The 70,347-nt window shown below is 45.4% G+C and overlaps 4 protein-coding genes across 8 annotated transcripts in view; 2 read left to right on the top strand and 2 right to left on the bottom strand.

Annotated features, from left to right (window-relative positions):
* Positions 1-1,430, top strand: part of PLCH2 (phospholipase C eta 2) — a 326,994-nt gene extending 325,564 nt beyond the window's left edge. For all 5 annotated transcript variants that reach the window (XM_081201387.1, XM_081201388.1, XM_081201390.1 and 2 more), the window contains one exon: positions 1-1,430. This exon is cut by the window's left edge and continues 2,933 nt beyond it. The gene's annotated coding sequence lies outside the window, so the exon portion shown is untranslated.
* Positions 1,431-11,706: 10,276 nt separating this feature from the next.
* On the top strand, positions 11,707-35,108 carry LOC308591040 (putative glutamate receptor). Its single transcript, XM_081201579.1, has 11 exons — positions 11,707-11,777; positions 14,262-14,369; positions 19,557-19,588; positions 21,655-21,717; positions 22,692-22,871; positions 24,549-24,775; positions 26,275-26,366; positions 26,543-26,760; positions 29,028-29,253; positions 31,675-31,922; positions 33,706-35,108. Exons 2-11 carry the CDS (start codon positions 14,297-14,299, stop codon positions 33,799-33,801), a joined length of 1,455 nt encoding a protein of 484 aa, XP_081057705.1. The 5' UTR covers positions 11,707-11,777; positions 14,262-14,296; the 3' UTR covers positions 33,802-35,108.
* A 543-nt stretch (positions 35,109-35,651) lies between these two features.
* On the bottom strand, positions 35,652-64,207 carry PANK4 (pantothenate kinase 4 (inactive)). The gene is made up of 19 exons (XM_081201500.1): positions 64,023-64,207; positions 58,331-58,413; positions 57,422-57,630; positions 55,711-55,894; positions 55,114-55,206; positions 54,673-54,826; positions 53,604-53,785; positions 52,590-52,671; positions 51,343-51,443; positions 50,898-51,053; positions 50,178-50,290; positions 48,155-48,242; positions 47,077-47,228; positions 45,362-45,417; positions 43,506-43,555; positions 39,295-39,399; positions 38,852-38,952; positions 38,244-38,312; positions 35,652-36,239 (listed from the first exon to the last, which is right to left on the bottom strand). Exons 1-19 carry the CDS (start codon positions 64,156-64,158, stop codon positions 36,026-36,028), a joined length of 2,328 nt encoding a protein of 775 aa, XP_081057626.1. The 5' UTR covers positions 64,159-64,207; the 3' UTR covers positions 35,652-36,025.
* A 3,347-nt stretch (positions 64,208-67,554) lies between these two features.
* LOC308592186 (transcription factor HES-5-like) lies at positions 67,555-70,042 on the bottom strand. Its single transcript, XM_081203479.1, has 3 exons — positions 69,951-70,042; positions 69,493-69,658; positions 67,555-69,156 (listed from the first exon to the last, which is right to left on the bottom strand). Exons 1-3 carry the CDS (start codon positions 70,002-70,004, stop codon positions 68,900-68,902), a joined length of 477 nt encoding a protein of 158 aa, XP_081059605.1. The 5' UTR covers positions 70,005-70,042; the 3' UTR covers positions 67,555-68,899.
* Positions 70,043-70,347: the final 305 nt, after the last annotated feature.

Raw genomic sequence — 70,347 nt, 5'->3', positions numbered from 1 at the left:
GAGGAGAGGAGCAAAAATAGTATGAGTTGGCTTAGCTTGTCATTGGCTCTGACCCTACCTCCCATTGCCCTGGCGGGTGGTTCAAATCCCCAGGGCTGTCTGTAAGTAGGAAGGCAGAAAGACAGGTTCTGCCTGAGTGCAGACAGAGGTTAGTGGTTCAGTGCCCAATTGCCCGAACGCGTCAGCCTCCTCTGGAGTAGAGATGGGTGGCTCCACCTAACTTCCAGCCTCTCTCGCTTTTGCATGTGTCCACTCACACATTTTTTAAATCAGCATGGAAAGTTTGCATTCAATTTGTTTTCTAAACAGCATGCTTTTTTTTTTTGGAGATAAGTTTTTTTGAGCCTCTCGAAGCATCTATGAAGTTCAAAAGCCAGTAGTTCAGTGAACTTCTATCTGCACATTAGTCCGGTAGGTGCAGGTAAGGTCTCCTTTCTGTGTTGGAAGTTGCAAAGATCTGACAGCTCCAGCATCCCTGTCATGGAACTTTTGATGCTATAGGAGCTGTAGCTCAGTGGTTTTGCATGCAGGAAGGCTCCAGGGTCAATCCCCAGCATCTGTGGTTAGAGCTGGGGCAAGACCAGAGACCTTCTGAAATGCTGGAGGACCACTGCCAATCAGCAGTAGGCAATGGGTGGACCGGTGGTTTGACTCAGTATATAGCAGATCCTGCGTCTTCAGGGAAGGGCCGTAGCTCAGTGGCAGAGCATCTGCCTGGCATGCAGAAGCCCCAGGTTCAATCCCAAGCATCTCCAAAGAAGTCTGGAGGGAGGACACGCTGCCTGAGACCCTGACCGGTCAGCATGGACGACTGAGCGAAGTGCACCAGTGGTCTGGCTCAGTATAAAGCGACTTCCGATGCTGTTCTCAGTGGTGAGGACTTCACAACCCCTTGGGGAAAGCTGCCCCTTACCCCTGAAAGCCACAGGACAAGCGGGAAATGGCTCAAGCTCGTGCTTTTTCAGAACAGGACAAGCGGAAGCGTGAACCCTCAGGGAAGTCCAAGTAATTCTCTTTCTTTCCCATTTTAACTACTCATTTAGGAAAAGGGGTTCAGGAATCTAATCGTAGAACAGGCAAGAAAATGTTTTTCATTGCCTTTGCTTAGCTCCATAATAACTCGGGGGGGGGGGCAGGGGGAGAGTTGTCATTTCCCCCAGAAATGCCAGCTAAAAATAATAATTTTGTGATGCTTCAAATGTCAGCTGTACATAGCACCTGTGGAATGACCGCTTCCTATTGCTTTCCACCCCCTTTGTTTGTTTGTTTGCCTATATGTTTTTGCACTGCCATGCAAAATACTTAAAAAAATTTTTTAAACAAAATTAGAGCATTAACTCTGTTCAGAGTTAAACAGAAAAAGCCCACCTTTTTAAAGTTCTTGCTTTAAACACACACACACACACACACACACACACACACACACACACTATCATTTATTACAATGGATGTATATTTTATCGGGGAAGAAAACAAGGGAAGAATTTATCAAGACACCTTTTTTTATTTAAAAAAAGAGAACATATTTTAATTTCCAGCCCTTATTATACAGGGCTAAAGGGGGGGGGGTTGTCAAGGGTTGTTTTTTGTTGTTGTTGTTGTCGTCGGTTTGTTTGTAATATTTCTTATATATACATACATAAATATATATATAAATATATATATATTGCAAATAATTTAAAATCTATTTGTAAAACCAACTGACACAACTCAAAATAAAGATTATTTAACCTATTTGTTTCCGAGGGGTTCATCTGCCACTAAAGAAGTTTCAAGGCTGAACGGGGATTTGAACCCAGGTCTCCTGGGTCCTAGGATGGGCAGCGAGCAGCTAACTTTGCAAGGTTTGGTGGAAGGTGTAGGATTCCCTATTCTCTCCTCATCGCCAATGGCAGATCCAGGTTCTGGAGATCTCTTGGTGCAGAATGTGCTTTCAAAGTATCCACCTCCTGCTCACGGCTATGGATACTTCTCAGTGCCTCTCCCACTGGACCCAATCCTCACTACCTTCCAGAGCAAAGGTAGCTAACTTTCTTCAGGCTGACAGTCTCATTGGCCTTTAGCATACCCTCCAGGGGGAGTATGTCAAAATGTTTTTTAAAAAGTAGATGTGGCTGTTTTATTGTGATTTTAACAAATGAAATTGGGGAGGGGATGGTTAGGGTCCAGAAAACATTTCACAATGGGGCAACCTATGGGAGCATTCAGTGGGGTGGGGAGCAGTGCCTGTCCCTTGGCACAGATCCAGGATAGTGGTTATCCCCAAACCAGGGAAAGACAAAGCTATTAGGGTCCTATAAACCAACTTGTTGAATAAGGATGCTGAGCTGAATGGGACCCCTGTTAGCCCCACTTTTAGTCCTACTCAGAATAAACCCATTGAAGTCAATGTTAATTTGTGCACAAGTTTCATCTGGTCTGCTCTAAGCAGGATTTAGCTGGAGACAACCTAAGATGTCCATATTACTGATTTCCAACCAATGGTGCCCTGTACTGAAATGCTAACTCTATGGATTGGTGTTTCAGCAATCCGTTCCTAATGCGGAAGGAGCCCACAGTGGTGGTGGGTGGGCTCGAATTTGCAGCTAAACTTTTGACACGTCCCCACTTTGATTGATTGCTATTTCTGGCAATTACGGAATGGACAAAACGTATGCAACTGTGTTCAGCAGGCAGTCCCGTTTTACTTCTGAAGCCTAGAAACCTTAACAAAACAACATTGAACAACTTGTTTTCTGAAGCCATCAGTACAGAATACTCTCCCCAGCTTTTGTCACCTATAATTCTGATTACGATGTGCCAGGGATTTCAGATTTCCAGGACAGGCTTCGGCCTGAAGGAAGGAGAGGTGGCAGAAATGTACAGACTCCAGGATTTCCCGGGGGGGGGGGGGAGAGATGTCCTGTGACAGGTGACAAACCCCAAGATGAGCTGCTTAATCTGGGAAGGTCTTGGTTCAAATAAAATCTTGGCTTACTTTCCACTGGGACGTGGGTGGCACTGTGGGTTAAACCACAGAGCCTAGGAATTGCTGATCAGAAGGTTGGCGGTTCGAATCCCCGTGACGGGGTGAGCTCCCATTGCTCGGTCCCTGCTCCTGCCAACCTAGCAGTTCGAAAGCACCCCTAAGTGCAAGTAGATAAATAGGTACCGCTCCGGCAAGAAGGTAAACGGCGTTTCCGTGCGCTGCTCTGGTTTGCCAGAAGCGGCTTAGTCATGCTGGCCACATGACCCGGAAGCTGTACGCCGGCTCCCTCGGCCAATAAAGCGAGATGAGCGCCGCAACCCCAGAGTCGGTCACGACTGGACCTAATGGTCAGGGGTCCCTTTACCTTTACTTTCCACTGCCGAGGGATCTTAACACCTTTTGTTCATTTAGTAAATATTTCTTACCAGACCATTAAAGGATTAATGGGTGGGTGATGGAGGCAGTTGTCCTCCTGAGTGAATCACAGTTGCAAGTTCCCCACCTTTCTTAGTTTCTTCCGTGTTAAAAAAGAGAGTAGCATTTGTACTACTAGGTTTCTAGCATTTGTAGAACCTGGGATATATGGCAAAATGGCAGAGGGTCGGACTACATGGACTTTTGAGTTTCTCCCAACTTTACGGGCCCTATTCTTTTCATGCTGTGTTTGTGGGATTCTAGCATGGTCCCCCTTTTAGTGCTTAAATTTGCCTGCTCTATCTCTCTCCCCCTGCAACATTAAAAAATCCTATGGATACCCATTAAAGGGTTAGTCTCTGTATAAGATACAAATTAAAAAAGATGGTGAAAGGCACACACAGAAGTGTGGTGAATTGCACTGGTGTGTGGAATTGGGATGGAATATGGGCTTTAAAAATCATAGCTAACGTGAGAGAAAATGCTCCGAACAGTTGGCAAATCACAACTCTGGAATTATGGTGTATACTGCAGGTTCCCACATGGGATGTGTGGATTATGGTTCTTACTTCCACATGTGGTGGGCATGTCCCATCATTAGGGATAGATGAATCTGTTAATTCACTTTCTCTCCATTGTTCATTGTTCAGGTCTAAAATCCAGTGCTGTCTGCAGAAATGTCTGATTTATTTATTTTTATCCTCAACAAAACTTGTCGGCGATTTAATGCAAATTTCTCCCAAGATAACATTTTCATGTCTTTGGGGGTAAGCAAAAATGGCTGCTAAACACCGCAGAATGGCGGGAGTTCCAGGGCACTGCATTGTAGGGAAACAAAGGTGATGATCAGGGCCCACTGGGTAGCTGTTTGCTGAAACCAGTAGAAACTGGTCCGTTTGGGCAAATGGGACACTGCCCCACCAACCCCCAGTCTAGCCTCAAACAGCCTCTGCCTGCCTGCCTGCCTTCTCACAACCAGCCCAGAGGGTGGCACTTGCTCTGGCAGCTTCCATGTTGCCTTAGCAGAACACAGCTGGGAAGGGGATAGGGACAATTACCACCTGCCTTTCATCGGCTCTGGCACCACCTACTGTTGGTCCCCTGCCTTTCACCCTACCAGTCACCAATAGGCACCATCCATGGCTAGCTGAAAGTCGACTCAGTGGGCTAAACTTTCTCTTGCCCCATAACAGTCATGGGAAAAGGAGCAGAAATACTACAACTGACAGTGGAATGGACTCCCAAGAGAGGTGGTGGACTCTCTTTTACTAGCTGAGATGCCTTTTCCCCAGTTTACTTTCAAAGCTATGATATTAGCGGGAAAGGCAACAATAGCTTTAGGTTGGAAAGATAGAGAAAAATGGACAGTAGAGGCATGGAATAGTTATTTGTTTGAACTTATTCAGTTGGACATTGTCGCAGTAACGTCACAGGAAACAACGTGGAAGGTCAAGTCCACCATGATAAGGAACAGATGGAACTCCTATCTTTAATGGATAGAAACTACTGGAACAAAAGACGTTAGGTGGAAACTAAAGATGCTATGCCCGTGGCTGAGGATAATTGTTTGAACCCTTTCAATGGATGGGGGGGGACAGAGGGGAAGGAAAAATTGTACGGGAAATTTAAAAATTGGAAGGAGATAATATGTGTGTAAAAATCTCAAAATAATAATAATAATAATAATAATAATAATAATAATAATAATAATAATAATAATAATAATTTTTAGAAAAGATTAGCTGAGATGCCTGCTAGGTTTTCAAGCAGGGGTTGGATGGCCAGCTGTCATGGATGCTTGAGTTGAGATTTCTACATTGCAGGGCTTTGGAGCAGATGACCCCCAGGGTCTGTTCCAACTCTCTGATTCTATGAAACTCAAGGCATCGCTGACAACAAGCTGGTTGTGTGGGCCACCTTTTCTCTGGGTGGTTCCATCTTTGGGGAGAGGTTTGCAAAATATCAAACTTAATAATAATTTATTATTTATACACCATCCATCTGGCTGGGTTTCCCCAGCCGCTCTGGGTGGCTCACAAAGGAATATTAAAAATACAATCAAACATTAAAAATATCCCTAAACAGGGCTGCCTTCAGATGTCTTCTAAAAGTCAGGTAGTTTATTTCCTTGACATCTGGTGGTAGGATGTTCCACAGGGCGGGTGCCACTACCGAGTAGGCCCTCTGCCTGGTTCCCTGAAACCTCACTTCTCGCAGGGAGGGAACCGCCAGAAGGCCCTCAGTGCTGGACCTCAGTGTCCAGGCAGAACAATGGGGGTGGAGACTCTCTTTTGGGTATACTGGGCTGAGGCCGTTTAGGGCTTTAAAGGTCAGCACCAACACTTTGAATTGTGCCTGGAAACGTACTGGGAGCCAATGTAGGTCTTTCAGGACCGGTGTTATATGGTCTCGGCGGCCACTTCCAGTCACCAGTCTAGCTAGCTGCCGCATTCTTAAGGCCTCCAGCTCTTTGCCATCTGAGTTCTGGAGATGCAGAACTTCTCCCTCACTAGTGGGCATCAGCTTGAATATTGTCTCGGAATTAGAATATTTCTTCAGTTCAGTTGTTTTCCAGATATATTTCCCAGTGGAAGAAGAAGAAGAAGAAGAAGAAGAAGAAGAAGAAGAAGAAGAAGAAGAAGAAGGAGGAGGAGGAGGAGGAGGAGGAGGAGAAAGGGTTTCATTTTCTGGACTCAGGGATTTGCGGTAACTTTTGCTCTGACCCTAAATGTCCCTCGAGTCTTGGAATCCTCTTGCTATGGGCAAAACTGAATGTATGATGTGCCGGAACTTGTCCTGTATTGTCAGTGGAATAAAGCAGCTCTAATTAATATTCGCGAGGCAGCTCAGAGTCTACTGCAATTTAGCATTAGCCTGAATGCTAAATTAGCTTTGGATGGTGATGGCTGGTGCGGGAGGTTGTTGTAATAAGACACAGATGTTATTAGCACAGGAGTGTTAGTGATCTTCTCCCAGTGTACATAGATACTCTTAAATATCTCCTATTCTTCTGTCAATCTCCTGGGGATTCCTCAAAACTGTTTCAGCAGCTGGATGTTTTTTTGGACCAGCTCCCATCACCCATGCTTGGTGGGACTAGAGATGAGGGAGAAATTCAATTTTGTTTGCATTTTCATAGCATTGTAGAATTGCAGGTACCCTAAGCAACGTAGGAAATCAACCCCCTGCAACGTCGGAAATCAAACTTATTCACATTTTCTCAAACCAAGATGCAAACTGCAACACACACCTATTCTTTGACATTTGAAATTTTTCCAAATTTTGCTATGCAGTTCTCTAACCAAGCACTGAATTGTACTCAACTTAATGCTATTCGGGGTAGACCCAATTGCAATTCCAGAACCAAGTCAGTCACACTCATTAATTTCAATGATTCAGATCTGAGTAGGACTAAAATACCATACAGCAATGCATTATATAGGAGAAATTGCATATGTCTAAATGTCGTCGTGTAAGGGACATGGGTGGCACTGTGGGTTAAACCACAGAGCCTAGGACTTGCCGATCAGAAGGTCGGCGCTTTGAATCCCCGCGACGGGGTGAGCTCCCGTTGCTCGGTCCCTGCTCCTGCCAACCTAGCAGTTCGAAAGCACGTCAAAGTGCAAGTAGATAAATAGGTACCGCTTCGGCGGGAAGGTAAATAGCGTTTCCATGTGCTGCTGTGGTTCGCCAGAAGTGGCTTAGTCATGCTGGCCACATGACCCGGAAGCTGTACGCTGGCTCCCTCGGCCAATAAAGTGAGATGAGTGCGCAACCCCAGAGTCGGTCACGACTGGACCTAATGGTCAGGGGTCCCTTTACCTTTACCTTTAAATGTCATCATACCCCACCCCCAAAAAACTGTTTATTCGGAGAAATTCACATTAAGATATTATGAATTTTTGTGAGGATTTTTTTTAAAAAAAGTTTACAAGTAGCTTCAGAAATTTGGACAGATGAATCCATGTTTGGACAAAAAAGGAGAAGAGGAAGTGAAATTGAGATATTAGCTGGGACACACTGGAAGTGAACACTAGCAACTTCTAGATGGTGACAGATTAGCAGAGGTGGGCAGAAATTCAAGTGGTGTCTGCTGGCATATCTTTGGGTGATTGGTGGGTCACAGTAGGTGTGTGTGTGTTTCAGGATCCTTCCCTATAATTCAACAATAGTGACAATGAAGAAAGCCTGCCGCTACCTAAACTTAGGCTATTAAAACTCTCTAATACGTCGATTTGTGCTGAAAAATGCAGGACATCCCAGTATACAACTTGTGGTGTGCAATAAGTAATGGAGTAGCTATTTATCACTTAGTGTTCCTTATTAGACTATCTGGGATTTCTCTCATGCCCTCATATTCTGGCTAGTAATAACAGAAAATTAAAAAGGAGATTTGAGTTGCTGATATTTTAGCCATTAAAAAACCCCCAAAACATTTCCACAGATGTAAACAAACAAGATGAGATGATAATTATCGCCAGTATCTTTTTAAATGGCTTTAGTGTTGCCTAATCTCCATTAACCTTTTCCCAGATTTTCCACACTGAGCATATGGTCCCCATCCCAATTTAATATTTTATGTCTCCTGACATATTCTTGGGCAAGGATTTGAGCCAATTTTGTCCTAAGAGAGCCTCTGATTGAAGTTGCTATGGAATAATATTATGTCCTTAGTCTAATCATGTTTTGAAGATGCTGTGATCCAGGTTCAGATGTGACAGGAGTCTGGTTTGAGTAAATATAATACCAGCATTGCCGCCCCCCCCCACCGCCCCCTATCCAGATGTGCATGGAAGGTAGAGGGGATCATGCCAGGTTCACATTAATTACATCTCAAACACGGCATTCTGCCTCTAGATATTTTCAAATGTTTAAAAAGTTTCACTTTGGTGTATAATGTGACATTTCTCGGCTGCCTTTTTCAGTTTGTCGATACATGCTATTCAGTAAAATCATTGACCTTGATATATTTTATTATGTAGCAATGGTACTGGAAGTAATGTTTGTAGGGCACTTAAAATGATGTTTCATTAAAATTCAGGAGCTGCTCAGCCTGGCAAAAGGGTTCACATATGTGGCAGTAGTTCAGAAACAATCGCAGCAAGCAGAAGATGGAGCAGGCAAAGAAGAAAAGTTAAAACATGTTTTTAAAAAACCAGAACTAGTACCTGGAAACTCGACTGTTGGTTTGAATAAATCCATTCTTAATCTCAGAACTTTCTGCTTGCTTTGCTCTCAGCCAGTACAGTGGTACCTTGGGTTACAGATGCTTCAGGTTACAGACGCTTCAGGTTACAGACTCCACTAACCCAGAAATAGTACCTCGGGTTAAGAACTTAGCTTCAGGATGAGAAGAGAAATTGTGCTCCAGTGGCGCAGCGGCAGCGGGAGGCCCCATTAGCTAAAGTGGTGCTTCAGGTTAAGAACAGACCTCCAGAACAAATTAAATTCTTAACCCGAGGTACCACTGTAACCAAAGATCCAAAACATGCTGGAGGATGTGCTTTAAGGGTTCAGGAAATTCTTGTTCAGAAGATTATTGAAGTATGGGCTGCTTCAGTCATTGATTGTCTCTCAGCCATGGCAAGGTCCTGACCCACTGCTTGGACAAATCATAATCCACAGGTTCTGAGTCTCATTTACACTTGATGAATTTGGAGGTTCAATGATACGGTTTAGATTTATGGTTACTGCTCTTGTGTGGCTTGAACCCACAGCAATATATTCATTACCAGGGCCGGATTTAGGTTTGATGAGGCCCTAAGCTACTTAAGGTAATGGGGCCTTTTATATGTCCAGCTGTCCTTTGTCAACAACAAATTGTCGCTGTTTTTTGTGTTGAATATATGCTATATGGTAATTTATGGACCTAATTTAGGCACCCTATATATAGAAATGAGCAAACCAGTGATATTTTAGGGAGCAGGCTACCTGGCGGGGCCCATTACTTACATCATAGGAGCCTACACAACACAAAACACTGTTGCTGTATGTAGGTTTTATTTTATTTGTTTTTATCATATTTTGGAAATGTACATCCAGTTTTTTCCCTTTAATTTTTTTTGGGGGCCCCAAAAAGAGTGGGGCCCTAAGCTATAGCTTGTTTAGCTTATACGTAAACCCAGCACTGTTCATTACCAAACTAGGAATGCTTAAAAGGTTTGTCATTATGGCCAGCCATAATGTAAAAAGATGACTGTCTCTGAGCTCATAAGAAATCAGAGCTCTTAACTGTGTCCTTCAGCCCCCTGACATTAAAAGTAAGAATATTAAGGTCATTAGCTACCATGCGTAAACATAGATATTACCACTCTTCATCAGAGAAAGCTTTGGCCATTCAGTTTGATAATCCATTTACATAAACAAGAGGAACTATATTTTGTGGATGTTGCATAGTCCATTTGCAGAATCTGAGATATGAGACGAAACGTTACAGGCCCATTTTTTTGCTAAGAAATTTGCCTTCTTTCCCCTTTCAGCTTTTCATTTCATGAAAAATCACTGCAGACATGTATACTCACCACCCATCTGTGAGCAGCTGATGCTTTGCATTATTATGTCAGTTTTTGCACACACATATTCCTGAAAACTATGTAACTGCCAAGTATTGAACCAGCCCATGCAGTTCAGCAACTGACCTTTGAGAGTCATGTAAAATTATTAGAAGATCGTCATAACAAACTGGTCACAAACCAAGACATAGCTGATAGAATTGCAGCAATAGTTGGAGGATTCTTCTGAAGTCTGTTATGTTTTAAAAGAAAAATTGTTGAACTGTTTGGAAATAGTGTGGGTATAAGTCAAAATTGAGGATATCCTTATTTGGGTGGGGGGAATTCTTTGTATTACAATAAGCTTAAAAGCCAAAGCATTGAACAGCAGGTCTTGCTGTATAAAATGAAATGTCCTTAAGACAGTCAATCTAGAGATGGAAGTCCTATCCTCACGAACATTTCCAGTACAAAAGTATTGCATTCATCAGGCATAGGCAAACTCAGCCCTCCAGATGTTTTGGGACTACAACTCCCATCATACCTAGTTAACAGGACCAGTGGTCAGGGATGATGGGAGTTGTAGTCCCAAAACATCTGGTGGGCCGAGTTTGCCTGTGCCTGGCCTTCATCGTTTAAAACACCTTTTCTTTCTTGTTCTCCATTTTTGGTGCAAAGTTTAGTTTGGTTTAAAAGCAGGACCAAGTTGTGCTGCAGGCTAGGAGGCCTAGAGCAATCGTGACCAGTGTGGTTAACTACATATCTTTCCAAGTACATAATCACTTTGGATCTAGTTTTCTAGTTCAACCATTGAATGCACTTGCAGAAAACAGGGATCATGACATTTGCACTCTAGAAAGCAACCTTTCACAGAACTGGGAGTTAATTGCTTCAGCAGTTGGGGTCAGAGGAATTACGATACAATTGTAAGGGGAACACGGTGTTTCAGTGCTATCCACATAGCTAATACACACCATGTACAAAAGTCTAACTCCATTAACACCTGAACACAGTGAATGAAAAATACATTTCCCTCGACAGAGCATGGTTTTTTGAGACACAGAGGCCAGGCTGGTGTGGACGAACACACTCTTTGAAGCAACAGAGGTGCATGTACTGTATATTGCACTTGTATCTCAGCCTTCTTTTCTGAACTAACCGTTAGGGGTTTTGGCAGCATTTTTAGGGTAATGAGGCAATGTGTAGGCACAAGGAAGCCCCTCTTTCCCCATCACTGATTAAAGCCAAACATCAGTGTTGGGGAGGTGGGAGAATCATATGGGTACAGAAGGATGCATGCCTCACTTTAAAAAATAAAATAAAATGCTCCTTGCATGTAGTAATTTAACATGCCAGTGATCAATCTACACCAAGATAATACTTCATGTTTTCGGCAACAACAGCAGGCAGTGTCATCGCTTTTAGCTGTTTCTTCCTTGTAAATTTGACCTTAACGAAACCTGGAATCTCTACCACTGACTGAAGAGCAGCAGGAGGAGTCGGACAGAAGCATTAACTGAAAACAAGCGGTGCAATTAAGAAACTGAACCCAGGTAAACCCTCATCCCCAGGTACAGGAATGTGTTATGGTTCCCTCTTTATGGGGTGAGCAGCTGTGGCTAGGGCAGGGGGTTCATCTCTTTCTAAACCATGCAGTGAGGTGACCTCAACTGAGTGTGAGTGATGGGGGAATTAAACGCCGTGCAAAGTGTTCTCCCAGCTGCGAACTGAAACAACATTCCCCCCTTTTGGACTTTTTCACTCCCCACTGGGGCTCCTCCTCCTCCGAAATGGGCAGGAGGGTCTGTGGTGTGGCTGATTTATGCAATCATTCCTCAGTTCCTTCTTGCTGGGCTGCTGTCGCTGAAGAGCTGTCCGTCCCGGGCCGAAAGGAGCCGCCAACTGTAAGTGAGATGAAACAAAGTCAGCTTGCCTTTTCTATTCCCCCCTTCATTTTTCTTTCCTGCCTGGACACAATTTTTTTTTTTTCCTTTGCAAACATTCAGCACCAGATGCTGTGAACTTAGCAAGAACATAATCTCTTCTGCCTGGCAACCCCCACCCCCCAGTTTCTATTCCATGCAATCTCTTTTCTCTTGGTAGGGGGCTAGAGTTTTGTCTTCACTCTTTCATGTTCCAGCTAATTTTACATTTTAAAAATGTGCATCTTCAGTGCAAACTTGGAAGGGAGTTTGGATGTGCCTCAATGCTCACTCAGGAAACTTTCAGTTAGAGGCTGTGACAATATTCGGGTAGGATTTGATCACATGCTAGTAAATGCAGGCTGCACAATTCTTACCTGCTACACTCAAACAAGAAAGAGAGGACTTTGGGCAATAAGAATAAATTGCTGGGTAGCCTCCCTGGAAACAGCTTAGAATGGATGCCTCCTATATAGCCAATGGTGTCTAATCTTCCCGCAAACAGATCGGGATGAATGATGAGGGGTGGGGAGTTGTCTTGAAGTGCCTTCATTGCACAGGTTGTCCTATAAGTGCTTTAATCTACATTGGGTTGGCGGATGTGTGACAGGACTGTGGAAGCCTGATTAATTTGGCCTCCAGGTTATCAGTTGAGGGTAGCAAAGTGACCATCCAATGTGACCCAATGCAAAATGTCAAGGTGAAATCTGCAAAGGAGGGGTTGAGTTTGGTTTGAAGCTCATGGAATCTCTTGCAGAGCCTGGATCCTCCCCATTTTGCAGGGTGTCCCAGGGACTGATCATTTTTCTAGACTTTACGCATGTGCCGATTGCCTCAATCTTATTATTTAAAGCTCTGTGAGATTTCACATGTAGAGTATAATTCCCCCCCCCCCACCTGTACACAGTAGGGCTGGAGGGGCAAATTTGATTAAGTTTGCATTTCAAGGTGATCTTCCCTAATCTGCATGTCGGAAAATGAAATGCAAAAGTGAAACAGATACTTTTCTTTAAAATAAAAATAAAAATCACATTTCTCCAGATTCTGCGATATAGTTTTCCAGCCATGTAACGTGTACACAAATGCAAGTTACTGAGCAAAGTTTTGCATAAAAACACATCTGTTTGTGATGGTAGAGTACAAAAAATGCACTGTACTGGAGAAAATTGCTTTGCAAAACTCTGTGTCTTAGGCAAACTGCATACAAAAATGTGTGCATCGGAAGAAATTCACACTAAAATGCTTTTGAATCTTCAAGAGGACTTTTTAATATGTATTTTAAAAAATAGCAAACTGCTGTGTACATGTGCAGAACTAACCTTAAGATTGGAAAATGAGAAACAAAGGGCTGCGTGCAACTAAATTCCAGAGTAGACCCATTGAAATTAACAGATCCATGATATAATAACATGGCCCATCTAGACCAGCATCCTGTTCTCACAGTGGCCAGCTGGGCGTCTGTGAGAATCCTGCAAATGGGACCTGAGCAAAAGAACTCCCTCCTTGCAGTTTCCAGAAACTGGTAATGCAAAAGCACTTTGCCTCTGACACTTCAGTGGGTCAACTCTAAGTTGGATTAGCATGGGACACAACCCTGGGAAATACAGTGGTACCTTGGTTTACGAACTTAACCCGTTCTGGAATTTCCTTCTTAAACCGAAACCATTCTTAAACCGAGGCGTGCTTTCCCTAATCAGGCCTCCTGCCGCCGGTGCCCTTCCACCGCTCGGCTTCCGTTCTTAGACCGATGTAAAGTTTGCAAGCCGGGACTCTACTTCTGGTTTTGCAAAGTTCATAAACTGAATAGTTCGTAAACAGGGCTGTTCTTAAACCGAGGTACCACTGTAGAGAAATTGACAGGTTTGGCCATCCATACCTTTGCCTCTTCCTCTAACTCTCCTGCTTCCCCGAGTCTCTCTCTCTCTCTCTCTCTCTCTCTCTCTCTCTCTCTCTCTCTCTCTCTCTCTCCCCCCTCCATGTACACAAGTGCAAATCATTTGAAATGCATGCCCTCCTTCTACACAGATCATAGTTTTGGAAGAGGACTGATGTGTAACTCCCAAAAGTAATTTTCTTCCAGCAGATCACCTCGTCCTGCTGTGACATTTCCCAAGAGAGACTCGTATAATTCTGGGGGTGCAGGGGAATCTTGTAGTACAGTCCTGCTAGGACTTTATCACTTTGGAGATCTGTTCAGACCCACGACTGAATACCCTCCCTGAATATTAACAAAACATAGAGACACAAAACTTTCCCGCATTTAGAAATGAGTGAGTGAGAGAGAGAATGCTAAGGCCAGACCCATCTTCCTTGGTGCTTGATTTCCATGGGGATTATTTTGGGGGGAGAGGCATCCTAGATTTAATTCCGTTCCGCTGCAATGCTTATCTTTCCCTCCACCAACAGATATGCCCTAGACCTGTGCAATAAATTGCAACAGCCTGATTTGCATTTTGCTGCCAACAGAGGCTCCCCTGATCAGTAGCAGTGAAGTTGAGCTGATGGACAAAACCCTCCGAGTCGCCTTTGGCGTGTGCACCACTCTGCTTTTGCTGGGAAAGCCGAACTGGATAGGTGAGAAAAGAAAACTCTTCTTGAATTCTGTGACCCAGTTTACAAAAGCTCTTCCTTTGCGATGCTGAAGGCCTCAGGTTCAGTCGGAAGCCTCTCCTCTGTGTGTTGCACGCTAAGGCCAGAAGCTGAAATGGAGGTGCAGGAGAGGAAGGTGCCAGGCATGATGGATAATAGAATTGTAGCCTTGGAAGGGATCCTAAGGGCCATCTAGTCCAAGCTGGGATGGGTCAGGACAATATGGGATTGGGGAGGCAACTCCCATCTCTTGCGGGGGCGCAATTCGTGCCAGCACTGTCTGTTAAGAATTTGGGTGTAATCTTCAACACCTCCCTTCCATGGAGGCGCAGATTGCAGCTATAACAAAGGCATCATTTTTTCATCTCCGCCAAGCTAAGCAGTTGGCTCCTTACCTCTCTTGCCCTGAGCTAGCCACTGTGATCCACCTGACGGTCACCTCCAGACTGATTGTAACTCACTCTACGTGGGGCTGCTCTTGAGACTGACCCAGAAACTCCAGCGGGTTCAGAATGCTGCGGTGAGACTCCTTACAGGGTCCTCGCAGCAGGATCACATTCACCCGGTGCTATACCAGCTGCACTGGCTCCCAGTGGAGTAGAGGATCAGGTTTAAGGTGCTGGTTTTAACCTTTAAAGCCCTATACGGCCAAGGACCCTCGTACCTACGGGACCACCTCTCTTGGTATGTTCCACGGAGGACCTTACGGTCTTCAAACAAAAACATCTTGAAGGTCTCGGGCCATAGAGAGGTTAGGCTGGCCTCAACCTGAGTCTGGGCTTTTTCGGCTGTGGCTCCAATCTGGTGGAACGCTCTGTCCAAGAGACTAGGGCCCTGCGGGACTTGACGTCTTTCCGCAGGGCCTGCAAGACAGAGCTGTTTCACCAGGCCTTTGGCCAGGGCACAGCCTGACCCCATCCTTTGGCAATCCTCACAGAACTCTAGCCCAATGGTTGCCATTAATCTGATTTGAACTGATTTTATAATGAAATGATTTTAGAATGTTGTATCATTTTACTGTTGTTAGCCGCTCTGAGCCTGGCTTCGGCTGGGGAGGGTGGGATATAAATAAGTTATTATTATTATTATTATTATTATTATTATTATTAAGCCCCAGTAATGTGGCAATTTTCCTGCCAACCTAGCAGTTTGAAAGCATGAAGTGCAAGTAGATAAATAGGTACCACTCCGGTGGGAAGGTAAACGGTGTTTCCGTGCACTGCTCTGGTTCGCCAGAAGCGGCTTAGTCATGCTGACCACATGACCCGGAAGCTGTACGCCGGCTCCCTCGGCCAATAAAGCGAGATGAGCGCCACAACCCCAGAGTAGGTCACGAGTGGACCTAATGGTCAGGGGTCCCTTTACCTTTAATGCGGCAATTGCAGCTAAAGAATCCCAAACAAATGGTCATCCAAAAACACCCAATGAAGGAGAGCCCGTCACCTCAATGTACTCTAATCATATGGAATTGCCTCCCACAAGTTGCATCAACAGATCCTAGTCTGACTCAGCATCCTACGTCTTAAGAGATGGGCTGTAAGTCAGTGGTTAGCACATCTGCTTTGCATGCAGAAGGTCCTAGATTCAACCCGCCAGGCAGGGCTGAGAGAGAGACAGAGTCCCATCTGAAATTCTGGAGAGAGCTGCTGCCTGTCAAGGTAGACAACACTGAACTAGATAGACTAAAGGTCTGACTCGGTATAAGGCAGCTTTCTATGTTTCTGAGCTCCTGGAGCCTCCATATCTGACCTTGTAAGCAGAATGTTGGACCATATGGTACGATTCAGGAAAGGGTTCCTTAAAACTTCCAGCTGTCTTTGGGAAATCCTCAGCACACCTGAGGCCATACCATATCAGAGGGCAGGTGGAGGGCCGCATACCTGTCCCTGTGGCACAAAAGAAGGAAGAAAATCATGCAGAATATTAGCACCTCAGGGTGAAGAGTGCGTTAGAAACCTTCCACAATCAGGGAAGCTTTGAAATGTGGATTATTCAGATCCTATTCACCATAAAGGTAAAAGGTAAAGGACCCCTGGATGGTTAAAAAAGGTAAAGGACCCCTGACCATTAGGTCCAGTCTTGGCTGACTCTGGGGTTGCAGCGCTCATCTTGCTTTACTGGCCGAGGGAGCCGGCGTACAGCTTCTGGGTCATGTGGGCAGCATGACTAAGCCACTTCTGGCGAACCAGAAACACCGTTTACCTTCCCACCAGAGTGGTACCTATTTATCTACTTGCACTTGATGTGCTTTCGAACTGCTAGGTGGGCAGGAGCTGGGACCGAACAACGGGAGCTTACTCCATCGCTGGGATTCGAACCACCGACCTTCCAATCAGCAAGCCCAAGAGGCTCAGTGGTTTAGATCACAGTGCCACCTGCTCCCATGCATGACCAACATGAATAATAACAAAAATATGCTGTGCTTTAAAGTCCTAGCAATTACCTTGAAGACTGACTCAGATATTCTGTTTGCAAATTCAAATATAAAGTGTTGTTTATCTTGCCGAAAGCAAAGTTTTTTTTCTTGGGGGTGGGGTGGGGAGTGAAAATCTGATTTCAATAACTGTTTTGAGCAGATCGGCTTAACAAAATTGTCTTTATTAACTTCCCTGCCACCCCCAAGAGAGAAGGTTTTGATTTATTGAGGCAGGTTTTGCGAAGCTCATTTCCACGCAGCTGCAGTGAAAATGGTACAAAGTGTTTTACTTTGATCTAGTTGTTCTGCGGGAAATTTTCATAATTGGCAGCTCCACAGATCTCTGGGAAGTTTGAACTTTGAAGAATTTACGACGCTGCCATTCTAGGGGTAAAAGTCCAGCTTAGTTTGCTATTCTCCCAGAATTAGAAGGCTGCTCTGTTGTTTTCCTCTGTGTGCCAAAATACGTTTTTGACGCTTGGCTCGAGAGTTTACTTCCCAGAGGAGCTCCTCTTGCTGTTTGATGGATGGCATTTGCCAAAAACATTTGAACAGAGGTGGGAGATCTGCCAGGAAGGGGCTAGGGAGACTGAGAGATCGGGAAAGGGCCGTAGCTCATAGTTATGGCACCTGCTTTGCCTGCGCAAGGTCCTGGGTTCAATCCCCAACATCTCCAGGTAGGACTGCAAGAGAGACCTCTGCCTGAAACACTGGAGAGCTGCTGCCAGTCAGTGTAGGCAGTGCTGAGCTATGTGGACAAATGGTGTGATTCAGTACAAGTCTGCTTCCTATGTTCCTGTTCCTTGGCCCAGGCTGGTTGCAGTATATTGGCCTGGGCACTTTCTTCTCCTGCATCCTCTTTAATAAGTTGTAACCGTACCGATGGATAAACGAACCTCCCTGAGATTCCATAGGCAATAACTAGCTCAGTGGTGGAACGCACATTGTGCATGCAAAAGGACCTGGGTTCAAATCTGGAATCTCCCATTCCCAAACCCTGGAAAAACGCTACCAGCCATGCAGATGCTATTGATGGGTCTACTATGGTATGACCTGGAATAATATGGAAGATTTGTATTTGGCACCCAGCCAATGGAGATAGCTCTCAACTGGGAAGGAACACAGGGTGACCATTTAGGCATTGCCAAAAATCAGAAGAAAGGAGAACGCAGATTTGCATAGCATTTGCATATGTCCGCCGCTTATGTATAGTTGGCAAATTTAGAAGCAAACTATAATTTAAATACATCTCACCCTGGTGGGTTAGGCTGGGAGCAAGTGACCCTATGCACCAGCTGTGTCTTGCTGTTGATGGGCCTTGTGATCTCTCCTTAGAGTTATTTACCTTAAATCAGCCTTGATCCCTCAAATGCATAAGGACACAGGAAGCTTATAATGAGGAAGTTGCCTTAAACAGTCTTATACCATTGGTCCATCTACCTCAGCATCATCCACACTAACTGGCTCTCTGGGGTTTCAGACCAACATATCTCTCAGCCGATCTGGAGATGCCAGGGCTTGAACTTGGGAACTTTGTCACGCGACACAGATGTTCTGCAGCCTTCCCTTTTGCAGGACAGTCCTCGGCAAAACAGGACACATGGGAGGGGGCCAACCCTGAATCAATCACACCTTCATTCCTTGCTCGTGCAAAGCTCCCTGATAGGCTACGATCTCTCAGACACGGCTCCCTAATTGGCCAGGACATATGACACACAGGATGGCCTGCGGCACAGTCTCATAATTTCATATCAGCGCCCCCCCCCCCCGAGAAAGCCGCACGGCGTTATGCTCTGCGGCTTCTCCTGCTTTGTGAGGTTTCCGCTCACACATGCCACCTTGCGCCTCCTTTCTCCACGGTGCTTGTTCTGGGATCCCAGCAGAAAAGACCAGCGTTTGGATTTGGGCGCTGTACAAATGTCCCTGTCACGAACTTTGGCCATGGCTGCCATGCGATTATTTATGGCTCCTTTCAGGACGTTGCCTTTTTCTTTAAAAAAAGCAACAACTAAATAATAAAAAGCTTGGAGGCATTCTTCTTCTTCTTCTCTACAATGGTGCTTTGAGCGCCCCCCCTTCCCACAGTGGGGGGTACTGAAGGCTTCAATGAGGCCACTTGTTCCCGTCCAAGGCCCCTGCGCAGGTCTCGGAAAAGGAGCCCGAAGGAACTCCTGCTGGCTCAAACGAGCGGGCGCTGAATGGGAACAAGGGGGTTCCTTTGAGCCTTTCTGTAGCTCCATGGAGAGCTGTCGTGGTGTGAGTAAAAGCCCCTTTTGAGGAGGCGTAATTTAGAGTTCAGTCCAAGATGGAGGAGGCAAAATTGATGAACCTTTTCTATAAACAGTATAAAAAAGAGAGGCGGGAGGGGTGGGGCGGAGAGAGAGCGAGAGGGAGATTTGGTCCCCAGGATTCTGGAATGTCCTCATCTCTCTGCCAGGCAAGCTGGTATTTTGATTTCCTCAGGCCAGAGTTGGGGGAAGCTTTTCCAGCTCAGGGGCTGCCCTGCCCTGTGGACAGCCTTCTGGAGGCCACATGCCAGTGGCACAGAGGTGGGAAGATGTGCGGGGCATCAAATGCAACATTCACCTTGGTGCAATGGGGAAGTTTTTACGCACACTTTCTGTCCTCCGCCCAGGCAAGCGAGGGGCATTATCAGAGTTTGGTGACCTTCCACTTGCAGGATGGTGAACCTCCATTGATGGTTGCAAGAATGCGATAAGTTCACTGTTCCTTTGTTGTTTTATTTTAATTCACAGGCGCTGCGGAGGATGGGGATTCTGTCAGCAGGGTACGTGTCTGTCCCTTTGGGTGTGTGTGGATTGTCTGGGCTAGGAATGGATTTGAACGCCAGTGTTAGATGCTGAGCCAGGTTATCCTTTTTAAAAAAATAAATATTTTTTATTAGATTTTCCATAAAAAAACATTTTTACAAAATTATACATCCATTTTTAACTTAAACCCTTTTTTCCAGAACTTCCCTCAGCTTGTCTGATAATTTTCCATTTATTTTTTTATCCTCATCTCACATTTCCCAATATTATATTGCACTCAAATACTCTTAATCACATCATATTTTTTAAACAATATTTCTAACAGTAATTTCACAGAGCTTCTTGAAAGCCAACGAACGTTATTTGCTCATCACAGAAATTTTTGATATACTCTGTAAATTTATTCCAGTCCTCGGAGAATCTCTGGTCACGTTGGTTCCTAATTCTCCCCATCAATCTGTCCATTTCTGTGTATTCCATCAGTTTCATCCTCCATTCTTCTTTCGTGGGCATCTCTTCCTGTTTCCATTTCTGTGCCAGCAAAATTCTGGCTGCTGTTACTGCATACAAAACTAATTTCACATCTTTTTTACTAATTTCATTATCCAGTATTCCCAACAAGAGAGCTTCTGTTTTTTTAACAAAAGTATATTTCAGCATTTTCTTTAACTCATTATAGATCATCTCCCAGAAGCTTTTTACCTTCTTACATTCCCACCACATATGGTAAAATGTTCCTTCTGTCTCCTTACACTTCCAACATTTATTACACACTTTATACATTTTACCCAGTTTTACTGGTGTTATATACCATCTATATAACATCTTCATAACATTTCCTTAATCGTTGTACAAGCTGTAAACTTTAACCCATCCTTCCATAATTTAGTCCATTTCTCAAATTCAATATTATATCCGAAATCTCTAGCCCAACTAATCATAACAGATTTAACCTCTTTGTCCACAGTATTCCATTCCAACAATATTTTATACATTTTAGATAAAATTTTCACTTCATTGTTTAAGATTTCTTGTTGAAATCTAGATTCTTTTTCAGAATATCCCCTCTCTAAAACCTCTTTTTTAAACATTTCATTTAACTGAAAATAATGCAGCCAATCCTTAACATATTCTTTTACTTCTTCATATGGTTTCAATTTCCACTTATTTCCTTCCTTTTTTAATAGTTTCTCATATGTTATCCATCTCCCGCTCATATTTATCTTTTTAATATCATAACCTCTAATGGTGATAACCAATGTGAGCCAGGTTATCCTGTGGGGCGGGAGGGATGGTCCCATGTATTAACAGGAAGAGATGCAAGTCTTGTCCAAGTCTAATGCTGGTGCCCGTAGCCTTGCTCATGTTTGATGTGAGAAGAACCAATGACCTTTCTGATCTTGGAGTTTTGAACAGTGCTGTGTGCGTGCAGCTTTCTTCACTGTTCCAATGGCCTGTTCCTATTTAAATCCTCATATTTAAGGGACTGCCTCTCCTGGTATGCCCCACAGAGGACCTTACAGTCCATGAATAAGCATAGTTTAGAGGTTGTGGGCCCTAAGGAAGTCAGACTATCCTCCACCAGGGCCAGGGCCTTTTCAGTGATGGCTCCGACCTGGTGGAATGCTCTGTCCCATGAGACTAGGGCCCTTCAGAATTTAACCTTCTTCCGTCGAGCCTGTAAGGCAGAGCTATTCTGCCTGGCCTTTAATTTGAATTCAGCCTGATCTTTTATTTCCCTTCTCTTCCCTCCCCCTCCCCTTTTATGAAGATCACCCTCTCTGAGACCCCACAGCTAATTCTCCCCTGGCCTCCTCGCTGGCCCAAGTAGGACTAATTCAGCCAGCTAGCCCTGGGGATTATCTAACGCTTAGTAGATAGATTTTCTCTAAATTGATTTCTGACCTTTGAATTTTATTGTTATTCATGTTTCCATACTGTATTTTATGCTGCTTTTACAATTAAGTGTTTTAAATTTGTCGTTAGCCGCCCTGAGCCCAGTTTTTGAACCAGGAAGGGCGGGGTATAAATAAAAATTATTTTATTATTAGTAGTAGTAGTAAACAAATGATTTCGTTTGCAGGACTCCGCCTCTGCTGGGGAAGGCGGGAAGGACTACCCAATGTTCTATGTCACAACCATCCTGGTAAGGCGGCTTGGCAACTTTTGCAAAAGATGGGACTCCACAGTGTTGTGGTGTTATAAAGCATATCAAAAGTTTTTTTTTCTTCTCTTTACTAATGTAGCTGAGTTCGATTGCCCCCAAATACCCGTTGCTGGAAATCCCAGGTTGGCAGAGTGCTGTTGCACACGATATCTTTATTGTCATTGTCCCATGCAGAACAATGAAATTGAAAAACTACATAAAACTACATAAAAATGACATAAAACTACCACAAAACTACATAAAACTACATAAAACATTCAAAAACCCCTAAAAACTCTAAAACCCCATTTTAAAATACACTGTACCCCTTATGCTGCATTTAGAACCAGAATTGCATTTGCATAGAAACGGTTTCTCAGGTGGCTAGTCCTGGCCTTTATAACCCTATACCTTCTTCCAAAAGGCAGAAACTGAAAGAGATCATTTCCGGGGTGCGTACTATCCTGTGCTATCTCTGCCGCTTTCTTATGGCACCTGGCAGCATAGATTTGATCTAAGGTGGGAAGAGTGCACCCAATTATTCTCTCTGCAGTCTTTACAACCCTGGATAGCATTGTTTTTTCCCTGGCCGTGCAGCTCCCAAACCACACACACAGACCATAAGTTAGTACGCTCTCCACAGTGCAATGGTAAAATGCCATCAACAGGTCCTTTGAGAGATTGTTTTTCCGGAGGATTCTCACATGTCTGGTTTTTGGGCTTTCTGCAGGCATCTGGTTGGCCATTGTAAGAACAAGGTTCTGGACTAAGTTGGGCCATTGGCTTGATCCAGCAAGCTTGTCGTATAGCTGATGAAAGCTTGGCAGCACCTCGCAGGCAGCTGAGTTTTGGTTGACCCATGAAGCTCTGCCTGTGGTCTTTGGTGGTTCTTTCTTTCACATATCGGGGCCCTGGTCAATGCAACCATGTGCAGACATGCCTTGTTAGCTAGGTTCTCTTTGCCTTGTGCATAGGAAAAGCCTTATGTGATGGCCAAAGGCGCAGAGCTCGAGGGCTACTGCATTGACCTGCTGGAGAAGCTCTCCAAAATGCTTCACTTCAAGTACAAAGTGGGCATCGTCAAGGACGGGAGGTATGGAGCGCTGAGTTCCGGAGGAAACTGGTCTGGGATGATCGGAGAGATTGTGAGGAAGGTAAGCTTTCTCCTGAGTGTGTGTGTTGTGCATCTTTCCTGTTGAAAAAGACTACTGCCACTTTGCAGCACTCGTGGAAATTGATAAAAGGAAAACATCATCAGATGAACATGTTCTAGCCCAGACAACTTGGGTTTGATCAGTCTTAACTGGAGTCCAATATGGCGGCAGCAGCTATGCTATGACCCACCCGGCAAGGCCTCACCACCCACACGTGGGTCCTGACCCGCTGGTTGAAGAACTATGGCCTATACTGGTGGGCAGCGTTTCTCCAGGAACGGGTCATTTTTGACAAGGCTGTTGTTTACTTCTGCCAGCCATTCGTTTTGCATTAGAATCTCTGACCTCTAGCACCACAGTTGCAGATTTGGACTTGTACATGTGTGTCTTCTACATGTATAACTCTTGGGGAGCCATGCAATCTTGCAATTGGCTCTGCCCCCCTGCCAATCTGCTGTCTCTCTTATTAGAAAATATTTACTAAAAGAAACAGATTTCTAGTTTTGCCACAGACGCAGATTATGCTTACATAACTGCTGCAATGCTAAAAACATTCCACGAGTGGATATTTTCTTGATGTTTGTCATTCCAGTATGTAACAAACAGAGACCGTATTCCAATAAAGCAATTTGGATGGCGATTCCACATTTCTGTTACAATAAACTAGAATTTGTTAATCTGGTCTTAATATTGTCGGGGTATTACTTGATTCCCCCTCCCCACAATTTCTTTGCAATGCAGACTTTTGCTGCTTTTAACAGATTTGTTAAAAGTTCTAGATCTTCTTCTGGGAATATACAGGCTGTCTCTGATACACTCGTTCGGTTAGTGCAAGGATTTCCATTTGCATAACTTACTCTCCCTCTCCTCTCCTCTCCCTGTGTGTTCCCTGCACCCTCCCCAAATCTACTCTGGAGGATGGAGGGTGGGGAGGACCCTGAACAAATTTAGGAGAGGGAAAGGCATAGAGAGGGTGTTGGCTATTTGCAGATTAGTTGAGCTGCAGAAGGCGTGCTGGGGAGACCACACATTACAAGGAACGCAAAAATAACTTTAGCTAGATTTTAATAACAAAACCCATTTTACATTAATTATAATATATCAGTAAGCATGACCCAACCACCAACCCATTCCCCCAAGGTACTGAGAGAGCTAGGTGCTGCTCTTTATATACTATACGCAACAGCTTAATTACCACACCTTAACAGCACCTGCTATACCGCTTCACAGCTGTAAAACTAGGCCACGTTATTTGCTCTGGCCCTTCAAGACATACACATCTTGCGGAACAATAATGAACTTTCAAATTTAAAGAGACCATTCAACAGAGGGGAGGCACTATTGTGCAGGCAAAATACTTTGCACTGATGGAAGGAATGCATCGAATGCCGCTCTATATATATATTTTTAAGTATCCCAAATATTTAAGATCAAATGACACATGCATGGGTGGATCCTGGATTTCTGAAGTAGATCCCCCCCCCAACCCTGAGGGCTGAAAATCCCAATTTGTTGGACCCCCATTCTCAGCGTCATGATTCTACTTTGGGAAACTGTGAAATGCACAGCTATCGACTGGGAACGAAGATGGGGAACAGAGCTCTGTGCATGTGTGTGGAGTCTAATGGCATTGTATGAGAAACAGACCTTTGCCACCTCTCTCTACCCTTTCGGTAGGAAGCTGACCTGGCGGTTGCTCCGTTGACCATCACATCGGTGAGAGAGGATGTCGTTGACTTCACCCAACCTTTCCTGTACACAGGAATCGGGATCTTGCTTGAGAAGGACACTTCCCTTGAGGAGGCTTCCCTCTTCCATTTCTTGACCCCCTTCAGCAAGGAGACCTGGTGTGGCATCCTGGTGGCTTACCTGTTCTCTAGCCTTTGCTTGTTCCTCGCTGCCAGGTGAAATGTCTCTTCTCTCTTCCAGTTGATAGAAAGGAAGAAGCAGGTGTCCCCCCTTTTCTTTTCTTTTTTAAATAGTGATAGTTGTGCTTGTAAGATGCTTTGGGTCATTATTATGAGTAAAGTGACTTATTATTAAGCACAGTACATATATGCAAAGACATGATAGCCAGACATATGGGCAGAGATACAAAATATTGCCAGTTTTTTACCACATATCTTCAGCTGAGGGAAATGGGGCAAAATTCTCTTCTCAGGTTGATAGAAGCAGGTGACCCCCCAACCCCACAGCCTTGATAATTTACTGCATGTGCCTGTAAACACATCACAAAGCCCAGACACATCAGTGGATTCATAAAATAATATTATTAGTGATTTTTTTTTTTTTTACCACACACCTTCATCTGAGGAATGTGTGGTGAAATTCTCCTCTCAGGTTGACAGAAGAGGCATATAACTTAAATAAAAGCAACAACAGCTGGGATGTTTTACCACAGTATGTGTATTAAAGCACACCATAGCCCAAACATATTGGCAGATGCAGGAAATCTCAGTGATTTTTACCACACATCTCCACCTGATGTGTGCATGGTTATGTATTTTTCTAACCTGTTTTGGGATAGACTGTCTATATCCCAAAAGATGAGCCAAAAGTTCAGAAATGACTTCACAGCTTTGTTTTATTTATTGCTTGGTCCACCTTTCGGTATTCTAGTGCAGAGTTGTATATTTCATGTTTCATGAAATACTTAAAAAACCCAAAATGAAAAACAGATGCAGAAGGTGATATATTTTACTGGGGTGGGTGCTTAAGTTTTTCCCTTCTCTGGTAACAACTGCCCTCCCCAAAGGTGCTTTTCCACCTGCAGTTGCCCACAGAGAGGGCAATTTTAAGTGGAAAAAATGGCTGGCACAGAGGAAGATGGCCCATTCAGGCTCATGGGGCCCTGCTCCACCAACTGCAGCCTGCCCCTCACCAGCTGATCCTTCTTACTCACAGCCAGTCCAAAGAGGCTTCCTGGCTTCCTCCTTAGTCTCAATTTTGCCTAACAGGGAGGAGTAGGATGGAGGCAAAAGATATAGGAAATAAATCAAGCCTGCTGCATCGTTCTGCCCACCTCTTATAAAGCCATCCGAATTGGTGGCTGTGCGGGTGAGTTCCATAGTTTAGTTCCTTTCGCCTGCCATTGGCTGTGGCTGTACCTGTCCTTGATTCTGACTCCGCCCACTGCTGGGCCTTCTGCCCTATTGCATCCAGTGGGCACCAGTCACTGCTGGGATCAAGCAGAGTTTGGGTGTGTGTGAAGCTCCTCACTTTCCTTGCTCCTGAATGCTGCACAAACCCATAGTCTAGGAACAGCCTTTTTCATCTGAAAAGAAAAGGAACCACCTGTTCTCTTTTGCAAGATGCACACAGCTTGTGTGCTCCTGTGTTGTCATCCATGTGTCCACCAGGGGCAGGTGAATGACTGTCTTACCTTTCTGCCTCCCCCCTCCAGAATGAGCCCTTGCGAATGGGATGGAAACGAAGAGACCAGCTTCACGCTCATGAACAGCCTGTGGTTTGGAGTGGGGGCGTTCACCTTGCAAGGTAGGCCATATCAAGAGAGGCACTGGGAGATTCTCCAAAGTCCCATAGTTCCAACTGTGCATGAAGAAGTCCTTTCTTTTGGCTGTCCCAAATCTTCCAGCATTCACTTCCCTTGGATGTTTAAGCACTTCTGATGTGCTTTCCGATGCTCCCACCCTCTTGCTTCCTCCCTGCAGGTACCGTGCCCCAACCCAAGTCTCTCTCCGTACGGGTAATTTCTGCCATCTGGTGGCTGTTCAGCATTGTGCTACTGACCGCGTACATCGCTGGCTTCAGCTTTGTTTTGGAGTCGGGCTCTGAGCAGGTCTCCATCCAGACCTTTGAAGACCTGGTGAAGCAGGGGCATCTGGAGTTTGGGACCATGGAAAGCTCTTCGACACTCCAGTATTTCAAGGTGGGCTTGGCTGTTTGGCTGCCTGGGATTTCAACCCTGGGGTAAGACAGCAAAAACCAGTTGTATGGAAACCTTGGCGGACTCTATACCAAATGCTGTTGGTATAGAACAGCCATAGGCAACCTTGGCCCTCCAGCTGTTTTGGGACTACAACTCCCATCATCCCTAGCTAACAGAACCAGTGATCAGGGATGATGGGAATTGTAGTCCCAAAACAGCTGGAGGGCCAAGGTTGCCTATGCCTGGTATAGAACAAGATTTCCCAAACTTGGGTCTCCAGCTCTTTTTGGGTCTCCAGCATCATCCCTGACTACTGGTCCTGCCAGCTAGGGATGATGGGAGCTGTAGTCCAAAAACAGCTGGAGGCCCAAGTCTGGGAAACCTTGGTGTAGGATACAAGTTTCTGGAAATCATGAGTGCTGTTGCACTGAGGTCCTGGTGACAGGCTTCCCAGTGGGGCAACTGGTTGGCCAAAATGGGAACTGGATGCTAGACTAGATGGGCCTTTGGCCTCATCCAGCAATGCTCTTCACAGGTTCTAAACTGGAATAAATTTGGGAATCTAGAGGGCTGCTTTTTTACCCGTCAGTGCACACTGCTCCTTTGAAGGGCTCCTTCCACTCGTCTATGCATCCCCCAACACAATTTATCATGGTAACATGTTGCTGTTACTTGTTTTCTTCTTTACCTTTCGTGGCTCCTTATTTTACTCTGTGGAGAGTCGTGCCCATTAATGGCACTATATAAATGGACTAAGCAAATGAACAATGAAAAATTGAATGTCATTTTGTAGGAGGAGGGTATGTGGTTGGTCTCAGCCGTAGGAGCCAACTCCTAGGGGCTCAGCTCCCTCTGCCCCCCCAATAAAATGGCTGGGTCTCCCCCCAAAAAAGTTGACAGGCATTGCCATTCAAATGGTGTGCATGCGCCATGTCATGTGATTGGTTATGCAGGGTGGGGCTCACCTGCCCCTCCCCCATATATTTTATTCAAGTCGGTGCACCTAGACTCAGCAAACCACTTGTGGTGGACTGGCCCATCCAGGTCAATTCATCAGAATTAAAATCTCAGACATCTGGTGGGCCCCATTTCTTTGTGAGTCCCATGCATGCTCTTCATAGCACAGGGGTGCCAATATGCACCTGCTCGCTTTTCCCTGGGGATCTGCGTAAAAGTATAAATAACTGTAGCCTCAAAAAGCATGTAGAGCTGAAAGGGGAAGTAGGAAAGACTCTTCCAAAGTCCTCCTTTGGGTCTGTGTAATTTTCAAGAGAAAAGAAGGTAACTTTCTGCATCACCTCGTGATCAAGTGGGGCAGGAATTGGGGTCTGTGGGTGCCAGGGGAACACCTAAATGGTACCATTGTATGCATGGGTGCCTTGGCGACCCCTGACATTATTGAATACCCTGTGGCATCTTCGAATTACAAAGGCTTGTTTGCACATGCAAGTGACACGCTTGTGCGAACTGCTCAGCACATGCTTGTGTAAATGGCAGCTTTTTCATAGAATCATAGTGTGCTGGTCCCATGGGTAGATCGAGAGGTGAGGTCCAAGTCCAGTCCGAGGTTGAAGGAGCAATATGGAGGCAGACCGTAAAAGCTGAGGCTGGGTGCAGGGCATGGTTCAGGCAGGAACTGGTGACCAACAATGTTGCTCCTGCAACCTGGGACTGGGGCTGGCTGGCTTTTATCTGCCCCGAGGCATAGGGCGGCCCCGGTCCACAGGTGACTCGCCTCTCCTGGCCTGGAGGTGAGCACTCCTCCTGCGGGAACTTAGTTCCCTCCGCCTCTCTGCCCTGAGCCTCTGCAGCTCAGGAGAGGCTGGAGGGTTACCGGACAGAGAGGCAACCTCAGCTTCCCCTGATGGGGCTGAGAGTGGAGCACCTGCAGGCAATGGGTTCTTCATTACCTCAGGAGCCAGAGCAGACTCAGCTGGTGTCTGCACCTGAGGATCCAGCACAGGTGAGGATCCTTCAGGCTCATGCCCCAGCCCCAGCTCAGCTGGTTCTGGAGACGGGGAATCCTGTGCATGCTGGGATCCCTCAGGTTCAGCATCCAACTCCGAATCCCAGGCCATCACACATAGAATTGTAGATTTGGAAGAGGCCCTGGGGAACGTCTGGTACAACCTCCTCCAATGCAGGAATGAATATGCAGCTGTCCCATATGGGGATCAAACCTGCAACCTTGGCATTATCAGCACCATGCTCTAACCAACTGAGCTATCCAGGAAGCCCTTCCTAATGTGATCCTGTTGTGGCTGCAGAACTCCAAGAACCCGATCCAGCAGCTGGTCTACGAGTCCATGAACAAGAAGAAGGACACCGCTTTCGCAAAGAGCTACCAGGAGGCAGTTCAGCGCGTGCTGGATTCGAATTATGCTTTCATTGGAGAGTCCATCTCTCAAGACCTTGCTGTGGCCCAGCACTGCAACCTGATCCGCTCTCCAGAGGTCATAGGGGCAAGGGGGTTTGGCATCGCCACACCAAAAGGTAAGCCACCAAGAACCAGGAATTGGACCTGAGATGTTTCAGATCACTACCTGATTGTCTTAAGGCAGGGCTAGGGCATCTTTTTCAGACAGAGGGCCACATTCCCTCCTGAGCAACCTTCCAGGGGCCACATGTTAGTGGCATGTGGTGCCAGAGGCCTTAGTGGGCAAAGCAAAATGTTCCCTTTCTAGAGTAGGCTAGTTTTACCCCCCCCACACACACATTTCTGTTCCCTTTCCAGGCAAGCAAGAGGCACAATCAGAGTTCAAGGACACATTCCAGCCAGGCCAAAACACTCAAGAAGGGTGTGAGTCAGGGCTGGTAAAGGATGTTGCTAAAAAAGAGGTATAGCCTGGGGGGAATCCAAGGGCCTGATAGCAAGGCCTGGAGGGCCACATTTGCCCTGTGTGCTAGGGGTTCCTCAACCGTCTTCAGCAGTGATTCTGACTTTTGTTCTTGCAGTGTGTCCCATTTCTTTGGCATTTGCCTACCTAGTCTTTGGGTGACCTTCCAGTCCCTACTTTGAAATATGTAGCGAAGGAGTGTCTACCACAGGCTGCCCTCTAAATGTTGTTGGGCTACAACCCCTCTACCATTCCTGACTGTTGACCCTGCTGGCTGGACTGATGGGAACTGGAGCCCAACCAATATCTAGAGGGGACTTCCATCTTCCAAGAAGCATAATCTCTGCTTCTACTGTTGGAGGCAACAGCCCTCTGAATGCTGGGAATCCTAAGTGGGGAGAGTTGCTATTGCACTCAGGTCCTGTTTGCAGGCATCTCAGAGGCATCTATGCTGGACTAGTTGGGCCACTGGCTTGATCTAGCATGGCTTTTCTTATGTTCTTATGGCAGTCTGTTCCACGGTCAAACACTTTTCATACTGCCAGGAAGTTCTTCCTGATGCTTGGTTAAAAACCCCTTCCATGTAACTGGAATTTGTTGGTTCAGGTCCTGCCCTCTGGAGAACCACAATTTTGCTTTGCCCATCGATGACAAAGCCCATCAAATGCTGAAAACATCAACACCAGCACTTATTTGTATCTGCTTCAAGCTCTAATTGGAACACATGGGAATCTTAATGGAACACCAGGAGATATTCTAAGGGTGGCTGGCCATATTTTTTTTTGCTGAGCTATAGTCAACCTTCTGGGTGTCAAAGCAGGCTTGGCAAAAGTGATGAAGTGGGTGTGGAGAGTTAGCTTGTTGTCTGCTTGACACCTTCTAATCACTTAAGTACAGAATTGGGCTTTTTCGCCATCTTTCTCTCTCCCCTTCTTGCCCCTACCCTTTGGCTTATCACTCAGCGTAAATGAATAATTTACATAAAACCCAAGGCTTGTTCTGTGTTTTGTGGCATTGGAGTTGGGTCTTGCACTTCCAGTACTGCGTAGAAAATTACACCGAGTTCTTCATCCCGGTTCTGCTTTCACTTTTTATAAAAGTAGCACGAGGATAATTTGGAAAAAAAGTTTGGGGGCAATACCTGGTAAAACCAGTCGCGAAGTCTATGGCTAGTAGTTGAACATTGAAGAGCGTTTTTGCTGGAGATTAAATAAACCGAAACCTAAGGGGGGGGGAATAATGGGTTTAGGGTAATGAATTCAAACTAAACAAGTGTTGCATTTTATTATTGACTTTGCATTGCTTACTCTGTTTCCAAAACCTCTCTTCCGCCCCACCCACCCCCTATCTCAAAGAGTGGGGAATTTGTATCATGAAAATCAAATGTGACATGGAAGGAACATAAAGTGTGGAAGCTGGGAGTAATAGGGCTATAACAGCTGCGGGGCAATAGCTATGGGAGAGTGTTAGGAAATGACCTGAAGGCAAAATCCCAGACCGCGTTGCTCAGCCTTGCGATGGCCATCACAGCTGGCATTTTCAAGCAGATGTCCACAGTACTCAGGACTAGTAGCCTGCCAAGGCATGGTCAAGGAAGCAAAGCTGCTCAACAGAGCCAGTTTTGAAGCACCTTAGAGCTAGACATCCTGTGGCAAAGCCACCTTGTGTTCAAGAATTGGGACAAAGGGTTGCATATTGCTAGACTAAAAGTGTGCCACAAACTCTGAAAAGGAGCAGCCATCTTTTTATGCTTGCTGAGTAAAGTGCTTGAGATTTTCTTGAAATGGTGGTTGTTGATGCTACATCTAAAATCCTTGTGTGAGTGGGAGAGCAGACTGATAGGACGTATACCTTATCTAGTTTCTAGCCTGACATTTGGGTGCACGTAGCCATCTTCCAAGCTTTGCCTGTAAATTGTTTAAGGCTGGGCTGGCCTAAATGGTGACTGCAGACATTGCTGGATTTCCATCAGCTCAGGGGTGATGGGAATTAAGCGCCTGGAGGGGGCACCAGGTGACCTACTCCTGGGTTAAGCCAAGAAGTGATGACCCTTCTACTAATCCGTGTCCACTCCTAGGATCCCCCTGGACTAACGAACTGTCCGTGGCCATCTTGAAGCTTGGAGAATCTGGCGATCTTGACTACCTCAAGAGCAAGTGGTGGGAGAGCAGCTGCTCTGATGAAGATCACGACAAGTGGAGCCCGCTGAAGCCTCAAGCGCTGGGAGGGATCTTCCTCTTCCTTGCCCTGGGCCTTGCCTTGGGAATGGTCATCGCTGTGGTTGAGCTATCCAAAAAAAGCCGGCACACTGCAGATCAGGAGAAGGTGAGTTGCACGCTGGATTTCTTGCACTGAATATCAGTGCAATGCTTATCATCCATTAGGATGTGGTCAGGGGCTCCGTATATTTGCAGGGTTACCTGGGAGAACGTGTTTTACTTATGCAATGTGGGTGGCCAATAGGTTTCCCCCTTGCCTTGAAAGAAACTGAATAATTTAGGGGGCTTCCAGGATATTCTGTTGTGCGTAGGAACCATTTCTCTGCACTTTCCTCTTGCCAATGGGGAGGGCTGATAGCACCCCTTAGAGCAGGAGATGTTCCTGAACAACTCCCATCAAGCATGGGCAGGGATGATGGGAGTTGCGGTTCAGCAATGCCTGGAGGGCCAAAGGTACCACACAGCTGCCTCAGAGGGCTGGAATTGACCTGGGGGGTCTTCTGTTGATTTCCTCTATTTTAAACAAAGTTTAAAGGATGCTTTTAAACTGGATCCTTTACTAATATCCTTCCCAGCACATTTTCCAGAAATTTCATTTTAACTTCAGGAACTCCTCAACTGGACAGGTGAGAAGTCCTTGTGTGTTATCGAGCATTTGGGGGCAGGTTCTAGAGCAGGAAATCTTCAACTTTTTCACACACAAGGTGTACCTCTAACTCCCAAATGTAACTTGTTTTTGTTTTTTAAGAACATATATTTGCATGGCAGTAGTGCTGCTGTTGTGAGCAGATCACCTGACTCAATGAGACAAGTGCCGGGAGCACTGGTAAATCTGATTTCCCCAAAACTCCCTACCACTAGGAAAGCAAAATTTCCCAGTGCTCCTGGTGCTTGGTTCACATCCATAGTAGGATGCTTTGTGCCACAAGCAACATGTGGGGGAAAGACTACCTTCCAGCTCAGGAGTGACCCCTCTGATCTCCCCTGGGCGTTTCCCAGCCTTCCAACCTGATATTGCTTTTGACAAGATGGCAGGGATTGCACCTGGTGGCTTGCTCATGCAAAACATGCCATCTTACCCCTGAGCTAACTGCCCCTCCTCATCCCCCCACTCTACCGAATTCCCGCAGTGTTTCAGCTAAGTCACACAATGCACAAAGATGTGCATTGATCTGTTGCTCTCACACTGTTTCCTGCGAGGCTTTCAGTGCTTGCCACATACCCAGAAAAACAACATTCCATCACACGCTAAGGGTCATGTGAACTGACCTGCCGCTGCGTTTTTATTTCCAATGAAGGTGCTCATTAGGGAACATTGCGACTTTTCTTCTTCTACTTTTTTTTTTTTTAAGAGATTTCCTGCAGGACGCTCTTTTGCCAATTGGGGGTTCCCTTGCGAAATGTTCATTACGAACCGTTTTTGTACCACCATCAATCACCTCCAACTGCTCAGCAAACCTTAATGAGAGTTTGTAAAGGAAATCAGCAGTTTCTAATTGACAGGCCTCCCAGCCTCCTGTTGTCACACTGCCCTTCCCTCTAACTTTACAGATGTTCACAGTTAGCTGATCGCGACACAGCAATGTATCATAGCCCACTTTTCTTGTACTAGAAACTTAATGGCTTACCAAAAGAAAAGAAAAAGTAATGCACGTGTGGAATTTCTGATTTACATTTAAACTCTTTGAGGTGGTGCTTCAGTGAAGGTTGGTGTGAAGAGTCTGTGGCTCTCCAAGGTCTCATTGGATTTCCAGCCCCGATCAGCAGGCCTAATGGTCAGAGATGATGCGAGTTGGGAGACCAGCAATATCTGGAGGGGCACATATTTTCCCATCCTTAAGGGGAAGGGAAAAAAAACAGCACTATCATTCTCTCTGCCTTGTGTTTAGAAATCTTGCTGCGCCGTGTTCACCAAGGAGCTGAGCCAACGCTTCCGGCCGAGAGAAGGGACGCCGCAAGAGAGCGCAGGGAAATCGAAGCCATGAGTCGACGTAGGAAAAGCAAAAGGCCAAACATTAATGAACTTCTTCTCCCCTTTTTTAAAAGCAACTCTACTATGCATTACTTAGTGGTGCTCGCTTGAGAGCTCTTCCTAACAATAGAGGGGGTGTCTGGCTAAAATCTAGCGTAGGTTCTCTGTAATAACACAAACCCTAAAACCCTCTTCCCCATATGTAACGTTGCAAACCGCAGGTTTGTTTGGGGGCTTAGTAGCACCTGGGTCCTGGGTGTTTTAATATTTTCACTCTTCCAGAGTACATGTTACCGGTGTCTGTAAACCACAGCCTTGGCAGGATGACCAATGCTGATAGCAGTTGTTGGAAGAACCTTAGTGAAAGCTATGCAAATAATTCATTTGGAAGTCTAAGGGGAAGCAGCAGCACCGTTGGGCTTCTAGGGAGTTGTGCGGGTGGGCAGACACAGTGGCGAGTAAAGTGCAGTTCTAAGCTCCATAGCAAGCTTTTTTGAGAGCAAGTTGCTAGTCTAATGAAAGAAGGAAATGCTGTAGACTGGGGGGGAGGGTTGCATGTGTTGTTTCAGGTGCCTGCAGATCTCCTCCCTTACAAGAAACATAAATCGTGGAAGTGTGCTCAACATGCAGAACAGATGCAGGTAGAAAGAGTTTCTTGACCTTTCCTTGGCCCAGAGCATTATTTGCATTTAGTGCTGAGTATAAGAAGCCTTAAATGGCACTCCTGTGGACCTGTTCAGCTGTGTTATTGACAAGTTGCTCAGAAGGAGGTGGTGTTTTTAATCAAATGCTTAGCGGAAGCCTAGGTTTTGCAGATGAAGCTAGGAAGCGCTTCCATCGCAAAAGAGCTGGCAGGTGCCCCCAGCTGTAGTAAGGACTAGTACCAACTTTCCCAAATGCCTCAATGCAGCACAGATTTGCATGCGCTTAAGCTCACTGAGATCAGTGTCCCTGACTGTGTTGCAATCTAGAGTTCCGACAGCTTTTCCTTTTCTATGTGTGCGTTCAAGCTTGCTCACAAACTGCAGTAGCATATGAACATCTGGGAGACAGCAGCACTGGCCCAGGTTGTAACAGCAGAGGGCACAAAGGTCTGCCACAAGTTACTTCTTTTAATATGTGCTGGGGATTTAAAACAAAAGGGCAGATTAAGTTAGGATACAAGCTACCGCTACACAGAGCTGTCTCTCTCTCCCTGTAGAAGTCTCTTCTAAAACCCTCTCTGCAAGCCAACCACCTTGCCTTACAAACGGAACAAAAGAATTAGCAACATTTTTATGTATCACAAAAGTCATCTAAATAAAAGCAAGTTATGACCAAGCTGCCTCCTTGTATGTATATCTACACATCAAAGTTTGTAGTTTGCCAAGTGTGTGAGAGAGACAGTGTCCTGCAGTGGTTAAGGGTGTTGGACTAGGACCTGGGAGACCAAAGTTCAAATCTGGGAGCTGCTAGGAGAAAAAAGTGGGATATAAATGCATTAAACGAGAAAGCAAATTGATTTGTTTTGGGAACAGGGAAAAGGGACAAGATACTTTCAACTCAAGTCAGCTTTCTTAGAAGCTTTCTAAGTTTCATTTTTAGATGTGATACGCAATCGGTTCACGAGCAGCTGCCAATTTTGCCCGCTGGTTCAGGCTGGCTTTGCAAACCTTGTGAATTATTTTAACCTGTGGGGCTTCAGATTTAAAGAGTGAGGTAGTGGTAGGGGAAGCTGAGGGCCACAGTCCCTTGGAGCTAGTTTTCCTGCTTCACATTTCTAAAGCAGCTCTTCCAGGCCTGAAGCCTCTGAGAAAATCCTACTGAGTGAGGGTGGGGAATGGGAGCGAAGGATTTGGATCAAAAGCAAAAACAGACTTCTCCTCCAGCTCTTTAAAAACTCTATTTGGTATCTGCCAAGTAAATGGCTGGTATATATTTAGGCCAAAATATAAAAAGAGATTCTTCACTGGCATTTAAATATTTCAATATGAATGTCTCACAGAAGAAAAAAATCAAGTCTTTTCCCATCGCAAACACCACAGCATTAAGATAAGCACTTACAAAAAAAAAATGAAGAGAAAACCCAAAACAATATGAGTGAGATACATAATCCATTACACACACATATAAATATGGAATTGTGTGAACTCATTTTCCCTGTGGTAATAAAAATACATTCTTTACAATTAAAGTAAAACTAGTGCAAGTCCTGTTTCCAGCCGCCGCTCACCCCCTGGAGTCTCTCCTCGCCCGGATCATTTGAGGGGCACCTCGTACTTGAAAATGACACTGAAGATCTTCCCGCCGAGGCGATCGGCCAGCCAAGAGTTCTTGATGACGGCAAGCTTGAGGCTCTCGCATTTGAGGGCTGCATAGTAGTTGGTGTGGATGGCGCGGCCCATTCCTTCGATGATAACCAGGTCGGTCTTCCGCTCCCGGACCAGATTGGCCAAACCTTTGTCTAGACGGCTGAAATAAGATGTGGAGAGCTTGGTGAGTGCGGAACGGGAAAGTGCTCAACTCCATGAAACCTGGGCAGGCCTTCTCACACCTAACAGGGTTTGTGGGGTTTTTCCTGTTCTTATTCTGTCTCTCACAGCTACAATAAGGTAAAGGTAAAGAGACCACTGACCATTAGGTTCAGTCATGACCGACTCTGGGGTTGCGGCGCTCATCTTGCTCTATAGGCTGAGGGAGCTGGCGTTCGTCCGCAGACAGCTTCCGGGTCATGTGGCCAGCATGACTAAGCCGCTTCTGGTGAACCAGAGCAGCGCACGGAAACACCGTTTATCTTCCCGCCGGAGCTGTACCTATTTATCTACTTGCACTTTGACGTGCTTTCGAACTGCTAGGTTGGCAGGAGCAGGGACCGAGCAACAGGAGCTCACCCCGTCACAGGGATTCAAACCGCCAACCTTCTGATCAGCAAGTCCTAGGCTCTGTGGTTTAACCTACAGCACCACCCGTGTCCCACAGCTACAATAAACCTACCATTAAAATTATGGACTGGTCATTTCTTTGTCAGAGGGCAAACGGGCAAATTTAGCAGGGGGATCAAATACCTCCCGCCCTCACTGTATCACATGACTCCCAGGACAGGTTGAGGGGAAGACAGGTGCTGTACACCACAGTGAAAAGCTTATACCGGATTATATACCAGGGATGGGGAACCTTATTTCCTTCTGGTATCAGCAGTGAGCCAGCGGTAAATCACACTGTGGCAACTGGAGCTAATAGTTGTTAGCAAAAAAAACCCCCACCACAATCTGCACAGGAGTGCCAGGCCTAATGGGCACAGCAGCTCGTCCCCGTTAAGTATTGTTCCCATGAAGAAGTTGCTGAGACTGAAGGTCCCCACAGCTGCCAAAGTCTCTTCCGCTCAAGGGCTTTTTCCAAGCAATAGGAGACTGTGCCTGCAAGCTGCTCCATCTGCTTCAACTCTCTTCTGGTTCTGGGAGACAAGGGCGGGGGGAGGAGAGCTTGTCACAGCAGGAGGGGGAGAACCCCCCCCCCCACATGACTCTACACCAGCCCGACTCATTTGTGCCTGTTGGCCTCTCTCTTCCCATTTGCCTGCTTCAGCTTCTGCCTCTGATTCTGGACTGCTCTATACCATGGACTCTCCCAGCTCACTAAGCCCTGTTGCCTCTTCAGCTTCCAACACCTCCTTCTCCTCCCAGTCTTCTCCCTCTGGCCACTCATCGTCATCCCACCACCAATCCCTGGGCTCTGAGCCTTCTTCCCTTGGGGGTTCCCCAGCTGGTGCCTCCCGACATTCCTCTGTCCAGCTAGTCCATGGTGCCTAGCAACCTTCCGAGGGGCCGCAAGTCAGTGGTGGGTGGAGCCAGAGGCAAAACTGGGCGGAGCAACAAATGCAAATGTCACCCTTTCTCCTGTAGGTTAGTTCATCAGCATCATCAGAATTCAAGGGCCTATTCCAGCCAGGCAAAGACAAGCAAGGAAGCTATGAAGCAGGGCGTTTTTTCAGGAGGCAGTGGAAGACAGGAGTGCCTGGCGTGCTCTGGTCCATGGGGTCACGAAAAGTCGGACACGACTAAACAACAACACGAAGCAAGGCCGGTGAAGTTTGTGGCCCTGTCCTAGAAAACAGCACTTTATACAGGCCGCCCACGGTTTGCCTGGGTTAAGGGCAAGCCCAGCATTATGGTCCCATTCACACAGCTCTTATGTCAGTGACACTTCAGATTGGGGCAATGCATGTCAGTTTCACGGCTGCCCCATTCTGCTTCTGGGTTTCTTTGCAAGCGGCAGGAAACTGACACGCATCATCTAAAGGCTTTGCTTTGGCCGTGCTTCTGGAAACTCAGAACAACTCGGTGGAACCACAGTGCTCTACAGACCCTAAAAAGCAAACACTTGCTGCCCCCTTGTGGTGAGAAGGAGGACTTTCCCCCCAGACTGTTATCATCTGAGCTTTCTGTGCTCGTAATATACAGGAGGGAGACCTCTTACCTGAGGTCCAAGCAGGGTGAACTTGAGCCTGTCTGTACCAAGAGCAATTTCTCTTCCTTCAAGGCATCTCTAAAAGGAGGCAGATGCATAATTTTAAGATCAGCTTCAATGTTCACATGCTACGAATATGCCGGGTCTTGGGTTTAAAACAATTCTTCAATATTATGCAAAATTAAGAGTCGTACTCAACGAGGCCCTACATAGAGCAGACCCAATGAAATTATGAACCTAAGTTGGTCACGTTCATCCATTTCAATTGGTCTACTCTGAACAAAATCAGGATTTGGAGCAACCCTTGGTCTTAAACAGGTGTGGAGAACCTTTGGCCCAGCAAGATGTTGCTGAACTTCAACTCCCATCAGTCCCAAAAAGCATAGCTGGGGATGATGGGAACTGAAGTTCAGGAACATCTGGAAGGCCATCTGGTCTCGAATATCACAGCACAAAACCCCAAAACCTTAAGCTTTTATTTAGCAGAGTATCATTCAAACTCTTTGCTTCTGAACTCTCAACAAACCACCAGCAATCCAGACTTTGTGTTAAGTCTCAAACCTTCTCTTTTAAGAGCATGCCAGCCCAAAGAGAAGAAACACCATACTGGTCCTCACCGTATGACAGGATCCGTAGCTGCTATCCTCTCTGTAACAAGCAGGGACTCACTGTAGGTGACATCATTTAGCGCAGGCCCAGAATTGCAAGCCAATATAACCTGTGAACACACACAGAGAGGAAAGGAAAGTATCACATTGGGCCAAGTGTGAAAAGTTCAATGTACACTTCTGTATGTGAGTTGAAGTGAAGATATAAACTGTAGGAGAGCACCAGGAGGTGGGATTAACCTCCTACTCCAATAATATAGCCTCCACTAGAGCTTTCCAGTCACCAAGTGGTTCAGTATAGGATAGTTTCTTCTATCCGATCCATGAGGAGCTAAGGCAAGTTTGCTGAAATAATCTTTCCCCCCCAGTTACTTCTTCTCAAATAACTACATCAACAGTGATGAGCTAGCTTGAGGCAGTTTACCTTAGGCTGTCACCGTAATTCAACTGACCTCTGTGCCCCTAGAGAGCAGCTCCCTGACAAAGGGGAAGATGCCTAATATGATGTCTATTCCACTGTTATCTGCAAAAATTAAGGCACATTTATGAGGGGAGGCCTGTAAAAGAAAAAGAAAAGTATCATTCAGAGAAGCACCGACAGGCTGCAGGCTAAAATATGTACACGGAGTTAACAGTGCGACCCAAACCATGTCTATTCAGAAGTGAGTTCCATTGAATTCAGTGGATCTTACTCTCAGGTAAGTGGAGTTAGGACTGTAAGCAAAAAAACACTTTTGCTGGAAAGTCTATAGGCTACTCTTTCAGCTCAACAGATTCTGCCTGAGAAAATGACCTCCGTAGGAAGATGCAGTATGTCTGCCCTAGAGCAAAAGATGTCCATCGGCTGCTCCGAGTTTGCCTGTACCCCGAATTCACAAAACGTAACTGGCTGTACTTTTGAATAAATAAGGTATACTATTCATTGTATCAAATTGTAGATTTCAACGGAAGTCTCGTAAAGTTCAATGAAAAAAGCAGAAGACCCAGTGGATCAGTTCATTCTCTAGTCAGTTCATGCATAAAAGTATCTATTTCACCTGTCTGTTCAAAGAGTCCAGTAATCCACATGAAGGGCTGTTACAGTTCTACAGAATCCTTTAAGAGAGTCTAAGACAAGGATTTCCGGAATATTAGCCTTGTTTCGCCACCCTAGGCTTCATCAGTAGAACAGGCTCATATGTAATATTACAGGATAGTTGATCTTATAGCATGGTAGTGGTTGCAGTCCGTTGAAATCTACAATTTGATACAATGAATAGTATACCTTATTTATTCAGAAGTACAGCTGGTTACGTCTTGTGTGTTTATTATGTTTCACGTAACCATAGGTTTGTTGTTGTTGTGTTGTTCCTCAAATTCAACAAGCTTAAAGCTATGGCGCAGCCTGAAAGGCAGTTGGCACCCACATCACCTTCCTTTTGGCTCTATATGAAGGGATCTCCAATCCAAATCTGTGAGGGTGGGGCAGAGGTCACAACAATTAGTTGTTTTTTTTAAGGGTGTAGGCCAGTTTTCCCTCAAACTACTTGGGCCAGAGCCCCCTTGGACACCAGCACATTGCAAAATCCAGAGTTCTTTCTATGGATTCACATTTCATTTTTTTTTTTTTTAATAAATTTTTATTGGTTTTACAGCATTTTTTAAAAAGAACAAACAAACACAAAACAAAACAAACATACAAAATACTTTCAAAGATATTTTCATAAACCTCTTTTCTTGGACTTCCCCATACCCCCCCTCTCTGCATCCCAGTGTCCATATTTGAACTAGCAACTCCCAGTTGTTACTTTCTAATCTCTGTCATCTTAGTCCTCCTTTATTATCTAACCTTGTATCCCTGTACCCTGTTACTTCTAGCAACCACAACATTTTAACATTCGTTGAGTTTGTAGTAGTCCTTAAGATAGCTCTTAAATTTTTTCCATTCTTCTTCCACCATCTCTTTACGTTGGTCACGGATTCTGCCTGTCATCTCAGCCAGTGTCATATAGTCCATCACTTTCATCTGCCATTCTTCCAGAGTGGGCCACAAGATCTTTAAGGTCTTTTGGGCCTTCGTGAGAATCTCCTTATCTCGAAAGAGGGTGTCATTCATTCTCCATCTAAATTGACCGGTTATTGTGAGTTTCATCTCCATCTTCACGGCGTTATGGTCGGAGCAAGTTTTTGGGCAGATTTCCACTTTCTTAATCTTTGGAGCCAATCCACTAGTAACCCAGATTTGGTCAATTCTGGTCCAGGTCATCATTGCTTGGGAGAAGAAGGTTCCCTCTCTCTCCAGAGGGTTCCTTGTTCTCCAAATGTCTATCAAGTCCATGTTTTCTGTCATTTCGAAAAAAGTCTTGGGGAGTCTCCCTTCTTTAGTGACTGTTAGCCTTTGTGCCTTGTCCATATTAGTGGAGACCACGCCATTCATGTCTCCCATGATTATCATATTATAATCCAGATAGTCCGTCAAAGTTTCATGAAGTCCCTTAAAGAAGTCAGATTTGCCTTCATTTGGTGCATAAATTCCAACAACTAAAAGTTTTTCTCCTTGTACTTGTATCTCCACAGCCAGATATCTCCCTTGTTCATCTTTAAATATCATTTTTGGAGCCCATTTCTCCTTCACATATATTACCACTCCCCTCTTCTTAACTTTGTCTGATGAGACAAATTCTTGTCCTAACCTTTTATTTGTGAGTAATCTCCTGTGGGCTCTAGTTATGTGAGTTTCTTGTAAACATATCAAATCCAATTGTTCTCTGTTCAAAATGTGAAATACTTGTCTTCTCTTCAAAGGCCCATTCAGTCCATTACAATTCCAACTAAGGAATTGCAGAGCCATCTTGTTATTTTCTTAAGGCTCCTCCAACAGCTCCAAGTTGTTGCTCTTCTTCTGACGGTGGTGGTTTTTGTCCAAACGAGAGATTCAAGATATCCAGTGCTCTCCTCTGTTCTGCAAGTACGTCCACAGTCCCCTTCTGTAGGTCCTCCTGATATCTTGCCAGAAATTTGTCTTTATCTTGAATTGTCTTTATTTTCACTTTCTTTGCCTTGTAGTCGAATGACAGTCCTTGTGGGAATTCCCACCTGAAGCGGATCTGATTTTTCTTTAACAAAAGCACCAAATCCTTGTAGAAGTTTCTTAAGTCCAAGATATATTTTGGTATGTCTTTAAAGATCTGTACTGCTGAATTTCCAATTTGGAGGGCTTTTCCAAAGTGTAGTCCTAAAATTTTATCTCTTTCCTCCTTAGATCTGAGTGTGATCAAACAATCTCTTGGTGTCTTTCTATCTTGCTTTTTGCCGAGTCTAAAGGCAGTTGTGATTTTAAAATCGTCTTCCTCCAGGTCCCAACAATCCGCAAACTCCCGTGTCAAATATTCCACAAGGTTGTCACTTTCATTCTCCGGAATCAGTCTTAATTTTAAGTTTCTCTCTTTCCTCTGTAACTCCCACAAGGCCAAGGTTGCATCATGCTCATAGACCTTCTTGGCAAGTGGCTCTAATTTCTCCTGCGTCTCTCCAGCTGTGGCTTTGGCCTCTTCGGCAATTTGACGCGTGGTGGCATTTTCCTCGACCAATTTATTTATAGATTCTGTATTCTGGTTTAATCTTGTTGATATTTCTGTTAATTTTTGTGTGTTCTCTGAAGTCTGTTTTGTCAAAGACTCCAGAGTCTGGTTTATCTTAAGCAAAGCTTCTGTCACAGCTTCCATAGAAACGGCTGCTCCTTTGTCCTGTCCTGTTGTTCCAGCTAGTCCGGCTGTTACGCCTAAGATCGAACCTCTTCTCTTTGCTTGTTGCAGCTGCAGCTGTTGCTGTTGTTGTTGCTTGGTCTTGGCTCTTGTAGTTATCTCTTCTTGTGGCCCACTCATATGGATTCACATTTCAAAACAGTGTTTTGGTAGTCTTTGTAATGGTCTGGGCCAAGTCCTGTCTCCACTGGGCTTTTCTAAATAGGCTATTTTATGGGATTCCGTTGTTCTGTGGCTGGTGGCCAAGTGGCTGAAACGTCAACAGAGGAATCTCACAAAAAGCGGATGCTAAGCAGGGACAATGACTGAGAAGATTTTGGATTTTGTTAATGTAGAGCAAAACCCAGAGATTCTGCCATAGGTGAAGTACAAATGACTTTTTTTTTTTTTTAAAAAAAAAAGTGGCTTCCTTTCTTATACAAAGCAGCTGTTCCAGAGAGGAAATCAGAAATCTAGGGAGAATCTTGTCTATCTTCCTCTTCTAATGTCACATTGTTTGGGTTTACACTTGGTCTTACTTCATAAAATGCATGTTCAAAACCATTTTGCTTCTATATTTAGAGGTAATCATGTATTATCCTCCAAACCCCTTTTGCTCCATTTTGTTTCACTTTAGCACTTGAGTTACTGATTGCATGCAAATCAGCCTTCTTGTTTATTGTGGAATGCTGTATTCTTCTGCATCCTTCTTTTATGAAATTAACTTGTCTTAAAATAAGGAATATTAAAAGGGAGAGAGAGTCTATCAGTTTCAACGATCTGCAGCTGAAAAGGGGAGACACACACACCCCTATCTTTTGTCCAGCTGCATTATATTCAGTAGTTAAGAGTGACTGCTTGTAGCTTGTTGTAATCTGCCTTGGCACCTTGGTAAGTAGTAGCAGTAATAATAATAATAATTAATAATAATAATAATATACCTTGAGTCGTGCCAGCCATTCATTGTAGGAATCTTCAAGCCAGGGGCGTTCTGTACAATGGCACAAAAACCAACACATTATTAAAACGTTAAGGACAGGTCAATTGCTCAAGAAAATCTGAAGGGAAGCATTCTGGGCTCCTCTCTTGGCCAGAGGTCTAAAGAGCACTGGAGGCTACGACCCCTGTCCTCGAGGAACAAAGGAAGCTGCCCGAAACTTGTTGCTCCATCTAGCTCAACGCTGTCTACTACAGCGACTGGCAGCAGCTCTCTAAGATTATGGACAGGTGACATCTCCAGTCACACCTGGAGATGCTGGGGACTGATCTTGGGACCATGCTCATGCAAAGCAGAAGCTCTACTGCATGAGAAGATGCTTCACCCCCAGTGGTCCACTTAGCTCAGTATTGACTACACTGACTGGAAGCAGCTCTCCAGCATTTCAGGCAGGGGTCTCTTCCAGCCCGACTGGGAGATGCTGGGGATTGAAACTGGGACCTTTTGAATGCAAAGCAGGTACTTGGCCATTGAGCTATGGCACTTGCCAGGGCAAGAGGGAGACCAGCCTGTCCTTATCTTTTGGCCAGAGGAGCAGCTAAAAGGATGCGTGTACAAGGGTTTGAGAGCACCAGCTGTTAATGGAACAGAGACTGCCCAACCGAAGGGCTTCTGGTGTGTACAAGTTGCTTTGATTGGCCTGGGGTGGAAGGTGGGGAATTTAGCCTGTTGCAAGTCACTTTGAGAAGCAATCACTCCAAAGACAGGGGGTATTAATATTCATAGTAAATAAAATAATAGTGTACGCTTCAGGGCCACACCTGCACATTCAGAGAATGCTGAAGCTCCCGCAAGCTGGGAAAAGACCACTTGCCCACTTGCTCTAAGTAATACTTCTGGTGGCAGAACTAAGATTGGAACAAGCTTCCTTGCAGTTTAACCTTTCCCAAGACGAGCTTGATTTCGTTGGCTCGGGCAAACTCCGGACAATGGTTTGTTGTTCAATACGGTTCTACTCTAATCCGAGTGAGTTATATCCATTCATTTCAATGGGTCTGCTTGGAGTGTGACCAATGTTGGAAGTGACCCCATACTTTCAGAACAGGACACGAGGCATGGGTAGGAGTTGCTGTGGGCCACAATTTGCAGAACTTTTAAATTCTCCTGCTCACATAATTTTATTTTGTTTTTTAAGACGATGCAGCCTTCAGCACTGCCTCTCCCCATATAAACTGACCCAGATGCTGTGCTTGTTATCTGAGGCCCTTCTCTGAGAGAGGTTCGGAGGTTGACAACACGACAACGGGCCTTTTCTGTGGTGGCTCCACATTCCTGGAATGCTTTTCCCCAGAGAAGCTCACCTGGCAGGTTTGTTACATATATTTAGGTGCCAAACAAAAACATTCCTCTTTACCCAGGCTTTTGGCCTTTAAACAATCAACAATCTGTGGCCTTTTTTAAAAAAAGGAGGGGCTGTTATCATGATTTTTTGGGTGGTTGTTTTATTGATTTTTTATTATTATCACACTATGCAAATTTTAATGTACGCTGCCCTGGGATCTTTGGATAAAGGGCAGTATATAAACTGAAATTAATAATAATAATAATAATAATAATAATAATAATAATAATGTCCCAACACTGTCTGGCAGTAGTACTTCAGGGTTTCAGACAGGGGTCCAGCAACACCCCCATCCCTAGTCTAGAGGCTTTTACACAGCTATCTGCTCTTAAGGATGCTACGTGTTCGCAACCAGCCGTAGCGCCCCCACCCCCACCCCGCGATGACAGGGATGCCCCCTACCTGATACATGCCGATATCACAGAAAGATACTAAAAGGGAGAGTTTCTGCCCAATACCTTGCAGTTTTTCCTTGGCTTCCTCAAATCCAAACTGCGGCTCCGTTTCAAGAACGCTGGTTTTCAGGGAAGAGAGAGAAAGAGAAGGAAGAATGTGAATATTGGGGGTGGTGAGATGCTTGGACCAAACAGATCTGCAGCTGAACAAGGCATGTGCTACCCCTCCAGGATTTACTTATTAAGAAATAAACATCTCTCAGTAGTGAGCCCGGAAAAGAGGACAGCAGATGTACTGTGTCCAAATTTAAAAATAAAAGTGTAGAGAGACAATGAACAATAGGTCACATTTCGAGAAGGAAGAAGAGAGCCCCGCTGCAAGAAGACTGGCAGGGAGGCACATGAAAGAGTCGCCTGCAGCAGCAGACCATCAGACCACCTAGCCCAGTTTGGCCTAAATCTCAACTGGCAGCAGCTTTCCACAGTTCCGGGCAAAGGGCGGGTCTTTCCCATGACTTGCTCTCTGTAGATGATGGGAATTGAAACTGCATGCAGAGGATTATTTCCTCTGCCACTGGACCACACAACAGACACAAAACAGGAACACAGGAGGCTCCCTTATACTAGGTCAGAGCATTGGGTCCACCTGGCTCAGTAATGTCTACACTAACTAACAGTGGCTTCTCCAGGGTTACCGTCAAGAGTCCCTCCCAGCCCTACCTGCAGATGCCAGGGACTGAACCTGGGACCTTCTGCATGCGAAGCAGGGGCTCCAGCCACTGAGCTACAGTCCATCCCTAAATGAAGGTATATGACAGCTTGTGAAAGGGGCTGTGCCCTGCCAACCTCTGCCTACCCTTCACCAGCCCCACACCTGCATGCCTGCTTGCTTACATCCAGTTCAGATGGCAGCACTGGCTCCACTCCCTCTTTGCGCTTCCTGCCCTACCAGCCACTGCCAGAGTTATTTCCGCTAATATATAATCCATCCAGCCCTATTTATAGATGCCAATTTGAGAGGAAGCAGGGCTGGACTGCAATTCTTAATACTCCGTTTCATCAAATATCAGTGTGTGTGCACACACACATTTCAAAAATCAGAGAGAAAGTCCACCTCTAAGAGGAGGAGACTCCCCACTTCAGAAATATGCCTTCAGTTCATCAAGGACTTTAAAAAACAGGGACTCAGATGTGTTAGAGGGGGTGAGACTTCCTAGCATGCCCCTATCATCATCACGCTAGGGAAACAAATGCTTGATTAGTCTTACAGCTACACTAGGGTTGCCATATTTCAAAAAGTAAAAACCAAGACACCAAAAAGTTCTTGAGTTGGTTTTTTTTTTTGGAAACCCCAATGATGTTGAGCCAAATTTTTTTTTTGATTGACTTGCCTAAGATCCAGCACAAAGCGCCACCTTTTGGAAAGCCCCCTCCCCGGTGAAATTCCAGTATGGCAGCCCTAAGCTACACATACTACTAGATTCTGTATTTATCATGTCAGCAAGTTACCAACCAGGTTAAGTGCTAATGAAGTGACCTCTCATGCAATGAGGTGTGTTGGGTTTTTTTTAAGGGAATTAATCTGCCCACTTCAGTCATATGGGGAGAATTAGCCACACCCAAACACCATTAATGGAATGTAAAACGATTTGCAGATGGCAAAGCAGAAGTCATTAGCGCACTTGCTGGAAAAAGAAGAAATAAAATACAAGGGCATTCAAAGTCTTTTAAGGGGAGGTGGGGATGCAGAACTTTACAAAGACGGTTAGAACACCTACTCTGAGACTGCTTTTGCTCCCCAGTCAAAGACGTTCCCTGCAAGAAGTCCTTTCACCAGAGCGAACTGCCGCTCCTCCCAGCCTAGTGAATCCAAAGAGTCGATAACGCTCTGGTAACACTTTAGTGCGATGCCGTTTTCTTTCTGTTTTACCTGCAAGAAAGTAAGGCACAAGGTGATATGCACAGGGAGGAAGGATAAGGCTCAATTCCTTTAGAAGCGCCTTTTCCCTCCCCCCACCCCAAGCTCTCTGCTTTGTAGCCTCCAATGGGATCATTGAATAACCACAGCTGACAAGAGCATATAAAAAGAGCCATTTCTCACAGAAATTGCTAAAAATGCTCAGAGGTGGATGTTTCTAAAACCCAGCAGTAACGTCTTCATTACAAAGCAGCAATGTGAGTTTGGTGCTGGGAAAAACAATAAGTTTGACAGAATTCAGAGACGGGGTCTTTTTGGTGTTGGCTCCCTAATTATAGAAATCATGAAAAGCATTATACCTGGGCACCTGCTGTACAGGCTTTCAAATGAAACTGATTTTTGGACTGCCTGTTTTTTGGAGGGTGGGGAAGGGGTTTTGCCTATTTTGTCTGTGGTTTTTTTTTAAAAAATGTTATTTACAAAAACAGGTACCTTTCTAGTCTTACATCCCTGCATCTTGGGTTACAATTTTCAACAAAACAATTCCATCTTTTAGCAACATCTCACCTCTTTTAGGTATCTTCCCAGCACTTTCTCACTCCTAGAGTCTTGCATACATGCAGGGCATTTATTTGTACATTTACAATTGTACATTTGTACATTTACCCCATTACTCTGGACTCTTCTTTATCAACTGCTCTGGAGGGGAAATCCTCAGGGCAGGGACCTGAATCTGCAGTTTGTCTATTACTGCTCATGGGAAAGAAAAGATTTGAGAATCTAAGGGGGTTGTAAACAGCGCTAGTTGTACTCGGGAGTAAACCCAGTGATGTTAATACATCTGGCTGAGGTTCATTAGTTTCAATGAGTCTACTCTGAGTAGAACTTAGGTAAGGCTTACTTGAGCACAGCCAGAAGGTTAAGGAGGAAACACTTACCTTGGAGTAGGGATCTGGGAAGTTGAACTCATTCAAACAGTGCTCCCTTGTATCCAGCAGACTTCTAACTGTTAAGGTGCCGTAGGCACTGGGGAAGATGAAAGGGAAAGGACAGGGAGGACATAGGTCAGCTGAGAACACAGAAACCTTATACTGAATCAGACCACCGGTCTATCTAGCCCAGCACTGTATACACCTGGTCCCTACCGCCCACTAATGGGCGTTTCAGGATTCTAGGTGGGCGGTAGGGGGTTCTATGGCACAAGCTGAATCCTCCTTCCGTCGAGCACTGGTGGGCGGTGAGGAAATTTTACCATCAAGAAAGATGCATTAGTGGGCGGTAAGTATAAAAAGGTTGACTACCCCTGGTCTAGACTGACTGGCAGAGGCTCTTCAGGAATTCAGACAGGAATTCCCAGTCCTACTTGCGAGATGCCTGGGATTGAACCTGGAACCTTCTGTGTGCCACTGAGCTCTTGCCCTTCCCCTTTCTAGCCGTGCAGGGTAATTAAGGGCAACTTTTGCTCTGCTAGTTATATCCCTCTCTCATGCATCTCAAGATAATTAAGTGGCTTGCTCTGAAAAGGTATTCCATGGTTCTCTGGAATTCCCTTAGGAGTGAAGCACGCAGCCAGCACTGTTGTTTTCAACACGGGTTGAATACGTTCCTCCCTCCCTAATCTTTCCAAATTAGTCTGTTTCCTTCTGCACTTTTTACTTCTTGCTGGGTTTTTAAGAGCTTCATACTGCGTTTTATGATTGGCATCCTGCTTTATATTCCATTCTTCACTTTTTACGCTAGCTTGCTGTTCGGTTGTATCTTATTTTTACATGACACTGCGGCAGAGCTGATGGTGGTGGTTTTTTAAAGAGATCATCAGCTGCTTTGGGGAGGAAGTTATTCAAACAGCAAGGGGCAGAGAGTTTCAAACACACATATAGTGAAATAAACTAAAGGAGGAGTGGATAGGAGCTGAACGGAGACGGGGGAAAAAAGGACAGACAAAAGGAAAGATTTCCAGCGCATATCCCAACTATGGAAGTAATTATCATGCAATGCGCTGACAGCCACTAACTGATTCAACAGTCATGGAGGGTAATTTATCAATGGCTACAAGTTCTGTTCCCCATGTACTTCCCTTCAGAAAGCCTTTGAATTAATAGTTGCTGGAAAATCACAGCAGAGAGAAGGCTATGGCCCTCGTGCCCTGCTTGTGGGTTTCCTGAATACATCCAGTTCAGGAGTGTGGAAACTCAGACCTGGGGGCCGAATCTGGCTCTCGGGACTTGCTTCAGGCCACACCCCTTCCCCAGTCGCACTGGCTTGAATGTGTCCTTGAACTCCAATAATTCCTCCTGCTTGGTGATTTTTGCCCAGTGTGGCCCCCAGAAGGTTGAAAAAGCTTCCCTTTCTCTGATGTAGCTGGCCAGAGCAGAAAGCCCCAAAGCCCTGCTGGATCAGGCCAAATGAGGCCCATCCAGTCCAGTCTCCTGTTGCCACAGCGGCCAACCAGAGGCCTCTGGAATGCAGGACATACCGTATTTTTCGCTCTATAAGACACATGTTTACCCTCCTAAAAAGTAAGGGGAAATGTGTGTGCGTCTTATGGAGCGAATGTAGGCTGTGCAGCGATCCCTCTTGCTGTCCTGGCTTCTGGGATTCAGAATATTTTTTTTCTTGTTTTCCTCCTCCAAAAACTAGGTGCATCTTATGGTCTGGTGCGTCTTATAGAGCAAAAAATACTACAGCCACAATTCTCCCAACTTGCAATTCCCAGCAACAGGCATTCAGAGGTGTTCTGCCTCTGGAGCTGGAACATGCCTATCGTGGCTAGTGGCCATCGATAGGCAGAATTCACGGAGGATAAAGACTAGCCGTCTTTTAGAGCCATTTACAAAACTGGTGGGAATTACTCAGGATGCAAAAGTAGCAAGCAGCTCATCAAGACGCCCAGCGGTGTTTAAAATGTGCACAAGGTTCCAGCTAAGTCAACCCACTGCCGTCCCGCACGCACCGACTTACAAAGGCTGCTGCCGGAGCGTCTGAAGTTTGTCCCAGTACTTCTGCCGGAACTTCTCGGCTCGCTCAGCTGCATCAACAGACTCTGGCTGGCTGGCTGCAGCTCGCTTCGCGACCTGGCAAAGGAAGGAAGGAAAGCGGAGGGAGAGACAGTGCCAAGGGCATTGTTACTTGCACCTCCAAGACTTTGCGGCTTCTGTTGCTGTTAAATAGAAAACGAAAGCAGATGAAGCTGGAGGCAAAGATAAATGTCAGAACCGGGCCCTGGCAACAGCAAACCCTCTAGATTAGGCTAAATAGTTGCTCTAGTTTGAAGAAAGCAGCTGACCAAAACAAAACAGCAACACACATCTAAGATGCAAGAGGGCAAAAAAAAAATCCCCTGACATATTTTTATTTATTTATTTAAAGAAATCTCAAGTTTCTCCAAGGGTCCACAAACACTGGCTTAGCTTACCAGCTAACCCAGAGATGGGAAAAATGAGGTCCTGGGGCTGGATGTGGCCCTTCAGGTCTCTCTGGCCCCTTGGACCCTTTCTAGTCACACCCCTCACCAGCCCTGATTCATAGACTCCTTGAGTCTATTTAAGCCCACTGGGTTTCCGCAGACGCTCCTGTAGAATCGGTGGACTTCCATGGGCTTCACTTTCCTATTAGGAAATCTGCAACCCCCTGCAAATCCATGTGATATACGTGGCAACACATTTAATAGAAGGCCCTCACCCCGTCCAAGGCCTCCTCAAAGCATGAGAGCCAGTACTTCCTAGCCATGGCATCGTCGGTGAGGTCAACTGTGTCCGGGATGTAGGTGGATGGATCCTTCAGCAAGGGAAGATTGACAAGCGGTCGTTCCAAACGATCCATTTCCAACATGTCAAACTTGGGAAGAGGGGAGAAAAGTTTGCGATCAGTATAGAATGAAATTAGATAGGAGACCTGAACTAACACACGTGGTTTATGCCTGGAGAAACTTGGGGAAAGAAACGTGATGGGGACCTGTGCATCAGCGGCAATCTAGCATAACTACACGTCCTTTAAGTCCCAGGTTCTGCTGCCAGGCTTCCCATAATGGGCATCCGGTTGGCCACTGTGAGATCAGGTGGGCCTTTGGCCTGGTCCAGCAGCCAGCCTCTTCTCACCTGCGCAGCTCTATCCTAAGGAGACTCACCGTGCCGCTCCTTTCTCGCTGCATGGGGCAGATGTCCGGCGACGTGCTCATGAGCCCAGAACTGCCAGCGTAGTTTTCCCCCCAGCTGTACTGATTAGGATCTAGGAGGTGGTGGGGAGGAGAGAAACAGAACCATTAGCTGAAGGCAAGAACATACAAGAAGATGCAAAGAGAGAGATTCCCACACATGCCACAGATTTACAATCTCTTGTACAAAGAATAAAAGCAAACAGCAAATAAAGCCAGGTGTTTGGGGAATGCAATAGAACTTTGTTGGATCATACAATTGGGTTTAAGCAGGGTTTCCCAAACTTGGGTCTCTGTGTGTTTTTTTTTACTATAATTCCCATCTTCCCTGACCACTGATCCTACTAGCTAGGGATGGTGGGAGTTGTAGTCCAACAACAGCTGAAGACCTAAGTCTGGGAAACCCTGGTTTAAAAAATAAAAAGGTTAGGGACGAAACGAATGAAAGTTAATTATATTTACTTATTACAATGTTCTGATGGTGAATGACCATAGTCACGGTCACGAAGGGTTGCATCCGACGCTAGGCTTACTCAGAGTAAACCCAATGCAGGGAATAGAACCAACCAAGGTTAATTAATTTCACTGGGTCTACTCTGAGCAGGATGCAGCCCAAAGGAAATGCCCCTGACTCTTTGCCAGCAGTAAAGCTTTAAGCTGTGTGAAAACCTGGATTCCTACTGGTGAGTGCCTGGAAGCTTTCAAGCGATGCCTATGTGGTTTTATCGGGCTAGAAAACCACAAGAACAATTAAGCAAAAATTGGGAAAAGAAGAAAGACTTTTACCCTCTCCAGTAATAAAACAGTGGGAACATGAGTAAACATTCTTAATACCCCGGGCGACGGAGGTGGGGGAGGAGAAGAAGGGAGAGACTTCTCATGGGCAGGCGACCAAGTTGACAATCCTATGTTCTGTTGGCCGATTATCCTTGTCACAACTGGGTCTTGTTAGGGGAGAAGTCACAGTTGGAGGCTTGACTTTCCCCCTCCTTTTTCTAGGCAGGAGGTGGTGGCGGCGCCATGTTCTGGCACAAACAGGCGGGCTGAGGAGGAGGCCAAATCTCTTTTAAAACCCACTACAGTAAATGGAGTGAGAAATTGGGAGCTCCATGCCCAGAAGTCCAAGAATGGCTGGAACAGGAGACTTAATTCCCCACCCCGGTGGGGGGTTCAGACTCTCCCACAGAGGATTGTGAACTTTTTTGGAGTTCTGTACTTACTGTCTTGCTCGGCTCCCTTCAGAAACGCCCCGATGGCTCCCAGGTATCCTTCGTGCCTCAGGAACAAGGCCTGAACCTCTCCCTGCCACAACATGAAAATGTTTGTGTTTGTGGACGGCCTCCAATAGATTGGAAAGCTCTTTTTGCATTACTGTGATAACAGCTCTTAACAAAAGGGCAAGCACAGATCATAAGCTGCAACCCTGACTTTGTGCAGGAATTCCAAGACCTATTTCAACGCAGAAATTCTGCAAGCGTAAACACGGCGCTTGAATTGGGCTTTTTGCTGCCTCCAGTCACATTTGGGGTAAATAAAGACAACGGGGGCAAATACTGCAGTGGATATTTTGCAAAAACGAACAAACTAGGCAGTCACTGAGGAGTGAAGAGGGCACGAATTTCCCTATCACTGATTTTGCCTGACTCGCTCGTTTCTGCATTGTATCACATGCTAGTACTACTCAGATGCACAGAAAGGGTCATCGTTTAGGGCTTCCAATAAATGACACATTAAAAAGAAAGCCATGTCTCTAGACTAGCATGGCTTAGATCAATGACTACCTGTTTCTTTACAGGCATTATCAAGCGTGACAAAGCTGAAAGGGTGGGTCGCAGCTATTAATTCTGTTATAGCTTAATTACTTTTTAACCTTTATGTTCTCAGCTATCTATGTTTGTTTTAATTTTTGTGAGCTGCCTTGAGTCCCAGTTCTAGGGGAAAGGTTGGACACACACACAGTGCTTTGCATAATCCAGGAATGGGGAGGTTGTGGCCCTGCATATATTATTGGACTCAAAACTCCGATCAGCCCAGCAAGCATAACGAAAGCCCAGGGGAGACGGGAGCTGGAGTTGCACAACATCTAGTGGGCACCAGATTACCCACCCCTGACTTAATCACACAGCTGCAAACCAAACAAACACCTTTAGTCATTCCCTGAAAACTAAAACCAATAAATAATAATAATAATAATAATAATAATAATAATAATAATAATAATAATTATTCATTACCTTGGAAAAGAAATTAATACTGTAAGTAATTGTGCGCATGGTGACTGGATGGCCTCGAATAAAAAAGCCTCCAAAATAAATTTTGTTCAGGTTGTGGAGTTTGGCGTAGAGGCAAGCCAGCTGCCCAATATCGTTGCTGATCATATGAAGCAAGCTTTTTGCCATGTCTTCTTTGGAAAATTCTAAAAAGGAGGGGGAAAGAGGGGGGGAAAGAGATAAAAGTATGGATAAACAACTCATGGCCCACAGCACAATTGTAAAAGTCGTTTGCAAGCAATCAGGTCGGGTCTCTGGGAAGAGCAGACAACCTGCTGAGTGAGGAGAAAGAAAGAGACAAAGAGGAAAAAGTGTGCCCCCTAAAAATTTGGCTCTGGCCCTGCCCCTACCTCTAGCATATGGCACCCAGAAGAAAATAAAAGACTGTCCCTTTAATCCAGGGATAGGCAAACATACCCAAGAGTACTCTTTTAGAGTCAGGAGTAGCCAACGCGGTGGTCTCTAGATGTTGTTGGTTTACAACTCCCTTCATCCCCATCTTTTGGGCATGCTGGCAGAGGCTGATGGGGGTTGTGGGCCAACAGGATCTAGTGGTTCTCAACCTGTGGGTCCCCAGATGCTGTTGGACTACAACTCCCATCATCCCTAAGGTCTGGCTTTGCTAGCTAAGGGTGATGGGAGTTGTAATTCAACAACATCTGGGGACCCACAGGTTGAGAAAAGCTGATAGAGGGTCATCCCAGTTGTAGATGAGTAAGAACGGGCCAGAATTTACTCTGGAGGGAACTCGGGTGGTTTTGTGGAATGAATCAGGGATGAAGCCAGCAGCAACTCTGGGGCTTGGTTTGGTTAATTCAACACTAGACCTGTAGCCTCATCAGAATCAAGTTACATGGTGAGCTCTGTCCATGGGCCTACTCTGAGTAAAACCTAGTTGGCTAGAGCCTTACACACACTTTGTTTGTTTTAAAAGACTGACAGAGCAAGGCAGCAACTCAGCAGACAAACCCATGGGTTCTTTCACAGGTTTTATCACCGCACCAGCACGACGAAGTGAATTTTCAAGTGGTACCTTTGTCTGCTGTGGCAGATTTCCCGAAACTACTGGCGATCAGGTTTCCACTTAGCCCCAGCGTCTGGTAGGCCCCACCATAAACATCCTTCACAAGCATATCGACATTTGTGTGCCGTCCCTTCGAAGCGAGCTGCAGCAACTCATCAAATTTCTAAAAACAAACAAACAAACAAACAAACAAACAACACCCTGCAAACGTCACTTGAGCACCTCTTGACATGACGGATAATTCTTAGGTCCTGTGGACTCCCCACCTGAAGCTGTTCACTGCAGACACAGATTGACTACCTGCAGTAAGAACGAGGCCTTGGTCTAGGAAGCATCAACACCAATTTGTGCTTCTCACGTAGGACAAGAGGGGCAACCAAGGTGGCCAAGAGATCTTCCCTTATTAGCAACACACCCAAGTCATGACAAAATTGTATCCTCTGGTATTACCTTTGTTTGTGTAAGCAATGCTCCGAGACCCCAGAAAGTGCCCCCTCCGATTGAGCTCCCTCCAATCCACTCAAATTTATCTTCCGTTTCCACCTATCAGGAGCAACAACAGAACACAGAGATTACAGCTATAATATCGACATGAACACATATCTCAGTGTGTGCCTGCCTGGACATGTTTTTCCCTTGGGGAAACCCAGCTTTCAAATAACCAGGAAGAGAGAGAAAGGTGGGGATCAGTATGGGATGAACAGCCTAGACAGGTGACCTATGCAAACCATGCATGGTTTAACCAGGTGGAGCAGCAGCAGGAAGATCTTCAATTGCGAGACAAAAGGGAGCCATATTTTAGATGAATGTTTTAGATGAGGAGTGAGGAACCTTTTTCAGACAGAAGACCACATTCCCTTTTGCACAACCTTCTGGGGGCAGCATGTCAGTGGTGGGTGGGGCCGCAGGCAAAGGTGACAAGTGTCATTTGGATAGACAGTCACCAGCCAGATTCCAGCCACCAGGCCTTTCCTTCATTAATCTGAACTACACTTTCGATATCTGCATACGAATTATCAATTGAATTGTTAAGCTGATTTTACATACCTTCACTATGGAAACTCCCGAGCCGATATTGACTAGCAAATAAGGGAAAATATGTGGGTGGTTCATCTGAAACCGGAACTCTGGGTCTGCATCCTTCATGTATGCAAATGCCTCGTGGGGGATGTTCTTTAGCACAAAGTTGCACCCTTTAATTAGGCAGGTCATGACATCTTCTTTATCTAACCTAAAACATGAATAAAAAAAGTAAAGTTCCTTTTATTTCAGCTCTATGTGCTTTACAAGACTCAGATTAATTCTGTTCACTTTAATTGTGAATTTTACCACAATGACTTCGAAAACTGAAGTGTGCAAGTGTTGTCTCTTTCTGTCTCAGGCGTGTGTGTGTTGGTGGGGAATGAATCTGGGGGAGGGAAGTGACTAGAAATGGGTGGTGCCCACAGCAACTTGCTCAAAACTCCAGAAGTACCCATAATCCTAAAAAAGTTCCTGCTGTGAAGTCTTCCCCTCTGATCACTTTAGAGAGAATTCTCTTCGACCGGTGAAAAAGAACTGTCCCTTACGTTGTGCTCCACTGATAGCATTAATCTTGCTTGGCAATTCTGAGAACAGGGAGTGGGTCACCCCACTTTCAGTGAGATCTCATTCTTTTCAAGGAACCTCACACACATTCAAATTGTATTGCAGGTTGCTCTGTTGCTTCCTCTCACCACAGGTGAACAAGGAAGCGGCTGTGTTCAAGTCTAGGTGAGGCATCACTCCTTCTGCAGCTATGCCGGTCTCTGTTTGCTCACAGACCACCTCCACATGCCCTGTGAAACCTACCAGCCTTCCCTCCACCCAGCCCATCAAGTTAGAATAAAAAAATTGAGAAGTCTATGCGGTGTCCGATTCTGCAGCCCAGAGGCAGCCAGTTCCCAAGTTTATGTGCAAGTAAACAACAGTCAGCCCACAACTTACACAGGGGTTACATTCCGGGGATTGCACCTAAAGCCAAAATCGCGTATAGTCAAAACAAATTGGGGTTTTATGGCAGGTGGGATTGCCAGAGTTCCTTTATCCTCCTGACACCCTTTTTATTTATTTGCCAAGCATGTAAGGCTGGATGCGCACAAGTTAAATGCATGTGAGTTGCAGGCTTACTGTAACAGATTTATTTAGAAATACAGTCGTACCCTGGATCCTGAACGCTGCAAACCTGGAAGTGAGCGTTCTGGTTTGCAAACATTCTCTAGAACCTGATCATCCGATGCAGCTTCCGCAGGGCTTCCTGCAGCCAATCAGAAGCCGCACCTTGGTTTCCAAACGTTTTGGAAGTCAAACGGACTTCTGGAACAGATTCCGTTTGACTTCCAAGATACAACTGTATAACCAGATACAGTGGTACCTCAGGTTACAGATGCTTCAGGTTACAGACGCTTCAGGTTACAGACTCCGCTAGCCCAGAAAGAGTACCTCGGGTTAAGAACAGTTTCAGGTTAAGAACAGACCTCCAGAACGAATTAGGTTCTTAACCCAAGGTACCACTGTATATGTGTATATGTATATATCTGTATGTTGCTACAGAAGCTTGTTTGGGGGTTGAAGAACTGGGTAAAAATAAGTCAAGAGAATCTGCCTCCCAAAGCAAGTGGTTTACTACTTCTTCATGGCAAGGCCTGCGCCAATGCCAAGTGATCAAAGCATATAGCAGCCCATCAAAGCCAATAATAATAATTTCCAACACAAAGGATGCCTCTGCATTTCCACTTACTTTAGTCCCAGCTTCTTCTCAATAAGGTCTTTGAATTTGTACGCACCACCTCCTGTGGCTTTGATCACTTTCGTTTCCGTGTTGACGAGATGGTCTTTGATGAAGTCCAGACAGGTTTCAATATAGGCGTTCTCAAACTTAATGAAATGCAGCCGAGCCGTTATCTCCTCCTGCACCGTGATTTCGTAGGGCGATTCGTGTTCTACGTCCTTTGGGGAACAGCAACGAAAAGAAGAAGTGAACAACAGCCCCAACTCTAAAACGAAAAGCAAATTCAGAGGTTGCTTTCCTTTTTTATTTTTTAATTATTACTTGTTTGGAGCATTTGTACCCCACACTTCAGCCAAAAAGGCTCCCAGAGCTGCTTGCATACAATCAAGTAAAACAAGACAGTCCCTACCCGCAGGTTTCCAATTAAAAAAAAATGTGACACACAAGGAAACGGGGATAGGGAGGGAAGAGGAAAAGCAAAAACTCGGGCACCAATTTCTAAATAGTTGTTCCTATAAGGACCAGCTGGCACAGTTCAGGGGCAGGAGGTGCTTGATGCAGCGGAGTCTCCAGCAAAACTGATGAAATGAGTCCAACGCCTATCTCTCCCTCTGAGGAAGCCTGACGCAATGGCTGCCCCCAAGTGACAGTCAAGGGGAGAGGAGGTCTGATGGAGCTGGCCTGTCACAGCAGAACTGATGGGAGTAAGCTCCGCTTCCTCTCTCTCCCACTGAGGAAGTCTAAATTTAGCAGTCCCAATCTGCCGCAAAATGCCACTATAGCATGATTTAAAACTATTGCAATATCCACACATTCGTATATTTTGAGTATGTTTTTATTGTCACTATCTTCAAATGAACATTAACAAAAACAGTAAGGATTTTGGCTGCACAGTAATAAAAATAATAGTAACCTTACCTTTCCTGACTGATCAAAAGATCGCACTCTCGCCACTTTATGCTGTACTGTTGAATAATAAGCCAATTTGGCTAGTGACCCACCTGCCGACAAAATAAAAATATTATAGCAGCGAGATAAGCATTGGGAGCAGCTAACATGGGGCCTCTTTGGAAGTTTTTGGTCTACAAATCCCATCAGCCTCAGCTAGCTAAGGATGATGGGAACTGTAGTCCAGCAACATCAGGAGAGGACTGCAGTGGTTACCTCTGGTCTACAAGATTAGGGCAGGGACAGCAGAGACCTGTTAAGTTAGACCAAGCTGGCCTCAACTGGCATGCGTCCTAGGTGGTGACCCACCTTAAAATTAAGGAGATAAGGAAAACAGAGTTATATTGCTTGAAGATACAATGGATTTGCAGCTTATTTACTTGTGTAATCAGTTTTACATGCTTGGCCAAAAAAGGGGGGGAGTGAAAGGGGGGGAACGTCGCAAGGGGGTGGGAGAATGGGGAAAAAATATTGGCTATCCCATCCCTCATTGCACTCTTCCTGCGAGAGCATTTGGAGGTTCAGAAAGAGTCTGTATCAGAATTGGGAGAGACTGTACAGTAGTACCTCAGTTTAAGAACAGCCCTGTTTACGAACTATTCAGTTTACGAACTCCACAAAACCAGAAGTGGTGTCCCGGGTTGTGAACTTTACATCGGTCTAAGAACGGAAGCCGAATGGTGGAAGGGCACCGGTGGCAGGAGGCCTCATTAGGGAAAGCGCACCTCAGTTTAAGAACGGTTTTGGTTTAAGAACGGACTTCTGGAATGGGTTAAGTTCGTAAACCGAGGTACCACTGTAGAGGCAATCAGAGTCTTCAGTTGCTTTGGGAGAGTTTTTTAAAGGGTTGCATTGACTATGCTCAATTCTGGCTTTACACGAATGGAACCCCTGCATAAGGTGAGAGCCAACTGCTTACAATATGACCTGTTTTTAATCCACATTACGCCAGCTTGGTTTTATACAGCCTTTAAGTTGTGAGGTAATGCCTTAGTGACCAACGTAACATTTGTAAGCTTCTTTATGTAATATTTTGTGCTTTAGCTAATATCATTTGAACTCCAATTAACAGTAAACTGATTGTTGACCAGCTTGATCCTCCCTACAAAAACAATCAAGAAGCATGCCACAAGTAGTTTAAGTGCTTACTTTTAATTGAGCTGTGAGCAATGTAACTGTTGGGCAACCTCAATTATTTTCCCGTAACTTGCGATAATTGTTTTCTCTAGAAGTAGGGCGGTGGGGAAATCCATCTGTAGCAATATGCACAGAGCTAATAGTTCATGGGCAAGTTTGAAATTTACAGTAATGTTTTTTGGAAACTCGGGGGGGGGGGGAGGTTTTCTTGCAAATGACATGTCACCAGCATAACATGGCAATTCACTGCAAGCACCGACAAATCATTGCCTTCGAAAGCGACACTGTGCATATGATAAATTTTACTATGCACCCACAAGTGACAGGTCAACATTAAGTTGGGGGGGGTCTGATCCCAGCCTCCCACGTGTTAGTCCAACACGTTCAACCTAATTTCGAACTTGACCATAGAGTTAGGTACTGATGCTATAGGAGCATATTCATTCAGACACTATAGCTAGACGGTGAAAAGTTGCATATGTTATAACTGGAAAGTTCTTTTCCATCTAAAATATGTTGGGGTGTATCCAACAACGCTTTACTCAGTGTAGGCCTACTAAAATTAAATCCAAAGAGGCATTAATTTCAGCAGGTCTCCTCCAAGCTGGACCGACATTAATTTACGAACAGCTCACATTATAAAATATCAATACAGAAAAACTAAACATGAATATAAAATATGCACTGGAAGTAGCAACAGATTTTTTTAAAAAACCCAATACAAACACCAAGAGGAAATAATTTTAAATATTAATCCTTTATGGCTGCACCCTCCTCTCTCTCTCCTGTGTGCACCAGAAGAGGTCCCCAAAAGGCTGAATTTGACATTTAAGCTAATCAGCAAAGGAACCAGGAAAGCGACAATTATTTTACAACCAAAGGATGTGCTTAATCCGCTCTGAGCGTTCCAAGCCCACCCTCGCCACGGGTTATTTGGTAGTTCCCACCCACAATATTCAGGATTGCCCAACGTGTAGTTATTTCCTTTTGTCAGGACTAATCTCCAGAAAGCTGCAGAAAATGCTGAACTGAAGCGTTTCCTCTTCCCCATTGAGATAAGGGAGTTGCAGCCTTCCGCAGGAAAACACGACACACAAAGGAAATTAATATTGCACACAGCGCATAGTTAAGGCTGTGGCATCCGCTCCCACAGGTCCAGTGGTGGCCACAAACTTGGATCCTTTTAGAAAAGGATTAGACCAACACAGCAGGATGGCTGTGTTCAGCTTCTGCTGTCAGGGGCATTGTACCTCTGTATGCTAGTTGGTGGAAACCACAGAAGGGAAGGAGTGATCCTGCACTCAGGTCCTGTTTGTGGGATTCCCATAAAGGGCATTGCCAGGCTTGCCAATGGATGGATTACATATGCCTTTGGTTCCAGTAGGTATCTTCTTAGGTTCTCCCCTATTTTTATGAAATATGCTGCTCCAATACACTTTTAAAGCTGGCACATAGTTCCTTCCTAAAAGATTTAAAAATGAAAGAAACAGCATGCACTCCAGAATTTGAGTTGGGGTGAACAGGGATGCATCATAAGTCTGTTCAAGCTGCATGTGCTCTCAGGTTGTTGTTGTTATTAAGTACATTTTAAATGTTCCCCAAGGAGGCGAAAGGCTTACATGTAGAAATGTCACATGAGAGGGAGAATGCAAGGACTTGCACCAAACACAGAGGCTGTTTTTTAAAAATAATAATCAGGGGAACGTTCCCACAAACTCCCATCAGCAACCTGGAGTCCGTGAAAAAAGTTGTAACACTTGATTCTGAAAGCTGTGCGAGGCAGAAGATCTCCCAACATCCAATTTATACCAGATTCCACAGAAAATTCTGCACGTATATCACCAGGAAAGACAGCCTGGGCATCTGAACCCAGTTTTACTACATCTGCTGAATTAATATACATACTCTTTGTAGGGAGTTTGCTTTTGTGGTTTTTTATTTTGTCTTTGTGCTTGAAGTGACAAATGCACAACAAACAGCACTGAATAAGATTTTATTAAAAACAAAGACCTATATTGATGTCCGCTGTGACACTGTTCTGAAACTGTGAGGTGGGGGGGGGGGGACTTTCTAGAGTGTAACAACATGTGATACCTGATTTATGTCTAATTGGCAGAGCTAAGTGGGTGTCCAAACACTGTTTCGGACACCCACTGTGGGATGCTCTTGTGTCTGAGGTTACAGCTAATCTCCTTGCTTTAATTCCACTCTGACCTAGTGAGAAGAAATCAAGCTCTAGCATTTAACCCACATTTTTGGTTAAATGTGAAAAACAAAGCTATCATCATCTCTTTTTTTGGAGAAGTTACACTCCACAAGGGGGCAGGGGATACCAGCTCAAGCTCTTAATGCAAACCCAATCCTTTGATTTTAATTGCATGGTATAATTTTATCTACTGTGGGACATGAATTGCAGATGATTCAAAATCTAAGACAAAAATGAGAACAGGAAACACCATCTTGTTCCAGCAAGACTCAGGTTTTAAATGACTCTTGAGGAAACACAACTCAGATAATTCTCCAAACAAAAGAGCAAAAGTAAGGCACAGGCACCAATGTTTGCTAAAGAGCAGTTCCAGGAACAACATGCAATGGCATGAGATGTCTAGTTCTTTATAAATCAGCATAATTATGTGACAAAGGACCTCTTCTTGAAATGAGGTTTATGGCTTATCCCCACCCACACATAATATGAAAATTTTCTCTTTTAGACAGGTAAAAGGTTCGAGTGATAGCCAGTAGTAGTCCATCTCAAAGGAGAACCACTGAAACCACTGACTTAAGCAACGTTTAAATCTATTAATCTCAGCTTTAAGTATGATTTAGAATGGATGTGCCTCATTGACAGGGATGCAGCAAAATCTCCGATCTGTCCTATTCTCCTCACACACGCAAACGTTCAGGGATGAAAAACCAGGGACAAATGCAAGACAAGTGATAAAGGCAGGTCAGTACTACTTACTCTCCCAAACCTAGGCCCACTGTCCATTTCCTGGCCTGCCTCAACCGGTGAAGAATCATGTCAATTTCAGCCACAAATTCCTTAATCCCACACTGTAGTATATTTGAATATATGCAAAGCACTTTAAACACCAAAGTCTAATGGGGAGAAAGGGTGGGATATATTTAAAAATAAATAGATAGGATATAATGTTATACCAATTAAGCAGTACTTTCAGTTTTTGTTTATTATTTTTTGTTTATTTCATTTGTATCCCATCTTTCCTCCAAGGAGCTTAAAATAGCAAAATCTCTCTGTTTTATCCACACAACAATCCTGTGAGCTAGGTTAGGCTGATATTTAGCACCTGGCTCAAGGTCACACAGCGAGCTTCATGGGTGAGGGAGAATTTGAACCTTGGTCCTCTGGGTACTATTCCAACATGCCACAACCACACTGCACTGGCTTTGAACATGTTTAAAGCACGTTACATAAAATGACCGTGTAATAATACACCTGCATATCAGCAGTGGGGAACTCCCCCCCCGGCCGAGGGCCACATTCCCTCCCAGGCAACCTTCTGAGGGCCACATTCAAGCAATGGACGGGCCGAGGGAGCAAAAGTGGGCAGAGCAACGAATGCAAAGTTTAACTTTACACAACAGGTCAGTTTCTACACTGGAACACATAAAACACCCATCCGCCTGCCCTCCGACAAGATGAACGAGAGGCGCATTTCAAGGGCACGTTTCCAGCAAAGCAAAAAACAGAACTCAGGAAGGCTCTGTCAATAGAGCACAAGAGACTATTCATCTCAGGGTTGTGGGTTCGAAAGCCCACCTTGGGCAAAAGATTCTTGCATCACAGGGGGGTTGGACTAGATGACCCTCGTGAACCATTCCAACTCTCTGATCCTATGTGTGCAATGCTGGGCTGGTGGAGAGCTGAGGAGAGCCATGAGGGCCGGGGAGAAAGGCCCTGGGGGCCACCTCTGCTAACCTGCCCAATCCTAATTCCCCTTCCTCCAAGGGTAGCACATTTCCCAGCCCTCACTTGGGGAGAAAACAAGGTCAAACTCCTTTCCAATTCCCCACCCCAAGTATGGGGACGATACCCAGGCAGCCCCCAGCCCCAAACCCTGGCGGGGTTTCCCACCCCTAATGGCAGGGAAGGTACAGCCAAAGCGGGCAACCTTGTTTATACGTTCTCTTCTCTACCTCTCCCCCGCCCCCTCCCGGCCCCTGAGCAAGGCACTCTGGGCTCCGTAGTTTTCTCGCCGCGAGCCAGCGCCGGCCGCGGTGAGAGCGGGGACTACACCTCCCGCCGTGCGCCGCGCCGCCCGCTCGGCACCGGGGCACGCCGGGACTTGCCGTCCGCTTCTCCCTCAGCCGCCACGGACCGCTATGGGAAGCGGGACTACCGTTCCCGGCGACCCTCGCGCGGCGGCGGCGCCTCAGCTCCTCCGCGCATCCGCCTCCCTTTTTCTCTCTCAAATGAAGATGGTGAAGTGGCCGTGAGGAGCGGCGCTGGCTGCCGCCGCCTCTCCGCCCTCAGCGGCGTCCCTCCCCTCCAGCCCCGGCTCACCTATGTCGATGGCGAAGCGCTTGGCGTTCTCCAGGTTGCGGAAGATCTCGTCCGGCGGGAGGGTGATGCTCTTGTCTAGGCTGCTGCTGACGCCGCCGCTGTTCCTACCACCGCCTCGCCCGCCCCGCTCCGCCATTTTGGACGCATCGACCCGCTCTCTGCGTGCCCGGCCTCTTTAGGCATGCAAATTTATGCGCATATGTTTTGCGTGCTAAATGCCAGGGAGGAGGAGGAGGAGAAAGAGGCTCCGCATACATCTAAAGGGGGGGAAGTGGGCGGCGCTTGCCAGAAGCTCCGCCCACGCCTCTTCCCTTTCGCCATTCGCACCCAGGGAATGAAAACGATTTAGGCTGCCTCCACTCCAAATGCGCTTACTCGGGAGTAGGGACAGATGGATCTGCCAGATTCCTTCAGTTCGGTTCTCCACGTTTCCACATTAGATTTGCACATCACCATCATTACTATTTTTAAAGCATTCCCGAAAATTATACTCAACTTTTTAGCGAGTTTTTTTCTCCATGCACACACATTTATATATACCGTATATATATTGCAAAGCACTTTCCTGCAGCATGTTGCATTTTTGTATGACGTATGCGTTTTTAATGGAGATTTCACGCTAGTATTTGCATTTCCCTGCACGTTACTTGGCTGGAGAATTGCATTGCAAAATTCAGAGAAGAGTTTTCCCAAGAAAAAAAAGGGGGGGCCTCCTGAATATTCATCACTATTTTAGTGTGAATTTGTCCTGTTCTGCACATGTTTGTGTGCAGTTTTTCCTAGCATACACGTTGTTGGTTTTTTTTTGCAAAGCATAAGGCAGTTTTGTATGTTTTCACAGACATGCATTTTAATGGAGAATTTAGAGTACCATATGCAGTTCTGTGCACGTTACTTGGTTGGAGGAATGCATTGCAGAGGAGAGTTTGGATTTGAAAAAGAAAAAAGCCCTTCTGAATTTTTATGGAGACTTTACGATGGCATATGCACTTTAGCACACATTTCTTGGCTGGAGAAATTCATTACAAAATCCAGAGGAGATTGCATTAAAAAAAAAATGTAGGAAGCTGCCTTACACTGAATTAAACCACAGATCCATCTGGTTTATGATTGTACTTGCTGAGTGGCAGCAGCTCTGCAGGGTTTCAGACAGGACATTCCCAACCCTGCCTGGAGATGCCAGGGATTGAACCTGGGACCTTCTGCATGCAAAACAGATGCTCACAGGGGTGGCCTGAAATGTTACGGCTCCTGAGGCAAGATGTCCCACGGCCACGCATGTGATGTGGGGGGCAGGCATGAGGCTCTGCAAGTATTTTCCCTCAAGGAAAACCCCTTGCAAATCCTTGCCAGTGGGTGGAGAAAGGGGTAAACACTGCAAGGATGTCTGGAACATCTCATGACGACTTGGCGATAGGGAGATGTTCCCGAGAGCTTTGTCAGGGCCTCCTGCCACCCCTTTGCGTGGGGGGCGACTGGTGGCAAAGGGGGGTGGCAGACTGCTCTGCCTCCTTTGCCTGGGTTGCTTCTCCAGTGACGACAGAAGCAGTGTGGCAGGTGGGGTGCTGTGTCTTGCGTTTGCAACGCCTGAGGCGGCTGCTCCACCCTACCTCACGGGTGGGCCGGTTCTGTCTAACCACCTCGATGTGGCCCTTCCCCTAAGGACTAGCTGAGCAGGTCTCTGAAAAATGAGGCATTTGAGGTTTGCAGAAGTATAATAATAAAGGGCAATTCCCCCGCCCCCCACCGGTAGAATGCATTTATTAACAATGCTTGTACACTGTCCAGTAAGTAATGTTCCCTGGGCCATGAACAATACAGAGTAAAACGCGTTAAAATATACAGTTGGATGTTCACAATTAAACCCACAGCAACAGTTGGAGTCAAGCATGCTCTATAGCCGCAAAACGTTGACAAAGGAGAAGAGATGAGTGGTGGGAGGGTAGAATAAATATATTGGTGGAGGTCACGACTGGCTGGACAACCTTGCTAGCAAATGACCTTACATTTCATTGCAGCTCCCACTTGTCAGGGTTGTTTTTGTTTTAAAGGAGAAATGCCCACAAGATGGCGCAATGTAGCTTGACAGTGTTGCTGTTCCTCCTTTCTGGGGGTGGCTGGTGGGTGCTTTTCTTATGTTCTTAATCTTACGGGGCGGGCGGCTATCATTATTCACTCTGGGCAGCTAACAGCACATATAAAAACATAGTGATAGTTATTGTTTTGTTTCTTATTTTATTGTTTTGTTTGTTATGTATTTTTGTGTTTTTATATTGTTAGCTGCCCTGTGATCCTCAGATGAAAGGTGGTATAGGAATTCAATAAATGAATGAATGAATAGATAATTGAAACAGATTACAGGCACAGGAATAAGGTGGGTCCTAAAAACACACACCTGAGGTTTCAAAAGGCAGGGTAAATCTTCTGCATAATGAAGATGCTCGACATATGTGTTTGGGAAGGGAATTACACAACTGAAAGGCTGCCACAGAGAATGCCTTGAGTGAACATGGAAGGCCTTTAACAAGTTTGGATTTCCAGATTGGATTATTGCAATACGCTCTATCTGATGGGTGGTCTTGGGGGGGGCAGGGGAGAGCATTCTTTGTGGCAGTTCCAAGGTTGTTGAATTCCCTCCTTGCAGAGATGCATCTGCCCTGTGACTCTTAATTTGTTTTAAATAGTTTTCAGTAATGAATTTTAAATATTGTATTCTGTCCTGGGACCTTTTAGTGAAGGATCAGTAAGAAACTGAATAAATAATAAGTGAAACAGAGAGGTTTTTGGTTAATTGATTATTTCTTTCGGGTTTCTTCTTTCAGGTTGCAATTGGAGCCAGGCTTTCCTGGAGTCATAAGCGGGCTTTGCCCTAGCCTAGACAAGCAATGCAATAAGAAAGAAGGGACAGCTTTCGTGCATGTGCAGAATGTCGTTTTTGCACCCCTGGGGAACCACAAACACCTCCACACATCTGGGATTAGGAGACAAGGGCTTCTCTACATCTGCACTGTACATTTAAAGCAGTGTCCTACCCCTTTAAGCAGTCATGGCTTCCCCCAAAGATTCCTGGGAGCTGTAGTCTTGAGTGTTGTTAGGAGACCCCTATTTCCCCCACTACGGTTCTTAGACTGGTTTAACAGTCAATCTCTTCTCACAGGGAACTCTGGATATTGTAGCTCTCTGAGGGGAATAGGGGCCTTTCCAAACAATTCTCAACACCACTAACAAATGCTCTGTTATGTGTGCGTACAGTTCACTAAAACTTCTCTCCTAAGCAGATTTGGGGAGTCTGCTCCATTGAACACAATTGAATTAACAGTTCAGTCCTAGTAACCATGTCTCCTGGGAAGTAAGTCCTATTGAACTCAGTTGGGCTTTCTCTCAGGTAAGTGCAGTTAGGATTGCAGCCTTAACTCATGAGTAACAATCTGGCTGTAAAGCAAAGTGAAAACTCCACACTCCCTTGATATTAGAGGCCGATTGCTCAGAGTGTCCCATCTCAAATCAGAATAACTCACTGGATACACTGAAATGCATGTAAGGCAAGCTAGTTTTATTTGTTTCTCATTCACTGTGCAAAAGTGGTTTCCAACGGATTACAGATTCGGTGCGTCACACCCAACAACATTACATCATCCTCCAAGGACGGTAGCCAGCAAAAATTAACTTACCATAAAAACAGTTATGGTACCGAAAGAAAAGTAAATACAATTTGTACAATTAGCCTTTCATAAAAGACATCCTTAAACAATTCATGTTATACATATTTCAGCACTCTGGGCTGTTACGTTCCTTCCTATGAGGATAGAAAACTATGTTTCTGCCTTTATAAAAAGCATTCGTTCAGCATCTCGAACACAAACACTCTGCCTTGGAGAGTCAACCAATTTGAAGAACATCCTCTACACGTTATCGTCACAGGGTAACGCTTTTCTCTTGCCACACTCTGTACAGTCTACAAATATTATAGAACTTAATCACAGCAGCAACATTCAAAGGCCTTTTTTCCCCTTTTTTCAAAATAGCCTCTTGCATTTGTGGCCACAGCTAAATAGCAGCTGTTTCACAGACTACATGTGTGTTGGAAATCTACAAATGTTACAGAACTTCATTGCAGCCCTGCATCACACCTTCCTTGAGTTCTTTCATCTGACTGAAATATGTCCATGAACTCGTAATAGCCCTTCTTGGATGAAACGTGGGGGTATTTGTGTGTTTCAAAACCTAGTATTTGCAGGGCTGGAATATAGCCTGCCATGCAAAGGCAACATTCACACCCTATTACTCTGCCTACTTCTGGCCCCACCCCTCACTGAATTGCGGCCCCCAAGGGCTTCCCATAAAGGGAAGGTGGCCCTGAGAATTGTAAGTGAAGTAAGCAAGCTGAGGATTTGTTCAGTTCCCTAGCCTTCATCGGTATTCACCCTGGCCACCAAAATATGGCCAGTCTGTTGCTGTGGCTGCAAGGAAGTCACACAAAGCACAGAGACTCTTGAAAAAAGAAAACGGCCCAAAAACTTCTTAGAAGTTACTCTTTTTTTTTTTTGCAAACAAAACAAACCTCAAACACACACACATCTCTGCACACTTTCTATCAATTAATAATAAGCATCAAGATCCGAACACAGCACAATTATAACGATTTGTTGTTCCCCTTGGGACAGCTGCTCGGAATTCTCCCAATAAAAGGATGACATTGGTTCATTCTTTCAGAATGGTTTTTCCTTTCTGAGCACTTTGCCTTTCTGAATGAGGAAGGCCTCTGTCAGTCAGATATCAATACATATTCTCCCGAGGAGCGGTGCAGGATTTGCATGGCAAATTGCCAACTCCTCCTGGATGTCTTAGAAACACATGTCGAGAATAAGAGTTCTCTCCTACCAAGGCCTCCACAATTTGTAGGCTGGTTTTGAGACGGCGCCTTGGGGTGACCCCTTCTGAAGCAGAGCGAGGGTAGAAAGTGGAGAGGTGTCCTTGCTAGCCACCTCCCAAGGCTTCTGGAAGTGACTTAAGAGCTTGCTCTGGGCTTCGGAGTTCGTTGAGTGGATGGCCAGGAATTGCAGAGTTTCCTTCAGGCAGGAGGAATAGCCTTTGCTGTAATCCTGGGTTCTGCTTACAGACGAAGTTGCCAGTGCTGTGAAGAAAGAGAGATGGGATTTAGAGGTGAGGGTGCCCACAGTGGTGCTTTGACCTAACATACACTAGCTACGTAAAGGGCATAGCTACCCAACACGTTAAGCCTAGCTTAACAGCCATTTCTTCTCCTTAGAGAACCTTGGGGACTTGTCATTGTGCCAAGGACTCTAGGCAGCCACAGGAAATGTCATTCTCTGAGTGGCACATGGGATCTTCGCTGCAATCCTGACCAAACTACCCCTCCCAGAATTCAGTAGCGGTGAAGATGCATGCACTGAATATGGCATTAAACCGATACAGGTTTCTAGCATAAATAAACAAGACCAGCACTCACTTTGGCTGTATCTTAGATAGCTGACGGTCATCTCCAGAACGTCAGCCTTCTCCAGCTTGGAGCTGGGCTGGTGTCTCTGGAATTCCTTCTCCAGAAGCAGTTTCAGTTGCTCGATGCTGCCGTTGATGCGGTCGCGGCGCAACTTCTCCACCAGCGGCTTCTGCAGCTGTGAGGCGACAAGGAGAGGAAAAGAGAGAGTTAGCAAATCACACGTGGGGAAAGGCCATGGCTCAGCGATAAGAGCGTCTGCTTGCGTGCAAAATTTAACCTAGGTTTAAACATCCCCACCAAACATTGCCAGGTAAGTCTGAGTGAGACTCTTGCGCCCATTGGTCTGACTCAGTATAAGGAAGCTAAGTACAGCATGTCCATTTTGCTAGCCTTCCACACAACCCCCTCTCTCTTGACAGGGCAGGATCTGACCATTTCCAAGCAGGACAATAGAAGAAAACACTTACTCTGTTTTTTGCTTTGGATGGCTGGATTTCCAGCGAAGCGCCGGCTGTTGCCATGATTAACCCAGGAAAGCAAGGAAACTGTTTGGCTTCAGGTCTGCTGTGTGGAAGCAAAAGGGAGTGGGGGCCTCTATTTATACCCATCAGCCTCCTCCAAATGCCTGGGTCCAGAGCGTCTTGGAGTTTCCCACACTCCCTGGCCAATGGGGGAGTTTCTCCGGGACAATAGGGGAGGCATCTATTACAGCATGGTAAATTGACTGTGAATCGCTTTGGGATAATACCACTGTTCCCCAAGGAGCAGGTGGACTGGGGAGCTTGGGGTGGGGGGCGCGTAACAACAGAGACCAGTTTCGAGGAGGATGGGAATGTGGGAACGGCCATTATCTTCAGCCTTGGG

The sequence above is a fragment of the Podarcis bocagei genome (assembly GCF_964188305.1).
Source record: "Podarcis bocagei genome assembly, chromosome: 7".
NCBI classification, from domain to species: Eukaryota; Metazoa; Chordata; class Lepidosauria; order Squamata; family Lacertidae; genus Podarcis; species Podarcis bocagei.
The sequence above is the reverse complement of the archived record's forward strand: the minus strand, read 5'-3'. Positions and strand labels throughout refer to the sequence as shown.

Coding starts and splice junctions, on each gene's coding strand:
- LOC308591040 (XM_081201579.1), top strand. CDS start 14,297: ATGGACAAAACCCTCCGAGTCGCCTTTGGCGTGTGCACCACTCTGCTT. Junction 19,589..21,654: donor ATGGGGATTCTGTCAGCAGG/GTACGTGTCTGT, acceptor TTTCGTTTGCAG/GACTCCGCCTCTGCTGGGGA. Junction 29,254..31,674: donor TGGCATCGCCACACCAAAAG/GTAAGCCACCAA, acceptor GTCCACTCCTAG/GATCCCCCTGGACTAACGAA.
- PANK4 (XM_081201500.1), bottom strand. CDS start 64,158: ATGGCGGAGCGGGGCGGGCGAGGCGGTGGTAGGAACAGCGGCGGCGTC. Junction 54,827..55,113: donor CATTGCTTACACAAACAAAG/GTAATACCAGAG, acceptor GTTTGTTTTTAG/AAATTTGATGAGTTGCTGCA. Junction 36,240..38,243: donor TCACCCTGCTTGGACCTCAG/GTAAGAGGTCTC, acceptor ATCTTATTTCAG/CCGTCTAGACAAAGGTTTGG.
- LOC308592186 (XM_081203479.1), bottom strand. CDS start 70,004: ATGGCAACAGCCGGCGCTTCGCTGGAAATCCAGCCATCCAAAGCAAAA. Junction 69,659..69,950: donor CATCCAAAGCAAAAAACAGA/GTAAGTGTTTTC, acceptor GTCGCCTCACAG/CTGCAGAAGCCGCTGGTGGA. Junction 69,157..69,492: donor CTATCTAAGATACAGCCAAA/GTGAGTGCTGGT, acceptor CTTTCTTCACAG/CACTGGCAACTTCGTCTGTA.